The sequence below is a fragment of the Phoca vitulina genome, unplaced genomic scaffold (assembly GCF_004348235.1).
Source record: "Phoca vitulina isolate PV1807 unplaced genomic scaffold, GSC_HSeal_1.0 scaffold5, whole genome shotgun sequence".
NCBI classification, from domain to species: domain Eukaryota; kingdom Metazoa; phylum Chordata; class Mammalia; order Carnivora; family Phocidae; genus Phoca; species Phoca vitulina.
In genome coordinates, this window is record NW_022589708.1 from 59,921,608 (window position 1) to 59,993,696 (window position 72,089).

The 72,089-nt window shown below is 38.3% G+C and overlaps 1 protein-coding gene across 1 annotated transcript; it reads right to left on the reverse strand.

Annotated features, from left to right (window-relative positions):
• Positions 1-18,242: 18,242 nt before the first annotated feature.
• Positions 18,243-37,019, reverse strand: DLEU7 (deleted in lymphocytic leukemia 7). The gene is made up of 2 exons (XM_032403079.1): positions 36,244-37,019; positions 18,243-20,001 (listed from the first exon to the last, which is right to left on the reverse strand). Exons 1-2 carry the CDS (start codon positions 36,700-36,702, stop codon positions 19,795-19,797), a joined length of 666 nt encoding a protein of 221 aa, XP_032258970.1. The 5' UTR covers positions 36,703-37,019; the 3' UTR covers positions 18,243-19,794.
• Positions 37,020-72,089: the final 35,070 nt, after the last annotated feature.

Consider the following 72,089-nt stretch of genomic DNA (forward strand, 5'->3'; position numbering starts at 1 on the left):
TTTTTTTCTCCTTAATTTTAAAGTACTTTTTATGATATAACCATTTTATATTTAAATATATACGTTTATATGAGGTTGTGGGGGGGGAGGTCCACGAAAGGTGAGACTATTTCTGGAGGAAATGTAACCTGAATGTAATTGCTATGAGAACAGAGGTCCACATCTCTCTTGTATACAACTGTGTCTCCAGTACCCAGAGCAGTGTCTGCACGTAGTAGGCACCCAATATCCATGTGCAGAGCGAAGGGGTGGAAAGGCAAGCTTCCGGCTACAGGGTCTTACTAATGGGTAGGTAGTGATGCCAAAAGATGAGATAAGAACTCCAGGAAGAGGAGTCATTTTGGGGTAGGTAGGAATGAAGAGGAGGACTGATTTGCAAATCAGGTTTAGGAGTCAAAAGTTAAGCCCTAGCAACTGGGAATAGCATAAGGTATTCAAATGAGAAATTGCTGATATTCTTTGCAAACTGAGCTTTTCTATCAAATCATGAAATTAAAATTCTTTCTTCATTTCAGAACAAAAAGAAAGAAAGAAGGAAGGAAGGAAAGGAAGGAAGGAAGGAAGGAAGGAAGGAAGGAAGGAAGGAAGGGAGGGAGGAAGGAAGGAAAGAAAAGAAAAGAAAGAAAGGTCAAAAGGAATAACAAGGGAAATAAAAAAGCCACAGAGAGAAACAACTATGATATCTGGAGGTGCATTTTAAATTAGAAGGCACTTAAGCAAAATGTCCTTTCTGTGAGGACATTTTTAAAAACTAAGATCAATTTCCAGTTTCCCAGGCAATTCCGCATGTCAAGAAGCTTACCTACATATTTGACTGACCCAAGGATGAAAATGATAGTAACAACTTGATGGATGGATAAAGCTTGGTGACTTTTCCTCGCCAGCCGCTGGTCCCATAGGAGATATTAATCACTGCAGTTTTTATCTTGTATCTGATATTTTAAAAGTAAAACCTAAGAAATTCACTTGCATGTGTTTAGGTTGAAAAAAAAAGAGAGAGAGGTTTCACTCAACCTATTTCAGAAAATATAGGCACCTTGAGACTGAACATTTCTTTCAGTCTTGGCCCAAAGGCAATCACATTACGGACATTGCATGCATTTGGGGTGATAAAAATTGAGCTGTGGTCTATCCTGTTGCATAATTTTCATTCTAAAATTACTTGCACTGGACATAATGACCCCATCAGTCAACCTATCATCTGGTTAGTTAAATGAAGTAAAATAATCTCAGCTGGTCTCAGAGGAGTGGGGCTGAGATTTCCTGTGGGTTTGTTCTAGATCTCTGTCGTCCAGCCAGCATTGGCTCTTACCTTCAGTCTCCACAGCAAAGACTATGCAGGCCCAGGGAGAAGCCGCTTTAGATGGGGTCTGTAACCCAAGATGGAAACACTTAACGAGGACAAGTTTTTTTTCTTTCTTTCTTTCTTTCTTTCTTTCTTTCTTTCTTTCTTTCTTTCTTTCTTTCTTTCTTCCTTCCTTCCTTCCTTCCTTCCTTCCTTCCTTCCTTCCTTCCTTCCTTCCTTCCTTCCTTCCTTCCTTCCTTCCTTCCTTCCTTCCTTCTTTCTTTCTTTCTTTCTTTTGGATCTAATGCACAGTGATTGTTCCTAATTAGGCGGTCTTACTTGAAAAGTCCTCCCCAAATGCCAGGAGAGAGCTCTCTTTAAGTGTCTTTGAAACAAAGATACATTGGGGTAGAAAGTCCGTTTTCACTTAAGAAATCACAGCTGCATAAACAATGTTCACTACAAGAAGAAAATTTATAGTATTTGTCAGGAAAAAATAAACACATTGGGGACTGTTGGTGACAGTGTCACACTTTGTGATCCTTTGAGCCAGCCAACACAAGAAACAGATCAACAGTGGAGACAACTTTCTCATAATGTTTTGGAGCAGCATTTTTTTTTTTTTTTACTTTACCCATTTTCTGTTTCACATTTCAAGAAGACCTATACTTCTTTGGATGTTGGGAAAAGAAAGTAGGGTAGGGTTATGGATCCTTCACTATCCTCATTCTCTATGCTTTCTGGAATAGAAATTCTCCTTTAAAAAAAAAAAGATAATTCTCTTAAGAACTTCAGTGGTTGTAGGCATTCACTCCTGGTCTTGGGATTTGACTCAGACTTAGAGCAATGTTTTCCAGACTACATTTCATGCAGAGTTAAAATTGGTTTTAAAACAAATACAGAGTTTCCATCTTTTAATTTTTTTTTTTTTTTAAAGATTTTATTTATTTATTTGAGACAGAGAGAATGAGAGAGAGAGAGCACATGAGAGGGGGGAGTGTCAGAGGGAGAAGCAGGCTCCCTGCCGAGCAGGGAGCCCGATGCGGGACTCGATCCAGGGACTCCAGGATCATGACCTGAGCCGAAGGCAGCCGCTTAACCAACTGAGCCACCCAGGCACCCTCCATCTTTTAATTTTATAAAGAAAGGTCATTTAAACAAAACAGAATATTTCTATCATCTATAACTCTCACTTTTTAGAAGAAATGAATGTCTTAATACCAAAAGAGAAAGGCAAGAAAAGCAAGCATAAAAATCTCAAAATAAAAGATGGAGCCTTTTGCCGAATACATTTAACTATAGGAGACAACTCAATCTATTTTCCTGATTCTTCTCATTTCACTAGGAAGTTGAAGACCATGTCAACAGCTGGCCCCAGGCCATGACGAGTATTTGGAATTCACTACATGAGAGAAAGGCCACAGAGAACTTCTAGTGCCAAGTGCTGTAGAGAGGGGAGGTGTTTGGTTGCATGCTGCCCATGCCTGGCCCTTTCATGGTCATCCATCATTACCCCATATCTCAGCAATCTCTAAGTGTTTAAAGGGGCCCTGGGGGATTCAACTGTTGTGAATTTTTTAGTTTATTTAAAGGTATGGCAAAATTTATATATTAAATACACCAAAAGTTTTAAATCTTTAAAGCCCAGTGGAATTTCCAATAGCTTAAATAAAGATGTTTTCTTTTTAATGACTGGACCCTAGAAAATGAATTTTAAAAGTAGTATTACTGTAAAAAGGGTTCTGGATATTTTTAGGACAACTTGTGGTACCAGTGAGAGCGCATAGACTTCCTGGTGCTTTCATGCAGGGAAGGGTGTGTGTGCCCATGTGCGTGTGCATGCACATGTGTGTGTATGTGTACGTGTGCCCGTGTGCATGTGTGTGCGCCCATGTGCGTGTGCGTGCACATGTGTGTGTGCATGTGCCCTGTGCATGTGTGTGCGCCCATGTGCGTGTACATGTGCATGTGTGTGTATGTGTACATGTGCCCGTGTGCATGTGTGTGCGCCCATGTGCGTGTGCCCGTGTGCATGTGTGTGCGCCCATGTGCGTGTGCGTGCACATGTGTGTGTGCATGTGCCCGTGTGCATGTGTGTGCGCCCATGTGCGTGTACATGTGCATGTGTGTGTGCGTGTGCCCTGTGCATATGTGTGCGCCCGTGTGTGTGCATGTGCACATGTGTGTGCGCATGTGTCCGTGTGCATGTGTGTGCGCCCATGTGCGTGTACATGTGCACATGTGTGTGGCAGCTGGAAGCACCTGCCAGGGAGCGCCCTGCTTTTGTTTGTCAGGGCCCCAGAAACTTGTTGCCATGACCCTAATAGACTAACTTCATGCTTTTGGTCCTTTCTAGGGGGCATCTAAACAGAAAAAGAAAAGGCAGATTGGAGGAGTATAGGTAGAAACTGAATGTTAAGGATCCAGAGAAAGCAGTTAGAAGGGGCAGTAACCAGAGATGTGCATGGAGGAAGAACACCAACGGAAAGTAGCACCTACATCAAACTTCTTACATTGAGTCCTCACCTCAGGCCTCCATGGATGCATGGCTATACTGAGTGGATCCTCATAAGTTCTATTTTTTACGTAGTACTCCTGTTCAACAGAAATGCTTATAATTGGTTGGAACCTTCTGTCCTAGAAAAGATTGTAATGATTGGCATTTCTGAGAAGGAAATCTGCTCAGCTACAAAAATTTCCCGGCAAAGACTTATGGTTAGGCCCAGGGAGAAAATGGACCCTTCTGACGGGTTTAGCATTAATGCTCCCTTCTGCCTCTCACCAGCTTTTCCACCACCAGCCATGGGGCCTGGGAATGCTGAGCAGAGTAAGGAAAGACTGGCTACCTCGACAGCCTGATGTGTTTTGAGTTTTAGGGTCTACCAGAGGGAAGACTGGATCAGGACTCAGAAAAACTGGGTTAGTCTCTATAATCTTGAAAAAGTCACCTAAATTCTCTAGGCTTGTATTTAAAAATCTATATGACAAAGAAAGCTGGTGTTTGTCAGTGGTTTGGGTTTTGTTTTTATTAATTTAAGTACAGTATTTGTTTGGTAGTTTTTTAATAGCAGAATCCTGTTTTCACTAGAAATGCTCTTTGCAAAATATATAAATAAATAACCATGAAGCCAACCCGATAATGTGGAGAATGGCATGGGGATGGGTTCTGGAAGCCACATTGACGCACCCCTGTGAGCTTAGCCCATCTTATCTGTACTGAGAAGCTCTTGTTGAAATTGTGGGGTAGATGCGATCTGACATCCTTCCAGCCCCCACAGCAGCTAATGCTATGCTCCAGTCCTAGAAAATCTATTTGGGTGTGTATGGTTAACATTTCAAAGATGAGTTTTAGTCTGTACATAGAGATATAGGGTAGGTGGCAAGAAAGGCCATGGCAAGATAAACAGCTTACTCCTAAATAAGCACAAGAAAAACAGTTATGAAGGTCCTGAGGTCTAGCACAGACCCAATACCATAAGTCACATCAGCAGAAAGGCATAAACTTTAGCCTACTGAATAAAAACAAATGCCTTTCAACCAACTACAGTTAGGATTCAGAGTGTAACTTGTTGATATATGTGAATAGTTATACATAGTTTTATGTGCATAAATCTACTTTATAGATAAATACAGAAATTTAAAGTACTGAAGAAAATCTTGATACGAATGTAGTAAAATCTATAGAATGAATGTAAAAATAATGTCTTAAAATTAAAACTTCTGTTCAAAGTATGAGTTGTTGCCTATGAAAAGCAAATTCTCTGAAAAGATAAAAATGAAAAAAATTATTCTTCTCCCTGAGTAATCTACAGATATCAGAACTCTTCAATGTGGTGATATGATAGCTGTGTCAGGTGAAATACACACTTAAATTTATGCATCTGAGTTTTACCAAAAATGTTGTTAACCTTGGGAAGAAGGATAACTAAGAGTTTAAATATTCTTTCTTGAATAACTAAAACATCTCCATAATTTCTTTGCAATTTTTTATATCCAATATATAAACCCTTTAAGGTAAACAATAGAGATCTTTGGTTTAAATATTAAAGTGATGATTCTGGAATTATATGGTAAAATAAACAAGTGCTATGTTTTATGGCTCAGCCATCTTAGGAGACAATATGCATTATTTTATATAAGTTCTATTTATTTTCCATGATATACTTACTTTATATAAATTATACAAAATTGCCCTCTGATTAGGTTGAAATACATTTTCTAAGAGAGATTTCTGTCTATAAAGGCATTCTTATCTATTTTACAGTGAAATAGCAAATGCCATATTTTGATCTTTGAAATACCAATTTATATTAAAGAGACTGAGCTTTTATATCTCATGGCTAGAAAAACAAAAACACAAAAATGGCATCTTAAGCAATATGTATTTAAATGGAATGGAGCTTCAACATGGCAAGTTTTTAAATTAGCAAAGTATTACCAGCCACACCTGGTAAGATCAAACAGGCAATATTTTACAATCGAATTTAAATTCCAGAAAAATGCATTAGAAATGTAAAAGGCTGGCTCTGCATCTATTTGAGCGAGGTCATTGTCACCACTATAATATTTTAAGAGGTCTCTTGTGAACTAAAAATGTGGGAAATCACTTAAAAGGACAGAGCCACACTTGGAAATATTTAGTTCATGATATGTGTCATATGGGTTTTGGGAGAGTAGTCCACATGTGGAAATTCATTCTACCAGCCCAAGAAAAGAAAATGCTTTCACTCTAACGATTTTGATGAGGATTATGATGACAGTCGTTTTTGTCACCTACAATTTACCAGCTTAGCAGAATTTCCAGATATGAACATTGTATGGATTTTACAAAGTTCTTTCATTTAAGAAATGAATTTTGAAAACAAAAAAGTGAAACAAATACAAGTTGACTCCATGAGTCCTTAGCTCTCCTCTACAATCCTATTTAGTCTCAGTCTAGAAAAAGCCAGGCCTGACATCGATGGAGCACTGAGCAACCCAGACTGTCCATCCATCTGTCCATCCCATCTATCTGACTATCCATCCAACCATCCATCCATCCACCCATCTATCTATCTGACTCTCCATCCAACCATCCATCCATACACCCATCCAATCATCCACAATATTTTTGAGAGAACAATTATGGTGACTGAATTGAGTTTTAATTTATTCATATAAATTATGTGGTTTATTCATTAATATTCAGTAAATGAATATTTATTGATATGTTGTTTATTCTTATAAATTATGTTGTCTCTACAACAAACTAATAATAATGAACAATTATACTTAACATTTATAAATAAATCACAACTTTTCAAAGTCCTTTGTCCTACTCATGTCAGCTAATCCAAGCTTGGTGTCAGTGGGATCTAAAATGGAGTGATTATCCTCCCCTTGTGCAGATAAGATTAAAAAGTCAAAAGCTAAGGGACATATCTGCGTTCACTCTATAAGTTAGCCCTAGAACCAGAGCTAGAACTCATGTTTTCGGACACCTGATGCTGTCTGCTTCTTACTTTGATTCCCTGGTTCTATCTTTACTTCAAGGAGGCAAAAGAAGCCATATGATCTCTCCCATGCCCTCTTGTGAGGAGGGGGAAAAAACTAGCTATGAGTCATAATATGAGTAATGAGTAAAACAATGTGACATGGTATGAAGACCATAAGCACTGGAATCAGTAATGAGTAAAACAATGTGACATGGTATGAAGACCATAAGCATTGGAATCAGGCAGAAAAAGGTTTATATCTTGGTATCAACACTGCTTTCAGCAAGAGTTTGGGCAAGTCTCTACACCTCTCTGAGCCTCAGTTTCCCCATCTTTAAAATGAGGATAGTAATACTATTTTTTGCAGGCTTTTAAGTAATAATCAAATGAGGTGCTTATAGCATACACATAGTCTCAGGGCACCTGGGTGGTTCAGTCAGTTAAGCATCTGCCTTCAGCTCAGGTCATGATCTCTGAGTCCTGGGATTGAGCCCCGCATCTGGCTCCCCGCTCAGCAGAGAATCTGCTTCTCCCTCTTCCTCTGCCCCTCTCCTCCCACCTCACTCATGCTCTCTTTGTCTCTCTCTCTCTCTCTCTCTCTCTCCTCTAAAATAATAAATAAAATTTAAAAAATACATACATGTAGTTTCTGACATGTGGTGAATAACAGTGAATAAGTGGGAGATATTTTCTATTAATAAAGGGGAAGATTGAACAAGCTAGACAATAAACATTGATGTAAAGTAGCCCAGTTTACTGGTCTCTATTGATTGTCCTATGAGAATCCCAGCCTTGTGGTCACTAGATCCCTTGGGTGACACACAGTAAGGCTGAGCAATAAATAGCCAGTCTGCCAACCCAGTTAAGGACCCATAGCATATGGTGCCCATAACATGGTCCCAGAAACATAAGGTGAGCCCTCAACACTGTCTAGACCAGAGGTCACAAGCTCTGGATCCAGCCTCATAAATTAAATGAAAGAAGCAGGCTGAGGTTTGACCGTGGGAAAATGGAAAGCATGCATCCTCTTGGAAGGAGGGAGCAACCCTGAACTCCAGGAGACTAGGAGGGGGGTGGGTTGGGGAGAGCACATCCACATCCCAGTTGGGCACACAGACCGTTATTTGGGACTCTATTCTGCACCTCCAGGTAAGGGAAAGAACTCACTGGATTTCAAAGGAAAGCATAATAGCTTTTCAGTTCATATCCGTCTGCCTTTCTGTTCACATCCAATCACATGAATGACTTTCTGAACATAGAACAGAGTATCTACATTCTTACTGCCCTAAGGTAGCAGGGTGACAAAGTTGGGTGATCAGAATATTGAACTGTGCAAGAAAATTCTTTGTGCTCTTAACACGCATCCTTTGATGGAGTCTTAACTTATTTCTAAGTTAAGTGTCTGCTGGCCACAGTCTCCTGATGGACCCCCTGGGAAAGAATCTTCCTTCCAGCTGGAGTCCTGGAAGTGGCTAAGTTGACCCCGAGAAACTTGTTTGCCTACATCTTTAGACTATGAGTTGTATAACCGGCTGTTTTTCTCTTGTAGTGACTGCCAAGAAGCTGACAGCCAAATTTTCTAGCAACTCTTTATATGTATTTTGTGTACTTATCTTAGTCCTGCCTTCATATTAATTTTTTTGAAAAATCATAAATTTATTATTGAAGTGTAATTGATGTACAGTGTTATGTTAGTTTCAGGTGTACAGCATATTGATTTAACAATTCATTGTGATACTAGGATAAATATAATCACCATTGGTCACCATTCAAAATTATTATAATATTGTTGACTATATTTCCTATGCTGTACTTCTCATCCTCATAACTTATTTTTTTATTCTTTTTTTATTATGTTATGTTAATCACCATACATTACATCATTAGTTTTTGATGTAGTGTTCCATGATTCATTGTTTGTTTATACCACCCAGTGCTCCATTCAGTACGTGCCTTCTTTAATACCCATCACCAGGCTAACCCCTCCCCCCTCCCCTCTAGAACCCTCAGTTTGTTTCTCATAACTTATTTTATAACTGGAAGTTTGTACCTCTTAATGCCCTTTATCTATTTCACCCATCCCCCCACCTGCCTCCATCTGGCAACCACCACTTTGTTCTTTGTATTTAAGAGTCTGTCTGTTTGTAAGTGTGTTCATTTGTTTTGCTTTTTATATTTTACATATAAGTAAAATAATATGGTATTTGTCTTTCTCTGACCAACTTATTTCACTTAGCATAATACACTCTAGGCCCATCAATGTTGTCACAAATGGCAAGATTTCTTCTTTTTTGTGGCCAAGTAATATCCCATTGCATATATATACATATATATATATACCACATTTTCTTTATCCATTCATCCATGGATAGACACTTGGGTTACTTCCATATCTTGGCTATTGTAAATAATGCTCAATAAACCAGGGATGCATATGTCTTTTTGAGGTAATTTTTTCATTTATTTGAGTAAATACCCAGTAATGGAATTACTATGTCATATGGTATTTCTATTTTTAATTCTTGGAGGAATCTCCATATTGTTTTCCACAGTGGTCACAACAATTTGTATTCCCATCAATAGTGCGTGAGAGTTCCCTTTTCTCCATATTCTCGCCAACACTTGTTATTTCTTATCTTTTTAGTACTAGACATTCTGATAGGTGTGAGATGATATCTCATGGTTTCGATTTCCATTTCCTTGATAATTAGTGATGTTGAGCATCTTTTCATGTGTCTGTTGGCCATCTGTATGTCTTCTCTGGAAATATGTCTACTCAGGTTCTCTTCCCACTTTTTCATCAGATATTTTTTTGAGTTGTATATGTTCTTTATATATTTTGGATATTAACTCCTTAACACATATATCATTTGCAGATGTCTTCTCCAGTTCAGTAGGTTGCCTTTCTGCTTTGTTTATGGTTTCCTTTTTGGTGCAAAAACTTTTTATTTTGGTATAGTCCAAATGGTTTATTTTTGCTTTTTTTTTCCCTTGCCTGAGGAGACATATTTCTAAATATGTTGCTAAGGCTGATGTCAAAGATTACTGCCTATGTTTTCTTTTAGGAGTTTTGTGGTTTCATGTCTCACATATAGGTTTTTAATCCATTTTGAGTTTATTTTTGTGTATGGTATAAGAAAGTGGTCCAGTTTCATTCTTTTGCATGTAGCTGTCCAGTTTTCCCAACAATATTTATTGAAAAGGCTGTCTTTTCCCCATTGTATAGTCTTGCCTCCTTTGTCATCAATTAATTGGCCATATAGGCATGGGTTTATTTCTAGGGTGTTCTATTGATCTATGTATCTATTTTTGCACTTGTACCTTACTGTTTTGATTTCTATAGCTTTGTATCACAATCTGGGATTATGATACCTTCAGCTTTGTGCTTCTTTCTCAAGACTGCTTTGGCTATTTGGGTTTTTTTTATGGTTCCATACAGATTTTAGGATTACTTGTTCTAGGGATTACATTGAATCTGTAGATCGTTTTGGGCAATATGGACATTTTGATAATAATAATTTTTCCAATCCATGAGCATATTATTTTTTTATTCCTGATTCTGATTTTCTCCTTACATATTTTTATTTTGCTATACTGCATCTATTTTAGTTAGCCCCTTAAATCCCATTTTTGGAATGTGCTGTGGCAAGAATCAATTTTAAAAATAAATAGAAATAGAATTCTGCTCAGCAATTTAAAGGAAAAAGCTATTGATACATGCAACAGTTTGGATGGGTCTCAAGGACATTATGTTTAGTATAAAAATCCAATCTCAAAAGGTGACATACTGTATGATTCCATTTATATAAGATTCTTGAAAGGCAAAATTATAGAGCTGGAGAACAGATTAGTGATTGTCAGAGGACAGAGATATAGTGAGTGGAGAAGGTGGGTTCAACTGTAGAAGGGCAGCACAAGAGAGGTCCTTGGAGTGATGGAACAGCTCTGTATCTTGATTGTGGTGGTGGTGACGGAAATTTTTAATGGAATCAAATTGCATAGAACTACACACACACACACAAGGACATGTAAAAACTGATGAAAACTGAGTAAGGTCTGTAATCTGGTTAGCACTATTGTACCAATGGCAGTTTCCTAGTTTTGCTGTTGTACCACCATCATATAAGATGGCATCATGGGGGAAAGTTGGGTGAAGAGTTCACAAAACCCATGTGCTGTATTTTGCAACTTCCTATGAATCTATAGTCTCTGGATAATCTATGAATATAATCTATAGATCTAGAATTATTTCAAAGTAAAAGATTAACAAGTAAATAGATGCATGACAAAGAGTAACCTGGATACATATAAAAGCGCCTGAGTTATTTATTTGGCAAATTCTTTTCTTTGCTAGTGATATTGATTTTGCTAAGTGCCCTTCATTTTCCCAGGAACTCACTTCATTTGTAGTAAACAGTTTTAAAACCTGTAGCTGAAGCACTCTGGGAAATTGTGATGTAATAATTAGTCAGTGCTCAAAAAACCCACTTGGGAATGTGTTAGATAAGTAATTATTGCTTAGAACTAGATGTCACTCTGGAATTTCTTATTTTTACCGGTACCCATTGCTAATAGAGAAATCTTTCCACTCACAGTCCTTTTGAGCCTACTGAAATGAATAAAAGAAAATGAGAAGGGACACCTAAAATTATGTATATATTGATATAGAAAATTACACATATACACATACATACACACTCCTACTGAACATGATTGGATTTGTTGTCAATTATTTTTCAGTTATTTCCATACTGACCAGATCAACTATTGAGCAGGTTCAGTCATCAAAACACCTGGAAACAATGGAACAGCTACAGATCGCATTTAGAATAGATGCTGTTTTGCATAGAGTTAGACCAAAGTTAATGAATAAATTTGAAGTAAACTGTCCCACAGGCCCACTTAGGCTGCATGTGAGTTTGTGAATGTTCTGTGACTTAATGTCGAAGCAAGCCCTGAGAATAGGAGCAAAACAGTAGTCAATGCAACTTCATAACAGTAATTCCAGGCCCATTAACTTTATAGCTCCTGATACTACTAAATAGCAAAAATACCCACCTTTTTATAAGAAAATTCAAAAGTTTGGTTTTGAGAACAGAAAGAATTGTTAAAGTGGCTACAAAAAAATGCAGAATTTCGTAATATAGAGTGGTGTGGGTAACATAGCAACCATTTACATATAATTAAGCAAAAATATGAGGGAAATTACATCAATTCTGAGAACCAGTTCCAATGTGTATGTGTGTTTGGGGGTGGAGGGGTTCCTCCACACCACTATGCAATTCTTTGACACCAGTTGGGTGTTCTACAATTCAACTGAATTCGGATACTTCCAGCCGGAGGAAGCATCAAGTTAACCCACAGGTTAAGAGCTCAGTCCCACAAAATGCCTTCCCTAATTCAGATGCCAGTCCCAAGCCCCAGGTGATACCTGTGCTTCTGACTGACTGGCTGAAAACCAGATGTTCCCATCAGCTCCTCCTTGGGTTCTATTAATTTGTTCCCAGAACCCAGGAAACTAACACTCACTAGATTATTGGTTTATTACAAAGGATGTTAAGGGATATGAATTAATAGCCCAATGAAGAGATACACAGGGCAAGGTCCCAAGGAAAGGAGCTCTGCCCTCATGAAGTTTGGGACCTGGCACATGGAAGCATTCTAGTTTGCCAACCTGGAAGCTCAGAACGTTGTCTCAGAATTGAACTATATATATGTGTATGTAGCAGGAATTCCTGTATTCCATACACATATAGTTCAATTCTGAGACACGTTCAAAATGTGAACTCTGTCACATTTTGTGTTCTTATAGAGGCTTCATTACATAGGCATGATTGGGTATATCATTGGCCACTGGCTCTCCGTTCAACCTCCAGCCCCTGTCTCCTCCCAGAAGGTTGGGTGGGACTGAAAGTTCCAACTCTCTAAACACAAGATTGATTCCACTGGCAATTAGCCCCCATCCTGTGGTGCTTTCCAAAAGCACCTCATTAACATAACATAATACACTTTTACAGTTCTCAACACTTAGAAAATTCCAAGAGTTTTAAAAGCTCTACAAGGTTTATCTCATTTTCTCCCTTTTTTGGTCTTTCAAACAACATTGCCTCAAGGCAGGAAAATGGATAGAAGAGCTTTATTCATATTCTTCTAGGTATAACTATTCATTCAATGTGAGTGTAAACAGTATCCCTGCTATGTACACATATAGTCCAATTCTGAGTTACACAGGAAATAGGTGACTAACAAATGTCATATAGTCTGAGACTATATGAAAGGCAAAAGAAAATACGAAAAATTGAGAAAAAGAACCAGAAACCAACATCCATTTATTTATGTATAAAATAGTGTTTAGATACAAAAACCATAATGCAGTTAATAGCCTTATGAATGCCTTTGCCCTCAAATTCTATGGAATATGGTCCAAGACATGGAGAAGATTGAGACTGAGAGGACAAGATGCTGAAGACAGAGGATTGAATGAGATTGTGTATAAAATACCTGTCACATCAGCACTACCCAAATTATAAAGGTGACATGAACAGTTTCATGTGTGAGAATCACTGTATTTTTCATTTGAGCAAATCAACAAATGAACCAAACTCATTTGATGAACTCTTCAAGGTGAGTCAGTGGATATCTCGAAGGATGTTAACTTTCCAAATTATTCTATTGCTTTCTTCATGTTTGGGATTATAGCACCTCACCTCAGATGTACTTCCTTGCCTTCCCACTAGCCCAGACACACACACACACACACACACACACACCAGATTGTTCCAAGTGTATCCTGTACTCTTATGCTACATTCAGAGCTGCAGTGACACATGCAGGAAAGAGAAGGGGATTTTGTAGAACCTCTTTTCTTCTCTTTGGATCAAACTTAAGTCAGTGGTTTTCTGTGACTTGTATCTAGGATCACTGTGAATTTACTTCTGTACCAGATACTCTTTAAGCTCCATAGACTTTTCTTAATGCTTTTTTAAGGAAAAAGACAATGAATCCATAATGATTATCAAAGTCTTCACCAAGGCAAGGGGAACAATTAGTGTTACTTCTGTGCTGGAAAAATTTCTGCCAATCTTGAAAGTATCTCCTGACTTATGACTAAGATCAGATATGAGCTTATCTATAAGAAGAGAAACTTATAAACTATGGCTCAGCTTTAAATATCACTTCTCTTGAGTATAGTAGTAAACAAGTCACATCAGACAAAGGTAAGCTCTCTGGTAACACATGCCAGGGCTATCATAGCCCAGACCTTTGGTTCTTATGTGTATTTAAGTGCAACCAGGACTGTGGTAAATTTCTTGGCTGTAGAATAGAATACTGGGATCCCTAGTTAGGATACCCAGATTATATGGAACACTTCTTATTTGAAGTTCTGCTAAATTAAATGTGTCTTGAAACTCATGGGTCCAAAGAATTTATATTCCTCTCAGATAGATTTACTACATAAGTATCTGGCACTGGAGCATGAAGAACAATGAAAAATGGTGCTGACTGTTGGAGGGAATTTTTAGATGTGAATGACTTGATTCTCACAGTCCTATGCTCTGTATGAAACAAGTATCTTACAGTTTTCTACTCACCAAAGGCCTTCATTTAAACCAAGAACACTAACCTACTTTGGAGAGAAACTATGCCAGTTAGAAGAGTGAGAGAGCACTTATATGGGGGAAGAGAACAGATTCAGAAGAGGCAAAAGAAAATGGAACACAGCCAAAGGAACCTGAAGATAGTTTCTATGTCAGCATAAGGCATGCCATCAAAAGATGTAGAGGAGTTTGATCTGGAAGCTCATGGAACTTCCAAAGAAGTAGAGAAAGCAGTGAGGAGACCATCGAAGGAAGAGAGAAGGTGTGTAGATACCATCTTGTCATTGTTTGTCCATCCCTACTTAGGAAGTTCCCAGTATGGCCCCTATTTGTATTCCATAAGCAAATGTGTTTCCACCATCCAGAAATCTGTTATGGAGCTTTGAAACATAAGAGTCTAGAGGAATAGAAGCATGAAGTATCCAAAGAAATCCAACAGAGAAAATATCAGATGACTCAAATTTTTCTCAGCATTATGAAGAGACATCCAGAATCTGTCCTTATGCAAATATCACATACTGCTTAAGGCACTACATGGTCTTAAACAAACAAACAAAAAAACTACAGCCTGACTCCAAGATGCCAAATCTCTCCAGACATTGCTGGAGTCACAAAAATGTGGGAATTTTTATTAAGATTGTTGTTATTGTTGTTGTTGTTGATGATGATGATATGGCTATGGAAGAAAATAGTCCACAATAATAAAGTTTAAAATGTGTCTTTTTAAACAGACACTTATGTAACATTCGAGGTAAAGGGAAAGAGGAAGAAGACTACAAGGAAAAGCTGAGGAAAAAAGGACTACTCTTCAGAGTGACTTTGTCTGGCCCTGTCATTGTTATAATGAGCATCATGATCATTAACCATTTATTGAATAGTAGCTACATGACTGTTTTTAACCCAACACTTAACCAAAATGTTCTAAATAATTTAATCCTTAAAATTGTCCTTTTAACTTTTTTCTTTGTGTTTAGATAGTTACTGAAAGATGTAAGACTAGGAGAATACTGGAGGGATCAAATCCCCCAATAAAATGCCACTTCTGATGGCATTTAGGGTCCACTCAGATAATCTCAGAAAATCTAATTTCATTATCTGTAATGTAATCACCTCTGTTACTATCTAAGGTCATATTTATTTTGGGGGGGATATATGGTAATTGTCACGCATTCTACTGATTAGGACATGGACATACCCTTTGGGGGCCACCATTCAATCCACTACAATGGTCAATAAGCACATAAATTTAGGCCATTACAGGATGGCCTTATGAAGAAAACAGAGCAGGGAGAAGGGATAAGAGAGTGACAGGGGATGCTATCTTTGATAAGGGAGGGCCTCTTTAATGAGGGGCATTGGAGTAGAGACCTACTTGAAGTAGTTGGGAGAGAAGTCTTTCAGGCAGAGGAATGAGTAACACAAAGGCCCTAAAACTAGTTGTCTTTGAAGAGGTGAGAACCGATGTTGTTAGAGTAGAAATGTAGTAGGAGATGGGTCAGAGGCAGAATTTGAATTTTATTCTGAGTAAAAAGGGAAGCCATTGGCTTGACAGTAGAGGAGTAATCAGTCTGATTTATACTACTGTGACTGATAGAGAATAAATAACAGGGAGAGGGCACTGAACTAGTGTGACCATTGAAGAAAGTACTGTGATACTGCAGGCAGGAGTAGGACTAGCGTAGTGGCTATGGAGATGGTGAGAAGTGATGATTTGGGATATATTTTGAAGGTTGAGCCATTAGGATTTGCTGACTGAGTGGCTATATGTGAGAGTAATAGAAGAGTCAAGGATGATTTTAATGTTCTTTTTGTGTATGTGGCTGGAAGGATATAAGTCACCACCAAGTAAGAGTTAGAAGATGTGGTGGGGAGAAAAGCAGATTTGGGGATCAAGAATTCTGTTTTGGAATTGAAAAGCCCTTTAAACATTCAAGTAGAGATACTCTATAGTGATTTGGCTACAGGAATCTGGAGTTCAGGGTGAAAGACATATGTCTTGGCATCATTGGTGAATAGCTGGTATTTTAAATCACTGTGGAGTAAGTGTAAAATAGAAAAAGGACCAAGACCAAGACTGAGGAACTCTAAAATTAAGAAGTCAGGGCAATGTGGAGGAAATAAGAAACAGTTCTGGGAGTGAGTTAGTGAAGTAAAATCAAGAAAGTCTGCTGACCTGAAAACCAAAATAAGATGACTCAAGGAGGGAGTAGTCAACCATGTCAAAAGCTGCTGATAGATCAAGTAAGATGAGGATTGAGAATTTACCATGAATTTATCAGTGGGCAGTCAATGGGAATCGTGACAAGAACATTTTTGGTGGAGTGTGGGCACAAAATTCATCTAGAGTGAGCTCAGAAGGGAATTGGGAAAAAAAGAATTGTAGACAACTAATTTGGACAACTGCCATGAGTTTTCCTCTTAAGGGGAGGAGAGAAATAAAGTAGTAGCTGGGGGAATTGTTTTTCAAAGATTGGAGGAATTACTATAAGATAATAGCACGCTGATAGAAATGCTCCTATTGAGAGGCAAGAATTGATACTGCAGGCAAAAGAATGAGTACAAAAGGGAAGTGCTCAAGTAAGTGAGAGGAAACAGGGTCCAGTGCCTGAGTGGTCAGTCAGCTTTGGGCAGGAGTAGGACATGTCTTTCTTATAACAAAGGGGAACTCAGTATATGGTTGATCTGTTAGTGTGAAGATGAACATGTTTTTCTGAGGGCTTTTTTTTTCCCTATGCAATGAAAGACAAGGTCATCAGCTGAGAATGAGGAGAATGGAGAAGGAACAAGTGTGAGAAGGTGTGGAACAACCTTCCTGAGAAAGTAAATTGTCAAGCACAGCATTGAATTATCTAGTGAATTTTCTAGGACATCACTATCCGTAGAAATAGAATGCAAGCCGTGTACGGAATTTCAAACTTTCTAGCAGCCACCTTAAAAGGGTAAAATAAAACTGGTAAAATTATTTTTAATAATATATTTTATTTAACCAAATATATTCAAAGTATTATCATTTCAGCATGTATCAGTATTAAAAAATGAGATCTTTTACATTCTTTTTTTTTTAGCATTAACTTCTTAAAAGCCAGTGTGCATTTTACATTTTCAAGCATATCTCAGTTCAGACGAGCCATATTCAAGTGCTCAATAGCCACACGTAGCCAATGGATACCATACTGGATATTGCAGGTCTAGGAAATGAAGTAGTACTAATGGATAACATGAGGGCCCCTTGAGATTGGGAGCCATGAATTGAAGTGAAATTTGCATGGCTGTGTGTTGTACTCAAGCTACATTCAGAACTCATATAGGGATGTGGAATAAGCAGAGAGTTGTCTTGACCAGGAATGGAGTTTTGTCTGCAGCATTCAACCAAAGGAAAAGAGAAGAAGGGAGTTGGTGGCATGCACAACCAAATGATCATACAAATTGAGCATAGCACATAAGCCACAGAAGTAAGAGGTGGGGGCAGTGTGAAAAGGTGGTAAAGACAACAGAAGTTCTAGTAGAGTCAAAGAACTTTTAGAATTGTAGTTGTTATGCAATATACAAATATGTCTAAAATAATCCCTGCCCTCAGCAAGCTGATCTTGGTTGCAAGTATACCAGTAGCCTTGGTATAACATGGTATGTAATAATACCAGTATGAGTTCAGAGGAAGAAGAACCCATGTCCTACTAGGATGATCCAGGAGAGTGCAATGAGGAGGTGGTAGGTAAATCAGGACTTAAAGTATGAAATAGGGTTTTAATTCGTCTATGGGAAACACATTGCAAAATGAGGGGGAAAAAACACAAGAACAGATAGAAAGAAGCAAAAATGTTCAATATTTCTTGGGGATGAGAGTAAAAAAAAAAAAAAAAAAAGCCTTAATGTTAATATTTATTTAGAGAGAGCTATTGACTACAATGGGGAAGGCAGCCTATAAATAATGATAGGTCTTTAGAGAACAGTCCTGGGATAATTTCCCCAGGGAAAGAAAGACTTCACTGTAAAATATGGTGACAGTCCCAGAATACAATGTTTCCTAGGAATGAGAGAACTAAGTACCAAAGACTCTTTCCAAGAAATAAATGCCCTTCTTTTCTGGCCTACCTCACCCTTATACACACACACACACACACACACACACACACACTCACTCACACACACACACACACACACGCGCACAGACACATACCTTTCATCTTTCATTTAGAATTCAGTCCCTTAAATGTAATTCTCTTCTATGGAATGGTCAGTTACATCTAAAGAGAAGGAATATATTTACCTTTCATCATTATATCCTGGGATAAAATTTTGGAACCAACTAGGATTAGAATATGTGGAATTTAAAAGGCTTTGATTACTACGAACACTTTATTTTTTAAAAGCAGATCTACTCTCACCATACAGACCTAGTTTTTAATTCCTTCAGAAAATAAGCTGCACGTAGACAGTGTACTCTTTTTTCTAAATCTGATGCCATTTCTATTAAACTTTTAAGGGAAAGGCAGCATTGCAATTTACTTTGGTTCTCAATACAGTCATCATTAAACAACAGGAAATTTAGTTTTTCCTAAGCATGTTCAGATCATTGGTGCAAAAAAAAAGTTAGCCTCTCTTTTCCTAGCTCTAAATATTTAGGGAAACCTGCCAGGGTATCCACTCCCTCCTGTTTTTCACAAGAATTTCCTATTTCAATTGGAATATTTAGAAACAGTAAGAAGAGCTACATGTTTCCACATGAGACTTTAATAATACTGTACTTTGTATTTACATATCATATATCCTTGGTACTTCATAGCTCATTATCATTGTAAATTTACAAATCAGTATATGAAAGCACAAGGCTTAGAAGCAATTCTTTTCCTGTCCAACAGTAAGTTATTAATGCCAGCATTGGAACTCATAATTACTGACACATGTGGTCCTACAACATCTAAAGATGATTTTCATAACGTAAAATGAAATGCTCAGTAAGTAGAACATATCAATTATCAAATATCCTATTTATTCAAGATAATTTTAAGAACCATGAAGCTTTAATCATATAACCATATATAAATAACCATATTAAATAACCATATTAAACCACATAGGCCTACATTAATATAAGTATAGATAAATGTATCATTTGATCAAAACTAATACTTAATATGAATTAGTAAATATATACATATATAATCCAATCAGTTCCACAAAGTAGAATAGATTTCAATCAAAAAGTAAGCAAATATCTCAACATACTTAAAAATGTGAACTACTGCTTTAAAAAATTTTCACCAACATGCTATAATCTAAAGGGTACAGATGCCATTGGTCAGACTGCTGTATATGTCATCAAGTCTCTCCTTACTGGGGATGAAAGCATCCATTGTCTGCTGATTCAGTTAGGAACGTAAGATACCCAGTTCTCTTGGCCGTACCAGCTATGGTTTTAATTCTGGTGTCTTGAACATCATATGTCTGGGAGATTCTGTAAGATCTGTCTCAAAGAAGCACAGGCTACCACGTGGGCATCTGAAGGAAGATTAGCAAGTGACTGAATCAGCTTCTTGACTATTGTCTTCAAACACTGGTGGGCAGCATTCAAATCTCTGTCAAACTGTTGTCCTTGAATCTGTAGAGCCAGATGACTGCAGATGTTTCTAAACTCAACACTATCCTGAAATGAACAGCAAACACAAGCAGTTAGATGGGTTATGGGGACATTTGTTGTGTTTTGTGTACCCAGCTTCCATTCCCATTTCTTCCCATCACAGGACCTCAATTATTTTCTGAGAGAACTACTGTCCTCCATTCTCAGCCTATGTGATTTGACCAAAGCTGACCCACCCACTCTACAACTCCAGGGACCAGGCCAATCAGAGACTACCACCCCTCAATCACTTTGGATTGGTCAGAAATGGACAGGTGACCTAACACAGACCAATAAGCCACAGTTCTAGAATGTCTGGGACTGGGAAAGAGAAGCTGGGAAAGAGAAGCTCTCTTTAACTGGGGCTTTTGGAAGGCATCCTGCCACCATAAGGGGAGAATCCAAATGAGAATGAAGCCAGCACTGGAAAAAAAAAAAAAAAAGAACCAAGCGATTAAAAGAGATTGATTCTAATTACATTCTCTGAGCATATTGATCCAGCTATACTTGAAAAATAAACCCCAGGATTTTTTGGTTATCTGAGTCAATAAATATGCCTTTTTTACTTAAGCCATTTAGAGTTGAGTTTCTGTTATTTGTTCCTAACAGAGCTTTAAAGAATACACAAACAGCCTCTGTTCCTATTATTCCATACTCATAGTCTTCAAAATTCCAACACAGGATTTGGTATTTAATGAACACAGAGTCAAGAACTTTCCAATGCAAATTTAGAAAGAATAGTTCCCAGGTAGTTTAAAAGAACAAAATAACTAAATATATTTTTAATTCCTAAATGTTTCACATTCTAAAATCCATTGTATAGAAATGGTACGCTAAAATTATTCCAATAAACAAACAAACAAATAAAATTATTCCATATCAGAGATAGTGTTGAATATATAATTTATTTTAAATACATGTAAATGACTCTCCACAGACTTCCAGTTCTGGTAACATGGCACACTTAGTTTCCCCAAAACCCTTTGGGGAAACTGAATTCTAAATAAAACAGAGCAAACATCCTTTCTGATATTGCAAGAAAACAGTGGAAATCCCTAAGGGCCAGAGATAAAGGAAAAGTAGATTATTTTAGCTGCCCACCAATATTCATCAAAAAAAACAAAGTTAATCTGGAGCTGGGTTTGGGGTAGAGGATAAACTTGCCCCAACAATGCATAACTGTTGACCTGTACTACACAACAGCTGAAGTTGGGAGCTGCCCTCTATACCATATACATGTTCTGGGAACACTCATGCTAAGGAATTAATTTAAAAATTGGAACTGGGCTGAAATATCCATGGATACATGGTAAAAGGAAATAAAAGCCTGTTCCATGGGGACACATCCATAACCCATGCCCCACAGAAGTATTCCCATAATACTCTGTCAAAGACAAACTCGGAATATGAAATTTAACATATCCACCATGATACAGCAGATACTAATACAGGGCAGAATTTCCAAGTATTTCAGCTAGAAACTATAAAATATGTTTAAAGTGATTAAAAATATAAAAGAAGGAATAAAACACTTTTTAAGTAAAAACAGGCTTGGAAAAGAACCAAATACATTTCCAGAAATAACAACTATTTTGACAAATTAAAAACTCAATAGACAATTTAAACACCTGAATACATTCGAACTGAGGAATAGTAAACTGGATGATGAATATGAGAAAATTACTCAGAATGTAAGATAAAAAGCCAGACATAGGAATTATGAATGGGAAGTTAAACAACATGGATGATAAATGATGAAGCCCAACAGATACACTTCCAGGAGAAAGAGAGAGGTTGGGGGAGAAGAGGGGAGACAATATTTAAAGAGAATAATGAATAAGAATTATTCAAAATTGATCCAAAACATGAATCCAGGTTCATGAACATAGATTCAGGAAGTAAAATGAGATTCAAATCTAAACTTATTAAGGCAAAACTACTCTTAAAAGCAACTGGGGGGTGGGGGGGAAGCCTGATGGCTTTCAAGGGATGACAAGACAGACTGCCACCTACTAAGCTACAATGATTGAAGTCAGAAAAGAATGGGATATGTTTTCAAATAATTGTCAACATAGAATTTTTTTTAATCCAACAAAACTATTAATTAAACATCAGGGCAAAATAAATATGCCTTCATTTAAAAGGACAACAGGCGTTACCACCCTCACTGTCATATTTTCCTAGAGATATAATTCAGAAAGGGGACATTCAATTCAAAAGGAAAGAATGAGACACAAGAAGCAACAATGAACAAAGAAACTTAAAAATACGATGTAAATCTAAAGAATTGATTGTTCAAAACCAAAATTATAACAATTAACTTGGGACTTACAAAAGCAAGATGGTTCGAAAATGCTGAATAGTAGTAACATGTGGGATGGAGTGGCATTCTAAGGCATTGTACTATTTAGAAAGGTGGCAAAGTTGATAAATTTCAGACTTATTTTAGTATGCGTGTGAGAAATGTAAGGGTTATCATTAAAGGACAGAAATAATATGTAAAACTTCAAAATCAGCAGACAAAAGGAATATTAAAACTTGATTCTATTTTTAGAAGGTAAAAATGAAGAAATATATAAACATAAATCAAGGGGAACAGAAAACACCAAATCAGACAACTTTTGAAATACAGTGGTTACCAGATTGGATTTTAAAAGATCTGTTGATAAGTTCTTTACAAGAAACACATTCAAAACTAAAAATACCTAAAGACTTAAAGTAAATGAATGCTAAAACATATACAAAGCAAAGAGAAGCCAAAACAAAGCCAGGAAAATCATTATTAAGGATAAAATAAGCTACAGTTAATAAAAGGAACTATTCCCCAAGAAGGTATAACAATTTTGTACTTTGTGTGTGCCTAATATGATTATCTTAATTTACATTCAATCCATAAACATAAAAATACTGATTTCTACCCAGCTTTCTGAGACACATAAATCAAACAACAAAATGATCAGCCTGGAGAGAAAAGACTGAAACACTAATCACAAGCTTGGCCCAATAAAGATAAGCAAATACAAATTTTCCCAAAGATATATGGAATATTTATGAAAGCTGACTGTATTATAATATGCCAAAAGTAAATTCTTAATGAATATCTAGAAGTCTATATCATACAAATCACAATGCAAATAAATGAGAAATCAATAACATAACCTTCCCAATACATACATGACTTAAAAATCTACTTCCAAATAATTCATGGATCAGTGAAAAAATAATTGAAATTTTAAAATACTTTATACTGAACAATTATGGACATAATATATCACAAACTTGTGGGACACACCTGCATTGAGAAATTCATACACTTAATGCTATTTAAGTAAAGAATAACCACTGAAAAAGCATGAGCTAAGAATTCAACTCAAGAACTTAGGAAAAGAAAAAAACAAATCCAAAAGAAAATGAAAGAAAGAGCTAAAAGCTGAACTGAAGTTTTTTTGTTCTTTTAATTTTTTTAATTTTTTTTTAATTTTTTAAATTTTATTGTTATGTTAGTCACCATAGAATACTGAACTGAAGTTTGAAACTAGAGTTTTCTTCCTAATTCTGTGTAGAAAGAGAAGCTATTCTTCTCCCTAACAAAAACTCTGTCACTTGGGTTAGAAGGACCTGGGTCTCTGGCAAAGTGTTTAGTAGAGAACATCTTCTGGGAAACAAAACAAACTTTCATCTATTGAGTTTGGCCAACAATGGCAGCAGGACCCCAGTGTGAGTAAAGTGCTGGGATAGAAAGATCAACACAACAGGCCATAGTTCTTTACTCAAGTATTCACAGGCTACCATGCTTCTTGTTTTTTCTTCCTCTTTAAAGCATTCTAGCTTCCCTGCCTTTGCGTGTTGCTCATTTCTGCTTAGAAGGTATCAAGGGGCTACTTAGATAATCTCTCCCATAGTTTTTGGAGTAACCTATATTCCTGGAGCATATTGCTTGGGAACGGGAAAGTAGAGGGGAAAAATATGCCTCTGGACTACTTCCCCTAGATCCACATCAAGGGAAATTGTCTGCTTGCTTTATAGAAGTAATCCAACTCTAAGTACAAAGTGGAAGGATCAAAGACAACATGCAAAGGGAAATTCAAAATTGAAGGAACCACTGAAATGTGTGCTGACGTGTGCCTATTAGCCAGTCTGCAAAGGCATTCATCACCCAAATAAGATTAAAATGCCTTTAAAAATATGTTTGTGGGCCTAAAATCTGAAGTCAATTTCACGTTCACTGTAAAGAATCAAAGAAGGCATCGTTTGGGGAAAGTATACATATAATAAAATTCCACTCCTGGCCTGTACTCGTCCCTGAGGCCGTGGGTAAACTTCAAATCTCTGGCAAGCTTTGCAAAGTCTCTTTATTTTACTCCTTTAGTACAGTATTTCTTCTTAATCCTTTCTCAAATATATTAACAGTCAAAGAAAACAAATTAATAGGCATAGGCTTTCCATGGGACTCTTAAGCCTGGGGATGGAAAAATAAAACAGGTGGTTGCTTCTCTTCCTTTCTGAAGGGTCTGAAGGCCAACTGTGGATCCAATGATCATGGCCTCCAACCAAACCTCTACTGATTCTGTTGCATAGGCGGGGGCCAAAAATTCACAGCATTGAGGCAGTGTCATATTGAATGGCTCATGGGCTTTCAGTAGAAAATCACATGATCAATATTCATAATGATTTTGTATATGGTGCTTTCCATTCAATGACAGAACACATCCTCCCAGCAGCTTTTATTTAGCAAGTCCCAGATGCTTCCAGAAATGATGAAATAGCCTACGTAGGGTTTGAGCATGCTGCCAGAATTAGAAAATTATGACTTAGCAATCTAAAGACAGGTTTTGGAACTTCTAAAGCCTTGTGTAATTTCAGACTCTGGATATGAAATGTATTGGTTGTTACAGTGGTTCAAACTGATAGGGGGCATTTACATTTTATAGTGACTCAACCAATCTACTGCGGCAATGGCCTCAGACTCAGTTAATGCAACAGTTACATTTCTTTGAAACATGTGAAGTCTCCACTACATGATTGACCACACTGGGTAAAAAGCAGTAAGACATGAGTACCTAGTCTCTAAAAAGCTTATAACCTAGTAGGATTGAGGCACATAGAACATATATCCAAATGTCCAGTGAAATGGAATGGGGGTTCTGGTAAAAACACAAAAACCCAACCTTACAGAAGAACAGACATTTATAGACTCATAATCCAAGCACTTTAGAGAGTTCATACAAAGCTCTTCCTGATGTGTGAATCCTTTCTAGAGCATACCTGGTGTCACACTGTTTGCCACACAGGAGAAACCCATGTGCTTAGGAGGCAACTCTTGGCTCTAGTTTCCAGAACATTTTTTCCTTAATTCTTAGCTGAAATCTGCCCTGTAGTAGACAGAATAATGGCCTCCCAAAGATGTCCATGTCCTAATCCCCAAAACCTGTGAGCATTTTACCCTATGCGGCAAAAAGGACTTTCCAGATGTTAGTAAGGATCGTAGCCCTCCAGGCACCTGAAAAGACCCCTGGGATGCTGGGATTATTCCTTCACAAGCACTGGACTTGCCGTCGGAGGCCTGGTTCTGTCCCTTTGACAGGCCATCCATGGACAGACATTTTATCTATGGAATAATCAGTTTTCTAATGTGTAAAATGGAAACAAATAGCTACCACATGGAGAGACTGTGAAGGTCCAATAAGCTCATGGTCATGCAAACTTTGAATTTATAAGGCACTCCATCCATCTAAAGTTGTGCATAAAGTACTCCGCTAGATGGGAGGTCAGCAAGAAGGAGAGGGGGAAGGAAGGACAGAAAAGAAAAGAACAATATGCTCTATAGAAGGTGGGAATCTAACTGGTGGAGATGAAACTATTCAAGCTGTTCAGTAGAGATGTCACACAGAATAAGATTAAGGCTCCAAAAGAGTGGCCAAGCTCACCTCATATCAATTAGGATGACTACTATCGAAAAAAACCCTGAAAATAGCCAGTGTTGGCGAGGATGTGGAGAAACTGCAGCCCTCGTGCACTGCCGGCAGGAACGTAAAATCACACAGCCACTACGGAAAACAGCATGGAGGCTCCTCAAAAAAACTAAAAACGGAATTACCATATGATCCAGCAATTCCACTTCCGGAATATGTATTCAAAAGGATTGAAATCAGGGTCTTAAAGAGATATCTGCACACCCATGTTCATAGCATCACTATTCACAATAGCCAAGAGGTGAAAGCAGCTCAAGGGTCCATTGACAAATGAATGGATGAACAAACTATGGTGTATACATAGAATGAAATACTACTTAGCCTTAAAAAGGAAGGAAATTCTGGAACGTGCTCCAACATGAATGGACCTTGAAGACGTTATGCTCACTGAAATAAACCAGACACGAAAAGATAAATGCCCTATGATTCCGCTTACACGCGGTACTTAGAGTCGTCAAACTCACAGAAACAGAGAAGAATGGTGGATGCCAGAGGCAAGGGGAGGGGGAAATGGGCATTTGTTGTTTATTGTGTACAGAGTTTCAGATTTACAAGATGAAAAAAATTTTGGAGATTGGTTGCACAATAATGTGAATGCTCTTGATACTGCTGAACTATACACTAAAAATGGTCAATTTTATGTTACACTCTTTTTTTTAACCACAATAAAATTTAAAAAAAAAAAGTGGTCAAGACCATTAGAGTGCTCCAGCCTTCGCAGAAGGGACTGAAGGTGAGGATGAGGCATGAGGGTAGGCCGTACAGATGTCACAAGACAGCTGGTGCAGGGAATGCAGTCTTTGCCTCTCAGGGAAGAGATGGCCCTCCCAGTTAGAATGAGCAACACAGGCAAAGGCCTGAAGTCAAGTAGGGACTGGGACTGAGAGGAGGCCAGTCTGAAAAGAGCAGAGCTTTGTGCTGGGAACGAGGACACAAACTAGTGTGGGAGCCTTGACTGCCACAGTAAAGTCCCTGATCACTTCCAAGCATGGAGATGACATGGCAAGCCAGCATTTTAAAAACACTGGTCTGGGGCGCCTGGGTGGCTCAGTTGGTTAAGCGACTGCCTTCGGCTCAGGTCATGATCCTGGAGTTCCGGGATCGAGTCCCGCATCGGGCTCCCTGCTCAGCAGGGAGTCTGCTTCTCCCTCTCCCGCTCCCCCCTCTTGTGCTCTTTCTCTCTCTCACTCTCTCTCTCAAATAAATAAATAAATAAAATCTTTAAAAAAAAAAACAAAAAACATTGGTCTGGCTTAACCTGCTAGGTGCAGGATCCAAAGCCAGGCTTCTGATCTACCTTGTCTCACTCAAGCCTCACAATGGTCCGTGAATGACCGATGAAGAAACGTGGCTTAGAGAGATAAAGCAACATACCCAAGTCGCACAGCAAATGAGGGGCAGAGCTTGAATTATCCTCTCTTCCCAAGCTCAAATGTTCATCCAAGACCCGCCCCAAATTTAGAAACTGGGCTGGGTACAGTGATGACTCCGAGAGCACAGCTCACTACCCACGGTGGGAGACAGACTGGGGAACTTGAACTACAGGGCCTCAGATGCCCCAGTGGGATGAGCAGGGATACCATGAAAGCAAGCAGGGGAAGCACCAACCTAGCTTTGAGATGGAACAAAAATGTCTACAAGTGAATGTTTCTTTTTTGGCCATATTCACACTATTTTTCTTGAGGTTAACTGAGTGTTAACGAAGCTCCAATTGGCATTGGTCACATCCAAATTGAAGATTGGTCTGTTGGTCCATCCCTCTTCCCTGCAACATAATTGAGAGGGTTTGGCTGTCTGGAAGATATTCAAGGCGTGGAACCTTCTACACCCCATGTCAAGCCAACTCGTAGCTAATCAGAGACCCTCCCTAGCTGGAGCTCTCTCTTCCTCCATTCTGTTCTCTCCTGCCCAGTATAAGGGAGGTCTCTTAGAAAAACTGCCACACTTGCACTTTTCTGCATTATGCATTGTGTTTATTAGGAATGCACACATCTGGAATCCTTGAGCAACTGCAAATGCACCTGCAAAGTCCAAAAGGGAAGAAAAGCTGGAACTTTTTTAGCTTTGTACTGAAAATAAACACTCCCATCAAAACCGTAGTCTTGAAGGCAAGAAGAATCTGGCATCAACAGTCAGCTTCAAAGCTTATTTTCTGAAACCAACACCAATGGGTAATCGAGTAAAAAATACAATATGACTTTATAGGCTCTACAATGCAGATCACTTTTAAACAATCCACAAGGAAGATTTTTGGGTTTTTTCCTACCTCATCACCTTCAAAATCACTGCTCGATCTACATAAACTCTAAGTCAGCTCATATCCCCTTCACCACTGGCTTTAAAATAAGTTGGTTCTTTTCAAGACAGTCACATCTTGAGCTATACTCTCTTACAATGGCCTTCACAAATTTGTTTCTTCTCACATTTTCCTTTCTCGCTCCCCCTGAATGCCTAATGCTCCCTATGGAGAGCACTGAAGAAAGAGCTCTTCCCAGCTTTCTGTGATGGGGCCTCCTGACCTTAATGAACTTCAGCAGACCACTCTCCACTACAGGTGCCCAGGGCTGGGCCCCCCAAAGGAGCACAAATCCCTTCCCCAGACCCATCACGATCCTCCATACTGGATGTGTACCTAAAATGGGAATGCCATTTCTTTATTTAGAGGGATGTTGTGAAAACCATGCTATCAGAAACAGTATACTGCAAATTGCTCCCTTGGTTCATCAACATCTGGCTTTGAACTACAAATTCACAGGGCCCAGAGGAGCCACCAGTTGCCTGAACCCAAGGTCAATCTCAAATAGATATGTAACTGTGTGTTAATAAAACACTCAATGAAGAACTAAAGTATCTGCCAGTCACCGTAAAAAGTCTATCATCCACAGGAAATTAAACATTTTTACTTGTGGTGTACCCAGTGTAAATGCTCACAAGTAACTAAGGTTTTTTATGCATTTGCTTTGGGTATGGTACCATTTTCATTAGAAAAGTCCAGTTAAAAACACTTTGTGATGGATATAAGCACTTAATTCAGGTATGCTCACAAGGCAAATCCCAAAATTATAAAACAAAGCACGGCAGCATTTCCACTAAGATGTTAAACATAAGTAGTTTTGTTTTAGGGCCTTCCTGCAACATCTTTCCCAAAATTTTCATTTTGGCAATTGTAAATGTCCTGATTTCCCTATCATTCACATTATGAGCAAGGACAAAGCTATAATTAAGCTACTTGTAGTCACTGGGCCTTTTTGTCACAGAAAACCACGATTTTATCCCAAATGAAGAGCAATTCGCTGGCTATGCTATTAATCATATAATCCTGAGCATTTATTTCTTCAATAGTTTGCTAGTAATTTTTAAAGACACGATTCCCAAATTTGCAGAAAGTCTTCACACTCATGTTAATGAGGAAAAAAAGCACTCATCACCAATGTCTTCCTCTGAGTGACCCAATGTTCACACCTGCAGTTTGCAAAGAGCATTAGCAGTGACCGTGAAGCCAAAGCCAGTGGTTTTATAACTGCCATGCTTGGTATGTAGAATGAGAAAACCAGCAACGATTACTGAGCTTGATGGAACAACTGGTACCAGAATCAGCTAATTGGAATGGGTGAACTCACAGGCAAGTTTAATCTGTAATAGCAGGAAAGTTCTCCTGCTTCTGAAAGTTGGCATCAGCCATAGTTTCCATGAAACTTGCATCAGAGCAGAACTCTTGGAAACTATAAGTGTTTTTGACTCTCAAAGGAAGACAGAAAAACTCAATCAGAGTGACTTCATAATTGGCTTGGTTAATGGTGTCTATGTGAGTTGGTCATTTTTAGCAGTTCTTAAAATCCTAGACTGGCTTCCATCTGGTCCTGTGCACATTTCTATGCTCTCTTTGAGTGGTGAGTGCCTAAGACATTCATGATAGTTATTACTAGTTTGATAATGATTTCCTACATTCACCTGGTGCTTTGGGTCACTATGTAATGTGGCCATCATATAAAGAGACACACAAATCACCCAGTATAATGGGTTAAATGGTGTCTCCCCACAAAAAAAAAGTCCATGTGTTGAAACATAACCTCCAGTTTGACTGTACTGGAAATAGGACCTTTAGGGAGGTAATTAAGGTTATATGAGGTCATAAGGGTGGGGCCCTAACCCAATAGGGTCAGTGTCCTTGTAAGAAGAGGAAGAGACATCCAAGATCTCTCTCTCTCCCTCTCTGCATGCACAGAGGACAAACTATTCAAGACAGAGCAGGAAGGTGGCAGTCTATGAACTAGGAAGAAAGACCTTACTAGAAACCAAATTTTTGATCTTCAGCTTTCCAGCCTTCAGAACAATGAGAAGATAAATGTCTGTGGTTTAAGCCACCCCATCTATGGCATTTTGTCATGACAGCCCAAGCTGACCAAGATACCCAGTCTACAAGGTGACTGTTGCAGCCCAAGCAGTGTGCAGTGCACAGCCCGTCCAACGCTGCCCTGTCTACCAACCATACACACTCATGGAATTTATTTCTGCATGACATTCATCACACCTCTTTAGTCCAGCACTGTGATTTGGTAGAAAAAGCCAGATAAAACCATGTTTGAACCATGGGCCATCACTTTCCAGCTGTGAGATCTTTAGCAAAATCCTAAATTCCTCTGAGTCTCAGTTTTCTCCTGTAATAAATGTTTTCTAGCTGGTTAACTCTAGCCTCTCCAACAAATTTAACAAGACTCAGTACTGTGAAGCATTTTTTATCCACTCTAAAGAAACTCACTTCATGTAGTTTTTGCACATGTGTGATAATCTCTAAATATTCAGGAAGAATATTAAGTGTCGGTATCTTTAAGAAAAGAGTAAACTGCTATAAAAAAGGTCCATTAGTATTGTGCTGGAGTTTCTCTGCCTTCATGCCTGAAAATTTCACTTCCTTAAGCCTCAGTGGTTTGATCAGCAAGTCATTTGGGGACAACATCTCTAAGTCAGTCATCAGGCATGTGCTAAAGCCGACCTCTGGATAGTGGAGGCTTCTTGGAACTCTCCATGGGTCATCCTAACTTTGCTTTTGTCAACAGTCTCAGAAAAATCAATAGAGACCATGGGTCAGATCCATCAATATCAGGACTGAAACTCACAACAATAATAGTCAATGAGAATGTGAGGCATCAACCTGTTAATAATAATAATAATAATAATAATAATAATAATAATAATAAAAGTTTAAAGGTATTGAGAGTTTGTATGGGCAGCCACTAGCTAAGACTTCATGTGCATTATCCTAATAACCCTGTAAGGTTAGATACCTCTATCCCCACTTTAAGGCAAGGAGACTGAGGCACAAGAAAGCTAAATATTTTGCCCAAGGGCCTACAGCAGGAAGTAGAATGGTAGGTTTGAAAGGCTCTGCAGGACCAGATCACTGGGCTGTGCTGTGCTGTCTCTACTTTGGGTCCCTAAGGCTTTTCATCTGGGCCGTGGGCTTTCATTCAAGTGAGTCCTCCTCCTCTCTGTGGCAAGGGTAACACTGTGGGAGAGAATTGATGTTAGAGGGATAGTTTCCACACACTTCCAAGTGATACACAGGTATTATTTCCATTAGCACAAATCCTCCTGAAATCATTCCGTGTCTAAAATCAATCCACATGTTCTTAATTTAAAAATATAGAAAACATGAAAGGAATTGGAGAAGACATACATAAATGGAAAGATATTCCATATTTTTGGATTGAAAGAATTAATATATATATATATATTTAATATTGTTGAAATGTCCATACTACTCAAAGCAATCTACAGGTTCAGTGAAATACCTAATCAAAATTCCAATGGCCTACTTCACAGAACTAGAACAAGTAATTCTAAAATGTGTGTGGAACCACAAAAGACCCCAAATAGCCAAAGCAATATTGAAAAAGAACAGAGCTGGAGGTACCATGCTCCCTGGTTTCAAGATATACTACAAAGCTACAGTAACCAAAACAGGATGATATTGGTACAAAAACAGACACATGAATCATTGGAACAGAATTAAGAGCCCAGAAGTAAATCCACATAGATATGGACAATTAACCTACAACAAAGGAGCCAAGAACATATAATGGAGAAAGGACAGTCTCTTCAATAAATAGTAATAAGAACACTCAACAGCCACAGGCAAAAGAATGAAACCAGACCACCATCTTACACTATACACAAAAATTAATGCAAAATGTATTAAAGACTTGAATGTAAGACGTGAAACCATAAAATTCCTAGGGGGAAAACAACATAGGCAGTAAATTCCTTGACATCAGTCCTAGGAACATCTTTGTGGATCTGACTCTAAAGGCAATGGAAAGAAAAGCAAAAATAAACAAATATGGGCGCCTGGGTGGCTTAGTTGGTTAAGCGACTGCCTTTGGCTCAGGTCATGATCCCAGAGCCCTGGGATCAAGTCCAGCATCGGGCTTCCTTCTCAGCAGGGAGTCTGCTTCTCCCTCTGACCCTACCCCCTCTTGTGCTCTCTGTCACACTCTCTCTCTCTCAAATAAATAAATAAAATAAAATCTTTAAAAAAAATTAAAAAATAAACAAATGTGACTACATCAAACAGAATCTCATTAGATTCTGCACAGCACAGGAAACCATTACCAAAATGAACAAACAACATATCGAATGGGAGAAGATATTTGCAAACCAAATATCTGACAAGGGGTTAATATCCAAATATATATAAAGAACTCCTACAACTCAACAACAACAAAATAAATAAATTACCGGTTAAAAAATGTGCAAAGCATGTGAATAGACATTTCTTCAAAGAAAACATACAGATGGCCAAACAGGTACATGAAAAGATGCTCAACATCACTAATTATTAGAGAAATGCAAATCAAAACCACAGTGAGATACCTCCCAACACCTGTTATAATGGCTACTTTCAAAAAGACAAGAAAGAACAAGTGTTGGTGAGGGTGTGGAGAAAAGGGAACCCTTGTGCACTGTTGGTGGGACTGTAAATCAGTGCAGCCACTATGGAAAACAGTACGGAGATTCCTCAAAAAATTAAGAACAGAACTACCACATAACCCAGCTATTCCACTTCTGGGCATTTATCCCCAAAATATGAAAACACTAATTTTAAAAGATATCTGCACCCCATGTTTATTGCAGCATTATTTACAATAGCCAAGATATGGAAGCAACCGAAATGTCCAGTGATAGATAAATGGATAAAGAGGTAGTGTGTGTATATATATATATATATATATATATATATACACACACACAAACCCACATATATATATATATATATATATATATATACACACACACAAACCCACACACACAGTGGAATATTACTTAGCCATAAAAAAGATTTTATTTATTTATTTGACAGAGATTGCGAGAGCAGGAACACAAGCAGGGGAAGTGAGAGAGGGAGAAGCAGGCTCCCCGCTGACAGGGAGCCTGATACGGGGCTCGATCCCAGGACTCTGGGATCATGACCTGAGCTGAAGGCAGACACTTAATGACTGAGCCACCCAGGCGCCCCTACTTAGCCATAAAAAAGAATAAAATCTTGCCATTTGCAACAGCATGGATGGACCTTAAGAGTATTATGCTAAGTGACATAAGTCAGACAGAGAAAGGCAAATACTATATGATTTCACTCATACGTGAAATCTAAAAGATGAAACAAATGAACAAACAAAATAAAGACAAAGTCATCGATGCAGAGAACAGACTAGTGGTTCCCAGAAGGGAAGGGGGTTGAGGGGGGGTGAAATGGGTGAAGGCAGTCAACTGTATGCTGATGGATGGTAACTAGACTTATGGGGGTGATCACTTTGTAGTGTATGCAGATGTCAAATTAACACTAGTAATAATGAAGCCAAGTCAGGATAACCAGCCCCCTGGAAAGACAGACTACTGTGCCCTTAAGTCTAAGTTCTTTGTAATCACTACTCTACAAATAGAGATATTACCTTTTCTCCAAACAGAAAACCAAGCAAAATTCCAAGATGTTGGCCAGGAGGCAAATCATCCAGAGAAAACTCTCCCTGTTTCTCTCCCTTCTGAAAGCACTCCCTATTCACTCAAAACTCATTATTCCCCTGCAGGTGAACAGCAGACTCCAGTGGAAAGAGTACTTTGTGTTGGGGGTTGGGGGGACCAAACAACATTTCTTTATAAGAGACAAGAAGGAAGATGAGTAGAAGTGAGATTTTTTAGGTAGAGAGGAAGATATTTGTGTCCGATGGCCTCAATTTTCTCAGAAGAGGAGTGAGCTGGTTGAGGTTTGGATAAACAAAGCTTGAGAAGGGTGGAAAATGTTGAAGACAAAAAGTCAAGTAGAAAGTGTTAGAAGGATTACCAAGTAGAAGTGATGGCTACATGATGTTCGAGTGGCACGATTTGTAGGCCACAGCAGAGAGCTCCAGTGCATCTGAGCTGGGCCAGGCCCTTGGACAGTGGTCTCCAACCTGATCCCCAAACTGCAACCTCACCTGCTGTGACTTATCTAGGGTCAGGTCCTCGCCTCAGTCATTTCAACGGTTACCTTTGCCTGCAAGACAATTCAAGGCCCTCTGCATGACATGCAGGCCTTTCTTGCCATCTGACCTCACTTACCTGTCCAGCATCCTGTTTTACCTTCTGCCATAGTGAACTAATTTTAGTTCGTTCACCTTTTCATTGCTTCTGGGCCTTGGATCACACAGCTCCCCTGAAATGTTTTTTCCCTTTCATGTCTGTGGGACAAACATTCATTTTTTTTTTTTTAAGATTACTTCCTCCAAGAAGCTTTCCGAGATCACCTAAGGTAAAGCCGATCACTCAGTCTCTCCTTTTGCCAACGTACATGTGCCCCGTATATGCCCCTAACATCACACAGCCCTTCCTGCTTCAGCAATTCTAAGATGCACCCTTTTTCACGTTTCAAAAATCTCTGACGTGATCTTACAATAGATGGTGCGTCATAGTTTAATTGGCAGGATTTTTTATTTCTTTGTGGTATCAAAGAAAGGTGCATTCTACACGAGATCATTAGTGAAATGCAGCTTCATTTTTTAACTTCCTAACGTGAGTGGGGCCGTGCTCCACCTTTGGAGGCGATCTTATTTTCCCTCCCCCCAACACACATTTGGGAATATTTGGTTGTATCAGTTTGTTGGGGGGGTGGGTAAGGCTGCTGGCATCTCCTGGGTTGAGGCCAAGGATGGTGCTAAACAACCTATAATGCACAGGACAACCCCACAATTATCCAGCCCAAAATGTCAACAGCAGGAGATTGAGAAACCATCGTGTTAGAGTAACAATACTTTTTTGGGTGTATCAGAGGCTTTATTATATTTAATTTCAAGTCAGTCTTTTACAGTGTATAGTAATCTAAAACATAGCAATTTTTTCCAAACCTTGGCTTGTAGAGCAAGAATAACAACTCTTGGGAACTGCTCTAAGCTTTCTTCATCATTCCCCCTTCATTTCCTTCTGCTAGCCTCCCAAGGGGAAGGAAGGAAGCAAAATTGGAAAGCCAGAAGACCTCAAAGAGATCTGTGACCTTAAACCAATTAGGCTAGTTAATGACAAGGTGGAGACTGGATCCCAAGACCTCCAGATTTCCACAGCCCCACTCAGCCTGAGAGGCAGCTACTGTGCTCCCTGGCTACACGGACCAGCACAGTTTGGTACCATGAGAGGAAACGGGCCCTACAAATAGGAGCTGCGTGACTTAGCAGGAGTTTAGCATTAGTATTCACGCTTTGACACCCGGGACCCACCCCGCTCTCACACCACTTTATGAGAATTTAGGTTGACTCTGTAAGGCCTCTGAACTCTGTGGGGAATTGGGTTTATGCAAAAATAATTTGGATTCTTAAGTGTGAAGGAACTTTAAATAAATCTAGGTGATTTTGTCATGCAAAAGGCAGGGGGGACTTAATAGGGGTACTGAAGGCTCTGGAGTAAGGGTTATTAATTTGGAAGGGGGGAGCAGGGACAGCTGTCCTCCATCCCAGGAGCTGCGCATGTGGAAAGGGCCTTCGGCTAGAGCAGGAAGCTGATTGATGGGAGAGGGCGAAAGGAGTTCCAGAGGAAGGTTTTGGCAAGGCCTCCCCGTGTCTCAGTTCCGCAATCAGCTGGGCCCCAGGTGGACCCCGAGTTCCTGGACTCAAGTCCCAGGGCTGTCACCTCCCGCCTTCCGTCTCACAGACGCTGAATCCCCTGGACCGCTCAGCTTTTCAATGGGTGGCCCCTCCGGGCTTTATCCCGGCCCCGCAGCCCCGCCCTGCCGCGGGATCCTGCGCCCCAGCCGGGTGCTCGAGGCCAGACTCACCTTCAGATGGATGGGGAAGGACCGCTCCTGCTGGAGGGGGCCCAGCAGCGTCTGCTCCACGCTGACCAGCTCCGAGGTCGAGTCCACCACGCGGGCCAGCGCGCTGCGCATCGCCATCTGGGCCAGGGTGCAGGGCCCCCGACCCCTGGGGAAGGGCAGCAGCTCCGCGCCCCCTTCGGCGCCTCGCACCACTTCTACTTCTGGGGAGCTTGCCCGCGCCCCAGACCCGCCACTCCTGGCCCCCCGCCGCCCTCCCCCCTCTTCGCGCCCCGGCCCCGGCCGGGCCCTCCGCGGGCCTGTGCGACGCGCTGGGGCAGCGGACACGTGGTCTGGATCGCGCGGGATCCCCGGGTCGCCCGGACCGTCCCCCCAGCCCCACTCCTGCTGCAGCAGCTGCAGCGTCTGCAGAGCCACCATTTGGTGGCTGATGGAGGCCACTAAGGGCGCAGGGCTAGCCATCGCCTCTGCCGGCGGCTCCGCGCGCTCCGCGGGCAGGTGTAGCAGTGAGCGAGAGAGGCGGGGGCGTTTGGGGTCGCCAGGGTCACATTTCCCAACCCGCTTGTTGGCCTTGTTGCCTCTCGAGGGTGGAGCCTGCCCCGCAGGAGGTGGCCAGCGCTGGCCCCCGAATTCCTATCCGAATGGGCGTGTCCGGACCCAAGGCTGCAGGAGGCACTGCTCCCGGTGCGCTCGAAAATCAGCCAATGCTGAGCGCGGGTTCTTCCTCTTCTCCAGGGCTTTGCTGGGAAACCCTGCCGCTTGGTGCAGAAGCATCTATCCGCAGGGATACCCCGCCCCCATCTCCTTTGAAGGATGCCTGTCAGTGATCATTCATGCCTTGGGTGCTGGGGGTGGCAGGTTAAAGACCTACCCTGAGCAAAAGTGCCAAAAGCCAGAGAAAGCTCACAAAAGGAAGACCGAGCCCGATCCTCCTCCCTCCCTTTCCCAACCCTAGGAGAATTTTCAGCAACTTCTTGGAGTAACCTTCAAGGCTTCGTGTCCCCCAAACAAAAGAAGGGGACTTGTGTATGTGGAAGTTCTGCTCTTCTCTGCTTTGCTCATGCCACACGCGCTCAGGGAATCTGGCGGCTAAAGAAGCATCAGGGCACAGCTGGGGAGGCCCGCTCCCCCAAGTGACTCGGGAAGTGCGGGTTTGGCACTGCCCAGACCAGGAGCCCAAGGACGTGGGCAGCGGGGTTTGAAGCTAAATCCTTTTAGGAGCCATGAACCCAGGGACAGCTGTACAAATAGTTGCTGCTTTTAATTAAACCTAACTTTGCTGCTTCCTTGACTTAGGAGAAAAGACTGGGAAATTTACGCTTTGATAGATTGGAACCTATTGTGATTACATTTTATTAAAAAAAAAAAAAGCAGCAGACATTTGAGGAGAATGGTGTGGAAAAGTGTTACCGAGTAGCATGGTTTTGGCTTTCTTCCTGCATGGGAAACCACTGAACATAACTTCACAACACAGTGAAGCGGGTACCAGGGGTGCAGGCACGTGACAGATACTGGACCCTCCTGACCTGGACAGTGGGATTTCCTTCTTCCTTTAGAAGGGAGAGTCCCCCCTTGGTGTGGTGGAGTAAGAACTGGAGAGGCCTTTGTGTGGGAAAGCTGCTCCAGTGAGTCTATTAGTCTAAAGGGCGGTCATCAGAGATATGGGGTGGAATTCGGGGTCCTTCAAGGTTTCATCAACTGTAGGATAACATGACCCTGTATAATCCTCCCAACTCTCCAGTGAAGGTTCCTTCTAGTTCTCAGTGTTTTCTTCGCCTATGAAAACAAATCTGAATGCCAAGGTAAAGAAAACCTTTCTTAAACAAAAACGAGTATGTTCACACTAATTATAACTAAGTAAAAATGCATGTCTGTGCATTGACAGGAAATTACTTTGGAGGGAAGTAAATAGTTTGATGTTGATTAGATTCTCTTGATGAAGTTACTTAAGGTCATGATAAAAAAAATAGAAAAATTCTGCTTTGGGTGTGTGTGTGTGTGTGTGAATCCTCAAATATTGAAATGCATTAGGGTTAGCAGAGACTAACCAGGAATAGCAAAAACTAACCCCTAATTTTCACAGAGCATGTCAGATCTCCAGGGGTGCTCCTCTTTCCAGATAGGCAGGAAATCCAGTTTCATGGACTAACTCTTCCACTATCAAATGGCTGACTGCAAAACCTTCTTGACAGATGGAATTCCAGCCAACAGCAGAATTGAAATCACTAGATGCAGCCTGACCTGAGGCCCCACTGTTCTACATCCCAGGCTGACTCTGAGACCCATGAGACCAGCTGAACTTCAGGGAATATGAGAGAAGGGGCCAGAGAACCATGGGACCTATGGGATGGTACGTGCAGCTTCAATCACTGTCTGCGTTTCCTCATATCTTTTAGAGAGGCCTGGACTATCTAACATCTCAAGGGTTGTCTGTCTTGGCCACGGACCACATTTTTCTTTGCCATGACCTTAGAATGGCTGCTGTTCCAAAGCTGGAGATATGAGGCTCTGAGTGAGGAAAAGTATTCATGGGCTAGTGAGATGGGTCAGTGGCACAGCAGATCTGCCTTTGATCTGAACACCTCCGAAGTTATATACACTGGGCTACCAGACCAAGTGCTGAATTACACACTCCTTACTCACCATACTGACAGGTCAAAGCCACAGTGTAATAGAAGGCACACTGAAAGGGATGCAGTCCTGGACACCTGATATCTTGGATTCCTAGTATCTATTTCACTATTTTATGGAAACATACCTTCATTTGCCAGGAGGTATCTCTCCTCCTCCATGTTCAGTCCATACAGTCAGGAAGGAGGAGGCTGTCCCACTGCAGAGTGGGCTGGGGCATCTTAGGCTGGGGCCAATTACACATCATACTCTCATGGTGAATGGTCAGGAAGGGGCATGTGACCCACCTGGAGCCAATATGACAATAATATTTAAGATGCTTTCAGCTGAATGTACTGTATAAAACAAAATAATGGAACTAGATGAAAGTGTAGGCCAAAAGATGAAACAGCAAAAAAAAAAAAAAAAAAAAAAAAAAAATGAATTCCTTTGTAACAAGAAAACTTAATATAAAGTCATTTAATCAAAAGAATAAATTATTGTCTCCCATCACAAGTCTTAAGGTAGGATGGCTCCAGGGCTGGTTAATCTTGAGGAGTGTCAGATCTCCAGGCATGCTCCTCTTTCCAGATACTCTGGAAATCCAGTTTCATGCAGCTCACCCTTCCACTATCAAGTGGCTGACCGCAATGACCCCTTCTGGATGTGAAACTAAGAAGATGTAAGTTATGGAGCTTCTGCAGGCCTCTCGTGAGTCCGAGGGGAGAGCCTGCCTAGGAATGAGCCAACACTAATGAGAGAACACAAGGGATCTATAGAGAGAAGCCGGCGGTCTTACAACACCATCTGAGGCTTACGTTTAGCAGCACGAGGAGACAGCCCCACCTTCGAGCTTTTCAGTGATACAGGCCACAAAAATCTCTTTTGGCTTGAGCTGCTTTAGGTTGAGTGTATGGCCTCTTGCAACAGAAAGTCACAACTAAAGCAAATTGCTTGACGCGTACTGTAGCGCAGATATGATGTTAATGGAGCAATCTGTGACCCAGAACCCCTCAGGCAAAACATGCCTAAAAGGTCCCTCATGGCCATTTCCAGCAACACTTCTGTCATTCACCTAAACTTTCCATTATTTCAGCAATTGTGGGAAAACCTCTTTGAGCAACTCTGGTCATTGCCGACAACTGATGGGAGCATTAATAAATGAGCAATGGAAATACTCATGACCCTGGGTAATGTGAGATGAAAACTCAATGAAGTAAGAAGCAGTGTTTTACCTGTTAATAAACATGACAGAGTGTGGTTAGAGAAACAAGTATTCTGGCCCTTTTGTGACTCTAAAGGTTCTTTTCCACAGGATTCTTTCTTTTTTCTCCTTTTATTATTTCTTTTATTTGAGTGTAGTTGACACACAACATTACATCAGTTTCAGGCTCATCACAAGTGTAGCAAGATGGGAACTTGCACACGGAATCCTGAAGAAGGCTGGCCCAGTGAGAACAGAAGGGAGATGGAGGAGGGTGCAGCCGTGTGAAGCCTTCCTCAAAGGACTCGGCAGGGCCCAGGTACATTTGAACCCTCCTTATATACTTTGGCACTTTTCTCCAAATGGGATCCAAGAGAATTCCAGAAATGGAACTGTTAACCTTCAGCACACCCTGGCAAAGTTCACAGGCGGGAGCAAAACAAAACATGTCCAAAGAGACCAAAGAGTTATTATTTTTGAATGAAAATTATAGTTGAGGAGAAACAGATGCTGAAGAGATATACCAAGATCTGAAAATGTACTGTAAAAAAGAAAACAATGGCACCAGAAAAGATGGAAGCCCAAAGAAGAAAGAGCAAAAAAGATCAAATTGCCTTTTTAAACATACAATGGTAATGTTTGAATATGCCAGGTCATAAAAATGCACATGCAATTCCAGCTTTGGCCTAAACATTTGATTTTCAGAAAAAAAAAAAAAATGCAATCCTGCCACGAAACCTCTGAATTGCCAAAAACAATTGTTTACATAGGGCACTGTGTTTTCAGGACATCATATATGCGCTGCCTGCCCAGACCCTATTAAACTGGTGAAGCTAAGTGAGGTTTAGTACAACTAAATGTAGAAAAATAGGCAAGTGTAGCGAAGGGAGGGAAAAGAGAAGTTTAAAATGTTGAAGCTCACTTGCGTGTGCCAACATAATCTGATGTGCGATTCACCTCCTTAACACAAAATGCAATTCTTTCCAGACGTATAAATCATTTTACTTGGTTCTGTCTTACCAATAAGTTTATTTTCAGGAGAAAATGGCAGAAAAAAATCAAGAAAGGGATTTTAAAAGAACAGATATGATTTTTCCTAATTCTTGTAGCTTTGGTGGATGATTTTATGTTGAAGAGTGATGGGGTGGCCAGGGATTTTCCTGCTGCCTACACGTAATTTCAACAAGACAACTTTGCTGGGTTTTGCTCTCAATTTCTGATTACAAATAACCCCTGAAGACTATCCTTTCCCTGGGAGGGAAGAATTTAAAAGCTGCTTAATTTCCTGAACTATTTGCAGGTTCTTTAATATTAGCAGGGGAAAAAAAAAATGTGACCACCCTCATAACTTCCCATGATCACCTCGTATTTTCAAGTTCTAGTAGGTACTCTCTTAATATGATTGAAAGAAATGCTTGACTTGGGTTAATATACTTAAAACTTAAAAAAAAACCAAAAAACAAAAAAAAACCTCCCCGATTCCTTTCCTTATATTTATCCTCATTCCCTTTTGTACTTTTTTCCTCTAAGAAATTTTCTGCTCTCGGGATGCCTGGGTGGCTCAGTCAGTTAAACGTCTGCCTTCGGCTCAGGTCATGATGCCAGAGTCCTGGGGTCGAGTCCCGCATCGGGCTCCTTGCACAGCAGGGAGCCTGCTTCTCCCTCTCCCGCTCCCCCTGCTTGTATTCCCTCTCACTCTCTCTCTCTGGCAAATAAATAAATAAAATCTTTAAGAAAAAAAAAGAAATTTTCTGCTCTTGTTCCCCAATTTCTCTTCTGTCAGGCTTTATGGTGAAATAGACATTCAGGTTTTATCCATCCTCTCATTTCCTCCTCTCTCCCTTCTATTTTTCCACAGTTTTCTTTCCTAAGAAAAATGAGAAAAGGGGGCAGGGACGAGGGATTTTGGAGGCACATGGTTCTTCTGTGTAGCAAGATCACTATGCTTATGTTTCCATGAAGTTAAAACTTCTTACTGGGAGTTTTGGTCCAGTTTCCAACTCTTAAACCCTGAGTGCGGCAAGGGGGAGGTCATGCAGTTTTGGGAACTGGATTAGTGCCTTCCCACATTGGCTCTCTGCGTTAGGAAAACAAGAGAGGCCGACAGATCTGCTTGTTTTATTTGTTTGGTCATTTCAATCCTTTTGTTTCAAAATATTATTGAGAATAGTCAGAAGGGTTGAAATAAGGTAAAAGACATTTTAAAAATAAAGATTTGTTGAACATGATTGAAGTGATCCATTTTTTCCCAGTGGAGGAAAAAGATATAAACTATTTTAAAACTTATGTTTACATAAAAATATGACATTGCATATTTTAGCATAAAGAATGTCTGTATTTTAATTCTCATCATCTGTTTTTTTTTTTTTTGACTGCTCACTGTTCATTAGCAAGTGGAGTCTTATAGATGTGAATCTGACCATAAAATGCAAACGGTCCATAGAAGTGATCAAATTTCAAGCATTTGTTCAAAAAACATATGTAAATTTTATTTGGTCTCTACTTCCCATTTGAAAATTGAAACCACTTTCAATAGGATCTTTAATGCCTCTGTTCAAATATCTAAGCTTACACTGGCTTAAATTGTAGTCTTTGATGGATCATTCATAGATAATGGTAGATAATCTGTTAAAGCAGTGAAGGATTTCTTAACATCCTATTCATTTCAGCTAAGAATAAAATCTAATGCTTTCCATGTAAATGTTAATTTTAATACAAGATTCTATTTTACAAAGACTTAGTTTTAAAGTCAGCATAAAATATAAAATGCATATGATGGGCTGCCTGGCTGGCTCAGTCGGGAGAGCATGTGACTCTTGATCTCAGGGTCATGAGTTCAAGGCCCATGGGCATAAAGCTTACTTAAAATGCATGTGGTGGGCGAAAAATATACCTTAAAATATCTTATTTTATTTATCACAATTTACACTATGCTTCAAAATAAAACTTTTGTTAGCTTTCTTAAATTTCCATGCTAATATTTACAGGGAAGCAATGTAGCATGGAAGCTAACAGATTGGGCTCTTATGGATGATAGAAACATCTGCCTGGGGAATTCAAGAAATCAACTTAAAAACTGTAAGAACAAATGAAAGTTTACTTCAGGTGTATGTAGTCAACATACAAAAACTGATTAGCTTTCCTGTATCCCACAATAACTGATTAGAAATGTCAGGGGGAAGATGGTCCAATTCATAATAACTACAAACCTACAAAATAGCTGGAAATGCAGTGAACATGAACATTTTCAAGACTTATGATAAAAACTGTATATAAAACAAAATTATTAAAAACTGTGAAAGAAGGGGCGCCTGGGTGGCTCAGTCGGTTAAGTGTCCTACTCTTGATTTGGGCTCAGGTCATGATCTCAGGGTCACAGTGTCAAGCTCCATATCCGGCTCCGTGCTCAGAGGGGAGTCTGCTTGAGAATTCTCCCTCTCCCTCTGCCCCTCCCCTCCCATTCTCTCTAAAATAAAATAAATAAATCTTTTTTAAAAACTGTAAAAGAAGATCTAAATAAATGGAGAAAAATACTCCCTTTCTGACTGAACAGTTCAAGTTTATAAAGCTATACATTTTCTCTAAATTAAATAATTCAATACAATCCCAGTAAAACCTCAATAGGATTTTTATGAAATTAACAAGCTCATTCTCAAGTTCATCTGGAAGAGAAAGCATCAAAATAGCTAAGAAAATTTTGAAATAAGAATAATTAGGGGGCACCTCAGTCGGTTAAGCATCTGCCTTTAGCTCAGGTCATGATTTCAGGGTCCTGGGTTAGAACCCTGCACTGGGCTCCCTGCTCAACGGGGAGTCTGTGTCTCCCTCTTCCTCTACCCCTCCCCCAATCATGTGCGGCATGCACACACCTGGGGGTGCTCTCTCTCTCAAATAAATAAATAAAATCTTTAAAAAAAAGAACAATTAGGAAAGATTTCCTCTACTGTGTATCAAAACGTGCTATAAGCTATGCTAATTTTAAAAGTGTGATAATGAAAGAAACAAAACAGAGGATCATAGGGGAAGAGGAAAAAATAAAACAAGACGAAATCAGAGAGGGAGGCAAACCATAAGAGACTCTTGATCATAAGAAACAAACTGAGGGTTGCTGGAGGGGAGGGAGGTGGGCAGATGAGGTAACTGGGTGATGGACATTAAGGAGGGCATGCGATGTAATGAGCATGGGGTGTTATATAAGACTGATGAATCACAGGCCTCTACCTCTGAATATATTATATGTTAATTAAATGAATTTAAATAAAATGTTTTTTTTAAAAAGTGTGATAATGGTACTAAAATGGACAAAGAGTTCAAGAGTCAGAACCAGGGCTGCACACGTGGAAAGGGCCTTCAGCAGGAGCAGGAAACTGATTTATGTGAGAGAGGAAGGACTTCCAGAGAAAGGTTTTGGCACGGGCTTCCAGGAGCTCTGTTCTGCAGTCAGGTGGGCCCTGTGTGGGCTCCAAGTTCCCCACCCCAAGTGCTGAGTGCTCATAAATATATACAAGGTATAGGATGTATACATCACAAAGGAAAACCTGGATAGATTCTATTATATAAAATTATAAAACTTTTATTTGATGAAAGACCATAAATAACATTTAAAAACTAGTGCAGTCTGAAAAAATACATTCGCAGCATAAAAAAATACAAAGGATCAACATATGAACATACAGAAAACAACTATACAATTTTTAATGATACAGATTTTGATCAAACATAGGCAAAAGATATAGAGAAAATCAGTGGTCTAATAAACATATGAAGAGATAGTCAACTTCACAAGTTCTCAGGAAAATGCAGGTAAAATCAACACTGAGATATGGCTTCCTACTCCTCAACCCCCAGACTGGCAGAAATAAAAGCTGATTAATACACACGTGGCCAACAATATTGGATAATGGCTAGTTTCATACGCCATTAGTAGGAGTATACGAAGTCAGTCCTTTTGGAGGATAACTTTTATCCTACAGAAATAGTCACATGTGAGCACAGTTGTACATACAGGAAAAACACAAATAACTGAAATGTCTATCTATAGGGGAATGGATACATGAAATCATGGGACACAAAGACAATATATATCCCTGTTACAAAGAAAGCTGGTACCAAAAAATAGGTAGAGCCATAGTCATTAACACGGAAAGGAGCAAGCCACAAAGCATTCACCTGACAAATATTAATACTGATTGACTATCTCAACTGGTCAGGCACTGTTGTAGATTTTGGGATATAGACATAAGTAAAACAGATAAAATTCCTCCCTTGAGCAGCTTATATTCTAATGTCAGTTTGACGATAGACAAATCAACAAGTAAATGTAACTGATAATGCTCAGTAAGTGTTGTGAAGAAAAATAAAGCATAGTGTGTCATTTTTTACTGCATTCAGCTGTAGGAGAAAACCCAATTAGCCGAGGCTTAAGTAAATAAGGATTTATTTATCATGTATAACAGAAATTCAGGTGAGAGAGAGGGAATCTGGGGGGTAGCTTACCAAAGAATGAAGCTCCTTTCAGCTTTCTGCTCTAACAATCTCAGTATGTGGTTTTTGTCCTCTTGGTTACAAAAAGGCTACTGGTCGTGCAATAGGTCAGCGTTCCAGGTGGGGGACTATTTTTCCTTTTTTAGTAAGCTCTACACCCAACATGGGCCTTGAATTCCTTAACCTGAGCTCAAAAGTCATTCGCATGGGAATGAATATGAGTGAAATCATATGGTATTTGTCTTTCTCTGACCAACTTATTTCACTTAGCATTATACTCTCTAGCTCCATCCATGTTGTTGCAAATGGCAAGATTTCATTCTCTCTCTGACTGAATTATATTCCATTATATATATATATTTATATTATATATTATATGTATTCATATTATATATATCATTATATACACATATATTATTTACAATAACCAAATTATGGAAGCTCCTATTGTAAATAATGCTGCTGTAAACATAGGGATGCATGTATCCCTTTGAATTAGTGGGTTTTTTTTTTTTTTTTTTGAATTTTTTTGGTAAATCCCAGTAGCATGGTTACTGGATCATAGCGTAATTTATTTTCAATTTTTTGAGGAACCCCCATACTGTTTTCCACAGTGGCTGCACCAGTTTGCATTCCCAATAGTGCAAGAGGGTTCCTTTTTCTCTACATCCTCACCAACACTCATTCTTTCTTGTGTTTTTGATTTTAGCCATTCTGATGGCTGTGAGGTGATATCCCTTTGTAGTTTCGACTTTCATTTCCCTGATGATGAGTGATGTTGAGCATCTTTTCATGTGTCTGTTGGCCATCTGTATGTCTTCTTTGGAGAAATGTCTGTTCATTTCTTCTGCCCATTTTTAAATTGGATTTTTTTGTTTTTTCTGGTTTTGAGTTGTATAAGTTCTTCATATATTTTGGATACTAAACCTTTATTGGATATGTCATTTACAAATATCTTCTCTCATTCTGTAGGTTGCCTTTTAGTTTTGTTGATTGTTTCCTTTGCCTCGCAAAAGTTTTTTATTTTGATGTAGTCCCAATAGTCTGTTTTTGCTTTTATAATTCCCTTGCCCCGGGAGACCTATCTAGAATAATGTTACTACAGCCAATGTCAGAGAAATTATTGCTGGAATTTTTAGGGTTTCAGGTCTCACATTTAGGTTCTTAATCCATTTTGAGTTTCTTTTTTATGTATGGTGTAAGAAAGTGGTCCAGTTTCATTCTTTTGAATGTGGTTGCTCATTTTTCTCAGGAACATTTGTTGAAGAGACTGCCTTTTTCCCATTGCATATTCTTTCCTGCTTTGTCAAAGATAAATTGACCATATAACTGTGGGTTTATTTCTGGGTTTTCTATTCTGTCCTATTGATCTATGTGTCTATTTTTGTGCCGGTACCATACTGCTTCCATTACTACAGCTTTGTAATATAACCTGAAATCTGGAATTGTAATGCCTCCAGCTTTGCTTTTCTTTTCCCCAAAATTGCTTTGGCTATTCAGGTCTTTTGTGGTTCCATATAAATTTTAGGATTCTTTGTTCTATTTCTGTTGAAAAATGCTGTTGGTATTTTGATAGGGATTGCATTAAGATTGCTTTGGGTGGTATGAACATTTTAACAATATTTGTTCTTCCAATCCATGAGCATGGAATGTCTTTCCATTTGTTTGTGTCATCTTCAGTTTCTTTCATCAGTAGTTATAGTTTTCAGAGTACAGATGTTTCTCCTCTTTGGTTAGATTTATTCTTAGGCATCTTATTATTTTTGGTGCAATTGTAAATGGGATTGTTTTCTTAATTTCTCCTTCTGCTGCTTCATTATTAGTGTATAAAATGCAACAGATTGCTGCATGTTGATTTTGTATCCTGCGACTTTACTGAATTGATTAATCAGTTCTAGTAGTTTTTTGGTGGAGTCGTAGGGTTTTCTATATATGATATCATGTCATCTGCAAATTGTGAAAGTTTTACTTCTTCCTTACCAATTTGGATACCTTAGTGTTTTTATTTTAAAATTTTGGGGGGAACTCCATACTGTCAAAACAATTTTTAAAAAACATAAAGTCTGAAGTCAGACAGATATGGATTTAGGCTCAAAATATCTATTACTAGCTGTGTAAATTGAAGAATTTATTTATTCTCTGTGATATAAGTTCCTCATCTGCGAACAGGGAGTAATATTAGTATTGTATGAATTAAATGAGAAAAAAATACGTAAAATGGTACACAAAGCAATCTCTGAATTCTTTTTTATTTTGTTGTCTTTTTTTTCCCTCATAAGTTTCTAACTGCACTCTTTATAGTGGCTTCTTTCTATCAGATATGCTTATTATTTTTCACAGCTTAAAATTTCTATCTTTCTCAGTCCAGCTTCCTACCTTCCTTCACTTCTTGAAAGACCTGCCTATTCTCCCTGTGCTTGCCTCCTCACTTCTAACTCCATCCCCACGCTGCAGGGATCTGCCTGCCAGCCTTCCTCCACTCCAGAAATGGACCCTTCCCAAGGTTCTGTCATCTTCCTGTTGTCAATTCAGTGGCAACTTGTCAGTCTCTTAACCTTTCCATTCTTGGAAAGCTCTCTTCTCATGGCTTCTGCTACCTTGTCTATGGATGCTCTCCCAAATCTCAGGCTGGGCCTTCCCTGTCTTCCTTGTGGGATCTTTTGTCTCTTTGGCCCTTAAATGTCAGTCTTTCTCTGGCTTCAGTCCTTGGCCCCCTTGTCTCTTGGCTCCAATAGTACATCTCCTCAGAGAGTTCCTTCCCTGAACACCTGGTCTAAAACACAGAGTCATTCTCTGTCATTGCATACTGTTTCTTTTTAGCACTAGGACTATCTGAAAATCTTATTTATTGATGTGTTTACATGTTTATTGTCTATCCCCAGAGGATCCCCCTCTGGATTATAACTTCAGTGATCAACAAATCTGCATTTTCAGTGCTTTTTCCCCAGTGCTGACAGTGAATGACCAATTTGTTGAATGAGTGGACTCTGCACATTCTTCCTGAACCATTTCTTTATTTCAAGCATTACATACCACCTTCATGATAATGACATCACCAAATAAGACGGACTTAACTCTCTCTAGAGCTCTGTGGACACATGACAACTTGCTAGGAGATGTGGGAGTATCCCTTGGATATATCATAATCACTTCAAACTCAACCTATTCAGGACTAACCTAATTTTCTTCACTCTTTACAACTATTCTTTCTCCTATGTTCCCAGTTCCTCTTCCAGTGTCCCAGACAAAAAGCTAGGTGTCATCCTTGACTCCTCTCTGTCCTTCACCTTCTGCATGATATCAGGCATTATGATTGGTTCATCTGCCTCTGAAATATCCCTGTAACCAACCTACTTCTCTTCACCCACTGCCTACACCCTACTCTAAACCATCATCATTAACTGACATCTGGGTGACTACTTTCTCCTGTTTTTTCAGCTTCTGTTGTTACTACCAGCTAAGTCATTTTCCATAGGCACCCAGAATAGTCATTCTAAAATACAAATCCAATAAAGACACTTTCCTATTTAAAAAAAAAAAATGTTCACTAGCTTCTAATTACCCTGAAGATAAAGTATGAACACAGTAAAACAGCTTGTAAGATCTTCATGAACTTGTCCCTATTTAATTTCCAGCATTTTATCTTTCTGCCTCTCTTACCTATTACACTGTGGCCACTTAGTGTCACATCCACACTCAGTTCCTCAGATGCAGTATACTTTTTCTTGCCACTGGAGCTCTTTCCATGCTATTCTTCCCCCCCCCGCCCCCATCCCATAATGTTCTCTTTGTCAGCTACAGGGAGCCATTCTCCCTAGTCTAACTTCTTTTTCATCAATGCTTATCTTAAGTATTATTACTTCCAGGACACCTTCTATCACCTTCTAAGGATGGCTAATTGTATCTTCTACATGCTCTCAAAAACCCCTATCATACCATTATGTTAAACATTGAAACAAGTAAATTTTAAATATTCAGTAGTTTAACAAAATAGCAGTTTATTTCTTGATTGAATGACAGTCCAATGAAAATGCTCCTGGTCAGTGGGGACAAGGAAGAAGGACGCTCACTATGCATTTTATGTACCAGTGAAAATAACAACTGTGGGGACTTTAACACTCCCAGTCACTTTGAAAGCTTCACAGGAATAGAGTGCAGATTTCAATCTCAGGGATGTTGGTGTTGCATTTTGGTCCTGTAGGGATGTGAAGTGCTTTCAGTTATGAAATTTTAGCTCCAACCTAAAATTTTAGTCTATGTTGTGGTTTCAAAGACATGGCTAAATATTTTGCCTAAGATAGGGTATTGGGCATTATGTGGCTTGAAGAGGTATCAATCAGAGAAAAGTAATAGTCAAAAAGTCAACATCACCTCTGACTTTCCAGTGCCCTAGTTCTCACAAGGCCTGTGGTCCAGTTATGTCCCTGCAACCCATCACATGTGAGATCTCAAACAGCTAATTAGCTCTTTGGTCTTCATTTTCCCTATTTGCAGCAGTTACATTTGTAATTTCCAATATCCCTGCTAGTTCTGACTCACAGTTTTTTTTCATTTATTTATTCTTTTATTCATTTACTCAACAACTATTACTGAATGTCTACTATGTATAAGGCACTGTTCTGGATATAGCAGTGAACAAAAACAAAATCCATACTTCTTGGAACTTACATTCTCTGAATCTGCTTCTTTATCATTAACAAAATATAAATTATAACTGGTCAGTATGCAAATTTTATGATGCCTTAGTTGACTGTGACTTACATTTCTTGATTTTTCTGTGTCTAAAATGAATCCTGGATTAGTGAGGGTATGGAAAGAGGAATGAACAGTGTCAGCCTATAGGTAGGATGTAAATTAGGTCAGCCATTTTTGAGGATGGTTTGGAGGTTATCTACCAAAATTTTAAATGCACATGTATTTTGATCCAGCAATTCCCTCTGTAAGATATTTCTTATGGAAATAATCACACATATTCACAAAAATGTATCACTTGTAATATGTTTCACTTACAATATCAGTGTTTATTGTTAAAAAGACACATTTGGAGATCCACTAAATATCTCTATTTAGATAAATAGGTAAATAAATTATAGCATATTATACTAAGAAATACACAGAAACTATTAAAAAGAATGATATAGTGTTGACATGGAAAAATAACCAAGGCATATTTTATTTGATAAAAACTCACAGAACTTATATACAATGATCCCAATTATAATTTTTAAATTCTACAAGAAGATATATATCAATTGCTACTTCTGCTAATGGCAAAAGAGTAAACTGGTTACATGAATCCTCTCTTCAAATAAAAATTACATGAATTGGATAAAATAAAAAAATTAAGACAGTGGGACATTCAAAAGTGGACTGAAGTTGCAGGCAAGTTCAAGTTTAAAATTTCAGTTAGGAAGGGTAAGAATTATGAGGTTGTGTTTTTCTGGTCCAAGGGCACTGCCCAATCCCAGTGTCTGTGGCTGCAGAAAATTATGGGAAAAAAACCCACATCTTTATAGGTAAATATGCCAGAGATAAGATTGAGGGATGGAAAAGCAGCTGGAAATTTAAAGGGGAAATCTTAGCAGTAAGAGAACAAGAGAAAAAGTGAAATACAAATTGTGAATATAAACTCTTCCTAAATCCATAATGGCTAAAATCTACATATATTGGAGGAGACTTTAGGGATCTAATAAACAAGCATGCAGAAGGACATCTACTCCTGAAAGATAAAATTACATTAAAAGATTATCTAACAACCAAAATATGGAAGCCAAAGGGCTTTGAAATGTTGAGGGGTAAAAAAATGTCAGCTTAAGAATTCTATATCCAGGCACCTGGGTGGCTCAGCCGGTTAGGTGGCCGACTCTTGGTTTCAGCTCAGGTCCTGATCTCAGGAACCTGAGATCAAGTCCCACATTGGGCTCCATGCTTAGTGAGGAGTCTGCTTGTGGGTTCTCTCTCTCCCTCTGCCACCCCCCCCCCACTCCTGCTCTCTCTCTCAAATAAATAAATATTTTTTTAAAAAAGAATTCTATATCCACTGACATTATCCTTCAAAAAATAATGCAAAACAAAGACACTTTTAAATAAGTAAAATAAAAGAGTTTGTTGTTGTAGTGCTGTACTGCACTATAGTAAATGAAAAAAGAAATCAAAAAAACAAGAAACAACTTTAGGCAGAAGGGTGATGACACCAGATAACAATTAAAATATATAGAAGAAAATGAAGAACACCAGCAACAAAAATATGTGGGTAAATAAAAATTACTATAAGTTTAAAAAAATGTCATTAAAAGAGCTAAAGTTATTTAAAGAATTAATTATAATATGTAGATGGGTTAAAACATATAGCTGTCATGTATGTGACTAAATAGCTCAAAGGAGGGATGGTTGGGGTGCCTGGGTTGCTCAGTTGGTTAAGTATCTGCCTTCGTTTGGCTCAGGTCATGATCCCAAGATCCTGGGATTGAGCCCTGCGTCGTGCTCCTTGCTCAGTGGGGAGCCTGCTTCTCCCTCTCCCACCCTCCCTGCTTGTGTTCTCCCTCACTCTCTCTCTCTCTCTGTCGAATAAATAAATAAAATCTTTTTAAAAAATGGAGGGATGGTAAGTGGAAATATACTGTTGTAAGATTCCTATATTGTACCTGAAGCCAGTCAACATTAACTCTAAGTAGCCAGGATTATGTTAAATATTGTAATACGTAAGTAAAAAATAAAAATGAAGCAAAGGGTTATAGCTAGAAAACAAAGAATAAAAGTGGAATACTACAAAATATCTGATTTTAAAATAAAAATGAAGAAAGAATAGAGAAACAAACATAGATGAGGCAAAAGAACAAATATCAAAATGGCAGCCCTAAATAAAACCACTACACCATTATACCACTGCAGATTCTACAAATATTAAAACTATATTTTAAAAAAGTATATCAAGAAATTATTATGAACAACTTTATGCCAACAATTTTAACAACTTAGATAAAATGGATAAATTCCTTGAAAGACACAAACTACCGAAGTGCATAAGAAGAAACAGATAACCTGATTAGAGAAAAGTATTCAAAAAATTAATATATATTTACTACAGAAAATTAATCTATAATTAGAAACTTATCCATAAACAAAACTCCTTGTTCAGGTGGTATAGTCCACCAAGCAATTAAGGAAGATATAGTATCAGTTCTATACAAATTCTTCCAGAAAATCAAAAAGTACAGAATACTTTCTAATACATTCTATGAGGCAATTATTATCCTGATAACAAAACCTGGCAAAGATATTATAGGAAAACTGCAGACCATGTCTTTCATAAATAAACCTCATAATTCTAATAAAAATTTTAGCAATATAATATATAAAAATTGTAACACATCATAGCCAATTGATGTTTATTCAGGAATGCAAGGTTGATTGACTATTTAATAATCATTTAGTGAAACACACCATGTTACCAGTCTAAAAAGGAAAACTATATGATTATATCAATAGATACAAAAAAAGGCATTTGACAGTATCCAACATCCATTCTTGATAAAACTTGCAGCAAACTAAGAGTGGAAAAGAACTTCTTCAATCTGAAAATGTACATCTTTGAAAAAATTACAGTTACACCATACTAATGGTAAAAGACTGAATGTTTTCTCACTAGGATTTGAGATAAGGAAAGGATATTCACTATTACCACTTCTATTCTATATTGTTCTAAGAGATTTTGGTCAGTGTTAACAAGACAAGAAAAATTATGCATCTAGATTGGAAAGGAAAAAGTAAAACTATCTTTCTTTTTGCATTCAACATGATCATCTATGTAGAAAATCCAATGGGAACCTATAAAAAAAAAATCACTAGAACATGAATATAGCATGTTTATAGGAGAGAGGTCAATATTCAAAAATCGATTGTATTTCTATACATTCACAACAAATAATTAGAAATTGAAACTTTAAAAGAAGTATCATCTATAATACAACAAAAAGTAAGAAATAATTAGGGATAATTAACAAAATGCACATTAACAAAATATGTGCATTACTTGTATGCTGAAAATGATAAAACAATGGTCAAGGAAATTAAAGAAGATCCAAATAAATGGAGAGACATACCATGTTCATTGATTGAAAGCATTAAATATTATTAAGATATCAACTCATCCTAAATGGATATGGAGATTCAACACGATCTCATTCAGAATTTAAGCAGGCTTTTTTTTAAGAATTAATACACTGACACTGAAATTTATATGGAAATGCAAAGGCCTAAAATAGTCAAAACAACTTTGAAGAAGAATAAAGTTGATTTCAAGACTTTTTGTAAGTCACAGTAGTCAAGATGGTGTGATGCTGAAATAAGCTAGGCAAATAGATCAATGAAACAGTAGAGTCCAGAAATAGACTCATACATATAATCAATTGATTTTTGACAAAATTGCTGAAGTAATTAAGTGGGGAAAGAAAATCATTTTAACAAATGGTGCTGGAATACTTGCAAATGATTTAAAATAGTGAGAATTAATTCTGAAAAAGAAGAATGAAACTAGAGAACTTTTACTATATGTATTATATATATTTTTTTTTTCCAGGTGATTTTTTGACAAAAATCTATCAATGGGGAAAGGAAAGTCTTTTTTTTTTTAAAGAAAAAGATTTATTTATTTATTTGAGAGAGAGAGAAAATGCTCATGCACGTGTGAGGAGGGGGAGGGGCAGAGGTAGCAGGAGAGGGAGAGAGAATCCCAAGCAGACTCCCAGCTGAGCACAGAGCCTGAAGCAGGGCTCAATCCCATGACCCTGAGATCATGACCTGAACAAAAACCAAGAGTCAGACACTCAACCAACTGAGCCACCCAGGCACCCCAGGAAAGTCTTTCTAATAAAGGGAAGTGCTAGGAAAAAACTAATATCTATATTTTAAAAATAAACTTCAACCCCCATGTCATTCAGTAGAAGAAAATTAATTTAAGATAATCATAACCTTAAATATAAACAATATGTAATTATACAGCTTCTAGAAAAAAATAGATATTCTTAGAGAGGGCTCCAAAAACACTAACAATAATAGCAAAAATATTGATAAGTTGGACTTCATGAAAATTAAATTTTCTGGTATTCAAGAGCTATTATTGAGAAAATGAACAGGCAAGTCAATGACTGGAGAAAATATTTACAATTAATATCTGACAAAAGACTTGTATCCTGATATACACATATTAACAATTGAGAAAATCTTATTTTTAAAATAGACACAAAATTTGAACAGACATTTCACAAAAGAGGACATTAAGAGCCGACAAGCACAAGAAAAGTAGCTGAACATCGTTAGTCATCTGGAAAAGGCAAATTAAAACCACAACGTGCTACAATTTCACACTCACTAGAATGGCTTAAAAAAAAAAAAAGAAGACTGGCAATAATAAATGTAGGAAGCATATGGAGCAGTTGAAACTCTCATACATTGCTGGTGGAAGTGTAAAAAATTGTACAAGCAACTTGGAGAACTATTTGGCAGCTTCTTATAAAATTAAACATACATGTCCCCTATGACTCAGCAGTTACATTCCTAAGTACTTACCAAGAGAAATGCAAACACATGTTAACTAAAGGACTTGTAAAAGAATATTCACAGCATTCTTATTCACAATAGCCAAAAACTGAAAACACACACATGTCAATCAACTAGGAGAGTGGATAAATAAACTATGGTATATTCATGGAATGGAATACTTCTCAAGAAAAAAAAAGTTTGAAACTATTGATAATTGCAAAATATGCCTAAATCTTACAGATATTAATCTGATTGCAGCAAATGAACAACAAAAAAAAAGAACCTTACTGTAGGTGAGAAAATTTTGGCTCCATGACCTTGGTCATATTGTTATGCTTGTGAATATGTTACATTACTTGGCAAAGGGATTTAGCAGGTGCGATTGAGGTCACTCATCAGTTGACTTTAAAATAAGGAGATGATTCGGGATTATCCTAGGAGGCTCAGTTAATCACATGAGCCCTTAAAAACAGAGGCTGAAGGGGGAAGTCAGAGAGATTTGAAGCTTGAGAGGAACTCAGAGTGGTTTGAAGGTGGAGGAGCCCACGTGGAAAGTGTGAGAAAGAAATGGATTCTGCCAAGAACCAGTGCTTGGAAGAGGACCCTGAGACCCAGATGAGAACCCCCTCAGCCAACACCTTGATTTTGGCCTTGAGCAGAGAACCGAGCCATGCGCGAACAGATTTCTTACCTACAGAAACTGTGAGATGATAAATGTCTGCTGTTTTGAGCTGTTACATTTGTGGCAAAGTTTTATGCAGAAATAGGTATAACTAATACACTGTATGATTTCATTTATTTTAAATACTAGAACAGCAAAACTAATCTACAATAATAAAAGTCACAAAATAGTTGCCTGTAAAAAGAGAGGAATAACTCAAAGGGGCACAAGGAAAATTTCTGGGGTAATAGAAATGTTCTGTATGTTGTTTTACATGGTAATTGTATGGTTATAAAATTATCAAAACTCATTAACTTTATATCTCCATCAACAACAAAGAAACACAATGCCCACTAGAATGGTTCAAAAAAAAAAAACCAACACACACACACAAAAACCAAAACCAAACAAACAAAACACTGACAATAAGTGTTGGCAAGAATGTGGAGCATTGCTGGCGAGAGTAAAAATGGTACAACCAATTTGGAGAATGTTTGGCAACTTCTCATAAAGTTAAAGATCCATTCTCCCCATAACCCAGCAATTCCACTCATAGGAATTTATCTAAGAAAATTGAAAGCTATGTCCACACAAAGACTTGTGCAACAGTGTTCAAAACAATCTTATTCATAATAGCCCCAAATTGAAAAAATAACCTAATGTCCACCAGCGGGAGAATGGAAAAACAATTTGTAGTATATCTGTCATGAATACAATGTCTACTCAGCCGCAAAAAACAATGATACGTCAACATGGATGAATCTTTAAAATAGTATATTGAGCAAAATAATTTCTGCACAAAAGAATGAATACTGTTGATTCAATTTTTGTGAAGTCCACGAGCAGTAAAAACTAGCTATGGTGATAAAAATCAGAGAATGGTTGCCTCTGGGTTTGGGAGATGGGTAATGAATGGGAAAGGATCAGAAAGAAACTTCTGGGTGATGGAAGTATTCTACACTTTGTTTTGGGTAATGATGACACAGGAGTAAGTAATTAACAATTATTAGACTAATAGCATAATATATACACTTGTCAAATCACTAAATTGTACACTTGAAACTAATGTAACGTTGTGTGTTAACTATACTCAAATTAACACCACCACCAAAATTATGAGACTGAGTACTTAAATTCTGTGTATTATTTATATATGGCAATTGTATCTCATTAAAAATGAAAAAAAAAATCCTAAGGAGGCAGGGAGAGTATTTATTTAGTTAGCATTTACTCTCAATGTAGTTAATTGAGTGTCTACTATTTGTCCAGCCCTATGCTGAGCCTTCACACTGGAAAACCATTTTGTTTTGATATTCTCTGTCCTGTTACCTGATAAATGTGCTTCAAACCAGACATATTCCCTTCCTTAATGACAAATTTTATACTTTCAAACGGATCTTTATTACATCCATAGTGGAAAGTTACATATTATAAATATACTATTAACCTGAAGCATTTGTATTTCCCAGAAACTACAGTATGAAACAAGATGTAGCTTATTTCCATAGGAAATAGAAATTGTGTATCTGAGAAATGATTTGATTTAGAATTCTGAGTCTAATATAACCATATGGGTTTGAAAGCTTTGCGATTAAAGTGAAGAAAGATAATGAGATTTATATTCCTTTTTCGCCTATTTTTACGCTGGCAAGTCGTCTGCTGTGGATGATTGACTTACTGCTCCCACCCTTGCTGATACCATCCAAGAGGTTTTTAATATTATATCGTGGTGATTGTAAAGATTTGAAAGTTTGATAGAGACTAGAGGGATTATTATAGAGATATAACGTTTACTTAAAAATTCCCTTTTGCCCTTACAGAGCATTTTGCTTCAAAATTTAAAGCAGGTTCCAAAAGGAGAAATACAACTGACTAATAAACATATGACAGAAGTTAAGGTATTCTAATAACAAAAGAAAAATAAACTGTAAATTAGAAACCATGTCTTTTCCTCTCAAATTGTCACATTTTTAAGTGATATTATTGGAATTTGGCTAGGATGCACCGTAGGTTGCTAGTGGAAATATAAAGTGGTACAGTTTTTGAAGGGCAATGTGGCATATCTATCTAGCCATAAAAATGCAGGTGGCCCTCTCTTTTTCATGCTGTCATGCTTAACTGAAACTCAATCATACGAGAACCATATAAAGAGTGTCTGTATTGCTTTAGATACAAAAATCCCAACTCCCAAGAATCTATTTTTAGATATTAAATAGGGATGCATGGAAAGATTAACTCTAAGTATATTTATTGGGGCATTATTTATAATAAAAAATGGGAAATAATCCACAATAATCCAACAGTAAGGAATTAGTTAGATAAATTATGCTGCTTCCCTATAGAGGAATGCTACACTTCCATAAAAATCATGTTTTCAAACAACAGCTAAAAACATTTGGAAATGCTTATGATATAATATTCAGTGAAAAAGCAGGATGCAAAAATTACATACAGAATGATCTCAGTTTTATGTGCATCTGTGCAATCATGCTCCCAAGGAATATACACACATGATACTATTTTAAATTGAACCAAAATGTTAAGAAGGTTTTTTCTGAGTCATGAGATTATGAGTAATCTGTAATTTTTCTGATAAGTTTCTATACGTCACCAATCTTTGTTATGAAGCTATACATTTTACAGTACATTTTAAAAATCTGGAACTGTGTAGAGTAAAAAGTTAAATTTTCCACGGAGGTGACTATCCAAACCATTTTCTGTGTACTTGCATATGCATGAAGGTGTCTATCCGTATTTTAAAAATGACTTTGTTGAGGTATAAGTTACCTACAATAAACTGCATCTATTTAAACTGTACAGTTTAATGAATTTGACAGATGTGCATCCCTATTAAACTGGCGCCGTAATCGAAACATAAAACATTCCCATCACCCCCAAAGGTTTGTTCATGTCCCTTTGCGACACAATGGTCCCTCCACTAATCATTTTTTTGTTACCATAGATTCTCTTTTTCTAGAACTTTATATAAATGAAATTATACAGTATATAGTCCTTTGCATTTAGTTTATTTTACTCATCATTATGGTTTCGAGATTCACCTGTGTAGTTGTGATATAAGCAGTGCTTTTTTTATTGCTGAGCAGTATCTAATCACATAGATACACTATGTTCTATTTATGTATTCACCTGCTGAAGTATTAGGGTCATTTCTAGTTTTTGACTAATGTGAAAAGCTCTGCTATTATCATTTTTGTATAATATTTGTGTAGACATATTTTTATTTTTCCTGGGTACACACCCAGGAGTATGTATTAGTCTGAGTTCTCCAGAGTAAAAGGAAACAATTGAATAGCTAGATAGCTAGATAGCTCAATAGACAGATCTATAGATAAATTTATAGACCTATATATCTATACATCATATCTACATACATGTATACACATACATTATACATATACGTATATGTATAATACATAACATGTATATATGTATAATACATAATAAAATGATCTGTGTCATTATCTCTTGGTCTATCTCTATGCCAGAACTACTGTCTTGATTAATGCAGCTTCATACTCAGCTTTGGACTAAAGTAGTGCTAATTCTCCAACTTTGTTCTTCTTTTTCAAAGTTATTTTGGCTATTTTAGCCTCTTTGCATTCCTATATGCACTTTATTATTTTTTTTCCTATATGCACTTTAGAATTAGCTTGTGATTTCCTACAAAAGAGCCTTTTGGGATTTCAATTGGTATTGTGATGAATCTATAGATCAATTTGGAGATAATGGTATTTTAGTATTAAATCTTTCATCTATGAACATGGTCTCAGTATCTATCTGTCTTAAACTTTGTTAAAACTATCAAATGCTGCTTATATATATGATATATAATAAATATCTACATAGAAAAATATATAAATTTTTATATAATTTATAGATAAACATAAATATGATATATATGATAAATATATAGCTATCTAATGTGTAGATAATATATAGATAAATTTATATGTATATATCAGCAGTGGGTACACATACACATACACACATTGTTAAAACTACTAGACACTGTTGAAATATATAGCAAATTTTATGTTGATGTTTTTTCTTTTCTTTCCACTTTTTAAAAATGTTATTCTACTATCTTCTGGCCTCCATTTTTCTTTCTAAAGAAAAGCAGTCATCATTCTTATTGATATTCTGAATGTAAGATGTATTTTTCTCTTGGGATATTTTTAGGATTTTCTTTTTATTTTTGGTTTTCAACAGTTTGACTATGATGTGCCTGGATGTGTTTTTTCTTGTATTGGGGAAGACTTGATGTACCTCTGGAGGATATTTTTCAGCCCTTCTGCCCTGGCACCAACTCTCAGTGTACTACCCCCATGTACTCAGGGCAGGCTGAGTGGGTGCAGACTGTTCGTGAGAACCTCGTGATTCTAATACATTATGCCCGCCCACATATAATCATTGAAGGTGCGTTTAAAAGTAGACTGGTCTCTTCCTTCCTTTTCTATGACCCTTCCAAACTGTCCTAGAGATGAAAGCAGCGTGGGACTCCTCTTCCAGGAAGTACTTGATTCTTTCTAAAATTTAGTCAATTTTGTCGTTTTTGCCTCATGAATTCTCTGATGGGTATAAAACAAGTAAACAAAAATGGCAACAAATCCAACTATGATTTTGTAGCGTTTCTGGCTATTCTTCTTTTCAGGATAAGAAGACAGACTTGTAACTTGCGGTGTCTTATACGGAAATTAACTCTTATCCTCTCATTAGATGTGCATTGTCCTCAGGGTATAAGTTGTGTACCTGTCACAAGGTTACCCGAAACACACACACACACTCTTTTTAAATGTGTCTAAATAATGCTCTGAAACCTCAAAGTTCAACATCCATACTAAATGTGAAGGAGCTTAAACTTTCCTTAGTCTTCAAAAATGCCCTCTAGAATCTCCCATATTTGGGATGGACTTCATATGATATAAGTATTTATTGTGTGCCTACTATGTGCTGGGGACTGTCCCAGGGCCTGGAGGTACAGGATAAAAGTCCCATGGAGCTTACGTTATAGTGGACTTCTAGAAAAATAAAAGGATCATGATTTAGATGGGAGAACTCCCACAATGTGCAAGTTCACCATGGTCTAACATTTGAAACAGCTATTTCAGGAGCCAAATTATTAAGGATAATTTATTCCAGATCTCTGCTGAAATAAACAATGCTTCTGAGTTCTGTACAGATCTGTAGCCAGCAGGGAGCCGCCTGATTCCATCAGTTTCTAGACATCTTTCAGCAAAGTCAGAGCTCCACATGGAAAGCTGAGTATTCAGGGCCTCTGTGCATATTCAGGCATGCCCTGGGGTCGCAGGCTAATGAGGGGATTACACTCTTCTCTGTGTGTAATTTTTTCATTGGTGACAGATTTAATGTGGATAATAATGCTCACTTAATAAGCAATCCAGGATAATTTAACAGAAGTTATGAATATAAGTTAAAATGAATCTTCATCCACAATTTTAAGAGTATCACGTCTATGGCAGAGAAGAACAGTGAGCGAAGAGCTAACCTAGAAATAGTAACATCCTGAATTATGTTATTGCATTCATTTCTTTTACTTAAACTTCTGAGACCATGAAAAGCAGAAAAATGCATTTCATGTTTTGGGCATACTCTTAATAGCTTAAGCCAAACAATTGTACTATTTACCAAACATACCATAAGACATGAAATCATGTTTACTCACACAGTTTTAGTTTATCGACTAACAGCAGGTTCAGCAAACTTTCTCTGAAGTTCCAGGTTGTGAATAGTTTAGGCTTTGTATACTTTACCATCTCTGCCACGACTATTCAACTCTGCTATTTCATGTTATAGCATGAAAGCAGCCATAGACAATAGGTAAATAAACGACCATGGCTGTGTTCTAATAAAACGTTATTTACAAAAACAGGCAGTGGGCTGGATTTGGCCTGTGTGCCAACCCTTGAACGGAAGAGTTGACAGCATTGGAGTTAAAGTTAGACCCTCCAGAAGAAATTCCAGGCCATGCACAAAATGTGTTGATCCATGGCTGGTTATAGGCAGAAATCAGTGGCTGTCGGGTGTGTTATGCATAAAATATGACTCTATCATGCAGATATTTCCAGACCTATATGATGGGATTTATGAGGGTTATCATATAAGTATATAATGATGCTGTGCGGAGGGTAGTCAGGGAGATAGATTCTCAGTAGACTCTGCTGTAGTAGCTTCCCTGTGGGTGGGGAATAATTAATTAGATTAAGATCGCTTCAAAGTTATTTTAAATTATAGATGTTTTCAACAGCATTCCTTCATTCAACCAGCACTGATATTGTTCACATCATGCTGGGATCTGGGGATTCAAAGATAAACAGAAAATAATATCTGCTCCCAAGGGCACAGAGTCTAGTGACAGAAAATGATGAAAAACTAACAATTAGAGGGATTTAATAAGTTCCATAGTAAAAGAGTGAACAAGGTACTCTGATATGGGGAAATGGAAGCTCTCAACTTTTCCTGAAAATATTAAGGAAGACTGTAAAAAAGTTGTCATTTATCTGGTCTTTAAAGACTAAGTGTTTGCCAGGCAGACAAATGGAATAGACAATTTTAGACAAACAGGCAATTTCATTTCACTTTCTTCACTTTTTCTTAACTCCTTGTCATCTGGCTTCTGTCTCCACAACTTAAACTCTTCTGTCCTGAAGGACAGCAATCCGTTAACTGTTTCTCAGGCTGCATTTTCTCCTTGACTGTTCTGCATCATTTCACATGATTAACCACTTCCTCCCCCACTCTTTTTTAAACAGATTCTTGCTTTTGGAAGACCACTTAGCTTGAAGTATGGAAAATACTTCAGGGAGTACTGTGTTGTGTAATTCAAAGTAAGAAACGAAAGGCCCTGACCCAAGCCTTGGAGTGCTAATAGAGAGAAGGAGTAGGTTCTAGAGTTATTAGAAAAACTGACCCTAGGGAGTAGGGACTGGTTGGAAGGGCACTGTGGGAGGTGCATAGGGTATGGCACCACCAGACTGAACTTGGTGTCTTAGAACCTTGACAGAGCAATGGACTTCTCTCTCAGAGGGGCTTTCATCCCTGAACACATTATAAAACAGATCCAAACATAATTTGGCTCATTTCTTTAAATTATTTTAAAAATTGTCTTAAAATACACATAACATAAGATTTACCATCTTACCTGTTTTAAGTGTACAGTTCAGTGGTATTATTATGCCACCATCATCACCATCCATGTCCAGAACTTCTCTCATCTTTTGCAAAACTGAAACTCTGTCTTCATCAAACAATAACTCCCCATTGTCTTCTCCCTGTATCCCTGACCACCACCACCTGCATTCTATTGCCATGGATTTGATTACTTTAGGTACCTCCTATAGATGGAATCATGCAGTATTTGTCTTTTGATGACTGACTTATTTCACATAGCATACGCGAACCTCAAGTTTCATCCATGTTGCAGCGTATGTCAGAATTTCCTTTGAAAGCTGAATAATATTGCATTCTACCTATATAACATATTTTGTTTCCTGTTTATTCATTGATGGGTACTTGTGTCGCTTCCACCTTTTGGCTATTTACTTACTTTTTAAAACTTAAAATAACATTTTAAAGATGCTTATACTATTCCAAATTAAAAACACCTGCAAATTATCCATTTTTTTAGGAAAAGCATAAATTTGTCATTTTTTAACTGACTCACATAATGGTAAAAAAGAGAAAGGCACCAAATATGATCTCAAGGAGCACAGATTTCTCAGTATCTTCCACCTTCTATTTAGGCTTTCTGTTATTTTCTCCACTTTTCTCTGTCTTACCTTTTATGATATAGTTAAGAGGAGATTGGCTATTAAATAATGCTGAGAAGAGCCAACATGCATTATAATTATTGTTTGATAGCCAGTGCTTGTTTTGTTCCACTTATAAAAAATTTTTTCATTTAAATTCAATTAATTAACATATAATGTATTATTGGTTTCAGAGGTGGAGTTCAGTGATTCATCAGTCTTATATAACACCCCGTGCTCGTTAAGTCACGTGCCCTCCTTAATGTCCATCACCCAGTTACCCCATCCCCCCACCCCCATCCCCTCCAGCAACCCTCAGTTTGTTTCCTATGTCTCTTATGGTTTGTCTCCCTCTCTGGTTTCATCTTGTTTTATTTTTTCCTCTCTTCCCCTATGATCCTCTGTTTCGTTTCTTAAATTCCACAGATGAGTGAGATCATATGATAATTGTCTTTCTCTGAGTGACTTTTTTAGCTTAGCATAATACACTCTAGTTCCATTCACATCGTTGCAAATGGCAAGATTTCATCTTTTTGAGGGCTGCATAATATTCCATTATACACACACACACACACACACACACACACACACACACACACACATACACACACACCACATCTTCTTTATCCATTCAACTCTCAGTGGATATCTGGCTCTTTACATAGTTTGGCTATTGTGGACGTTGCTGTTATAAACATTGGGGTGCAGGTGCCCCTTCGGATCACTACATTTGTATCTTTGGGGTAAATACCCAGTAGTGCAATTACTGGGTCATAGGGTAGCTCTATTTTCAACCTCTTGTTTTGTTTCAGTTGTATCTTTGCCAAATAAAGCAAAGATGCACTGCTTCTTGCATCCTAATTCTCTCATCTGGTTTTAATTTTCTTCTTCCTGAGGTATATCTTTCAGTAGTTCTTTTAGCAAGGATCTAGTAAATGTATTAGGCTTTGTTTCTTTGAAAGTCTATTTTGCCTTCACTCTTGGATGAAAATAATAAGACCATAGCTAGACATATCACAGTGAAACTTCAGAACACCAAAGACAAAGAAGTCTAGAAACTTAAGAACTTACATATAGATATTTGAAACAACATTACAAGTTAGGAGTCTTGAGGAAATTGGCTATTAAGACAGATGAAAAACCTAAATGTAAGAAAAGCAATATTATAAAAGTTTGGAAGAAAATAGAAAATAATTTCTTTATGGCATTGGAATAGAGAAGTAATTATTATATAAAATTCAAGAACATAAACCATAAAAAATATAGTACACTTGAATATCTTAAACTTAAAAAAAATCCTCCACATAATACCGTATAAAAGTAAAAAAGCAAATAAAACAAAAACAAGATTTAAAAAACCCAAAACAAACAAGCAAAAGTAAAAAAGCAAGCGACACAGTGGGATATTTGCATAGCACAGAGCAATTATTAGTATGTGAAGAATTCCGACAAATCAATAAGAAAAAGTGATAACCCGATAGAAAAAATGGGCAGAGAATGTGAATAGGCAGTTCACAGAAGATAAAATGTGAATAACCAATAAGCAGGTGAAAAGATGGTTAATCTCACCAGTACTCAGAGAAATTAAAACTAAAACAACATTGAAATGGTCCATGACACTCACTGGCTTTACAAAGAAAATATTTTAACCCGACAACACAGAATGTTGGTGGGGAGAAGAAAAACTCATAAAAATCTTTGGTTATAGAGTAAATTGCTACAATCACTTTGGAAACAATTTAGTACTACCACAGGAAGTTTACTGGGGAGTGCCCTCAGGATCAACACCTGTAAGGGAATGAGGGGAGCTGAGCTGGCAGAGGGACAAGTTGAACCACGTGTCAGCTGCAAAAGAGTCTGAGTTAATTCCATGGGGAGCTCTGGAGCTGGATCCCCCCTCAGAGTTGCCCCACACTGAGGCAAGAGGCCAGGTCTTTCGACTGGCTCTCCTTCCCCATCCAGATGCTCTCAGGGAGGGGGTGTGACTTTGGGCAAGGTATTTCCCTTTGGCCAGTGGAAATTCTCAGAGAGGGAATCAACCATGGCCAACACTCCCAAATGGGGGGAGTGTACCTTGTCCTGAAGGTCTGGGTGATCCCATCACTGTGTCCACTACAAAGAATAAACTGAGTATTAAATACATTTACAATATTGATGTAGTTTATAAACATACAAAAAAATGTATGTTATTTATCTTAAATACATACTAAAATTACAAACGACCTTGTTCATCCTCCAGTTAGGTTAACTGAGTCAATCAAGAAATGTTCCTCATAGCTTCTGCTAGTTTCTGATTGGATTTCTGTCACTTGCAACCAAAAGAACCCTGCCTAATGTAGACCATTTCATTGTGAGGTGTCTCAAGAATTTTGTGGAATTATCAGAGGAGAAATAATGAATAAAATAAAAGCATTTATTTAAAAAATGTATTTGTTCATTTATTTATGTCAGATAACTGGTCTATTTTCAAAGTAATTTCACAGTATCTTGAATACATGTTGTAAAGAATGACACTATTAGAAGATTTTGCTCTTCTTTATAAAGCCATTGAGGCAGTCCTTCAGTTTCTTTATAAAGAAAAACAGATGATGCTCATGCCTAAGGCGCTCTGCCATTTGAGGGGCCACTGTATGGATGTGCTTCTTAGCAAGGGACCTCAGAGCAGGACCCTCAAACTGGCAGACAGTGAGGTGTGGGATAGAGCATTCTGGACCTGGGAGTATAGGAGAACAGGAAGGCTCTCAACTTCCCCTACTCTAAGTTTCCTTATTTATAAAATGAAGATAATAATAATAATAATAATAATAATACCTATTCTATTCTACCTGTCTCCCAAGGTTTTAGTGAGGATCCAAAGAAACACTGTGTGAAAAATCCTTCGTAAATAGGAAACAAATATTCTGTAATAGTACAAAAAGTTTTCCATTTGTGGTCATTGGGGCAGTGTTGGTGACTTGAGATCTCTTTTATCTTTTCTAAGAATATACCATGACTATTTCAGCCTTCAAGGCTTCCCTCGCCTGGAATGGCTTCTCCTCTTTCCTCCACATAGTGAAATCCTCAGCATCTTTCAGGCACACTTTCCCCATGAAGGTGCCCTTCTTTTGAGCTTTTCTGAGTCGCTTCAGTGGAGTTTGTGGATCACTATGGCATACTGTCTTTCTCTGGCCATTGCTTTGGGTATCCTTCTCCTTTGTCAGGGACATTATTTTATACACCCTCTCCTCCCATGGTACATAACAAAAGCAGTGGACTTACAGTAGGTAAATGTTTGGTGAGTAGTGTTAAAAGATAAACCGAGGTATATTACAATTTTTAAGGGTTTGAGCAAAAAATTGATTCGAATCAGTTAGTATCCAGTGTAGCAGATAGAAAAGAACTGAGAAGCCATACAAAATGAAAGACTTTTATAGCCAGAAGGGAGCAGGATAAAGGAAGTGATACTAGGCAAAAAGGACGTTGGTTATTGCAAGATTATTTTCCTTTAGGGGAGGACAGGGGTCTATCAGACAGTCTACCTAACTAGTACTGATCAGGCAATTCCTAATTGACAGTTTCTGGGAAAGCCAGAACTGTAAGCAAATCTCAGTTTGGTGATGTGGGGCTTAGCATAAGGGACTCTATTTTGGATCTGTTGCCTTGTTTTTAACAGTAGTTTAATAATCTCTGAGGTGGCATGTACCTGCTCCCAAGAGCCCATTATGCGTATCACTTCCCAATTTTAGATTTAGTGATACCAAGGTGATAGCTTGAAAATGGCAGAGCTGGGAGTATTTATACCACAGAAATTGGCAAATGCTACAAATTGTACCCGCACCTTCCCCCCCAGCCAACTGTTAACCTTTACCAGCATACCACACACTGAGGCAAATATAAGGAAGGTCTGCAACAGGGAAGAAAACATAACTCCTAAGATGGACTCACAGCTGGGAAAGCTCCATGCAGGAGGGTGGCCTGAACCTTTAAAGAATGCCCACATTCAAATTAGATCTCCATAGTCCAAGCACTCATGGAAAGGCTGCCAAATTTTTCTACTATAATTCCAGTGATGCGCTGTTTTCATCCTGTTTCCCTGTTTTCAAGAGTATTACAACTATGATAGACATGTAAGAAAGGACAGGTAAGGTGTTTTTATCATTACTGTCAGAGGTGTAGAAGCAAAAGTTTATGTTTTAAAAAAAAATCTTTGAAAATATATTTGAAGGGAAAATACAAAGGTTTGACCAAACTGTACAATTACCTAATCAGTTATGGGGGAAAATGTGATTGCTGGGCCTTTGTATTTGAGTCTTATTATTCACGACATTAAATATGTTAGTATAAAAGAGATTTTGTTTTGAATGAAAAGAAAGTGAGAGAGGATATAATCTCCTGGATGGTACAAATGGCAGCCTAAGGAAGGAGAGCGTGGTGACCAGCCTGGGCTGATCAGGAAGAGAGTAGGTTGGGACAGCATGATCCATAACCTTTTGTATTAGTTTTTTAGTCTCTTAATGCCAATTATCCATTACATAAAGCAAGATAAAATAGAGATTTTTTTCCCAAATTAAAGAATAGGGTTAATCTAAATCTTATGTTCCCCTTCTATGAATTAGTACTTTTTTTTCAAAGATTTTATTTATTTGAGACAGAGAGAGAGCGCACGAGTGTGGGGGAGGGGCAAAGGGAGAGGAAGAAAGAGACCACACCCCCATCCAACCCCCCTCCCGCCCCCCGCCCCCGCCCCCGCCCCCGCGCTGAGAAGAGAGCCTGCGGTGGGTCTCCATCCCAGGACCCTGGGATCATGACCTGAGCTGAGCCACCAACTGAGCCACCCATGCACCCGAAATTAATATTTTTTAAAGACATTTTAGGAAAAGAATACTTTATGGCAAACCTCCAGCCAAATGCCTATCAAGATAATGCTTTCCACCTAAGTTTAAGTCTTCAGTCATCTGACTGATTATGATGTATGAATTATAGTATCATAACCTGTCACCATTAAGGGCAAATCAAGAATAAAGGCCAGCATTTTGGTCCAACCACTTCCCACTCAAAGAGTTACTTGATTATTTTCAAAATATTTGCTACCATCTCAGGCGTAGTCCCGCCCTCACCGCCACCCAGGAAGCAAAGGGTGTCCCTGGGTAGCGCAACATGGCACAGGGATGGTGCTTATTGCCTCCTCGCTCTTGCTCTGCTGTGTGGACGCTCGGCTGCAGCTCACAAGACACTCATTTGTTCTGAGAAATCTCTCCCTATATTAAAGAACCGTGAGTCAAAGAGGGGAAAGGAAATCGAGGAGATGAAAGAGAAAAGCAAGAAGGGGAAGATGAACTAGAGGGTCCGTGGTGTTGAAAGCAGAGGCTGGATAACAGAAAATTAAAACAGAATAAAGAAATAAAAAATCAAAAGCTTTGGAACAACGTAATGAGAGAAATAAAGTTTTAAATCTGAAAAAAGACCTCTGATTATAACAAATGACAGGAGACTGAGTCTAGAACATCCCGAAATCTCCTCGATTACAGAGAAGGAGGAACTGGACCAACGTGTTTCTCATGGTCATTTTATGTCTGTAAGGAGCGTAACTGTGAACTTGTGAATGAGGAAACATAACCTTGTAGAAGGAATCAGAGGGCTCATTTGAGTTGATATGAGCCTGTACGAGTTAAATACATTCACTTTCTCTGACGGCTCTGCATTAGTCAGTTTTCTGATTCAATGAGACCATTACAATTCCAGTTATTCTTGGGGTTCTTTCACTTCAAGTGTTGGTACCAAAGCCTTACAAATGCTGTTTGTATAGAGAAATCAGCGGTGTTAAGAAAGCAATCATTCGTAAGAAAAATTCCAAAGGGAGCAGTAACGTAAAATGATGAAAATGCCAAAGATATGAAAAATAAAGACAATTGTTACAAGACGCAATAGCTCTGAATGTTTGCTTTTATGTGACAGATGTTTTTAACCAAAGCTCAACGTTGGCAGTTTGAGTACACTTATGATTTTAATTTGTGTTCTATTCCCTTTTCATATTGATGTCTACTTACAACATCTGTGAAGGCTCTGTAACCTGAATTTGACAGGGGAAAGTGAACAGACTGCTTTTGGAGTGTTTCCGTTAAGTCCACATAACAGACTGTTAACAAAAATCTTAAATAGCTATTCTAATCATCAACAGCAATCTTACACAAATTAAATTAGACCCAAAGGGCCCGATTAACTTTAAAATGCCTTACAGGCATGTAACATAAATTTAACTTTTTTTTTTCCCCTTTGGAGTAGAAATAGGATTTTTCGGTGTGAGTCAGATACACAGTTAAAAAAAAAAAATTTAGCATGCATGTTAGACTCATAATGACATGGAGACAGGATTTCATTTTCTTTATCAGGAAACCACACTTCTGTGCATAGAAATTCAGTTAGGCCGCAACCAAGCTCCCTGTTTATATGCAAAGTAGAGGCACTGAATGAGGTAGGAAACATGGCTTTTCTAATAAGCTCAGGAGGTTTTATTGCTAAAGAAAAGAGGCACGTATCAATCAGCATTAACGTTAAAATGGTGCCATGAGCCGAGGTAAAGCTGAACTAGAATTTCTGCAGTTCATCAACCCCACCTACGAAGAAATGGGCTCAATTCATGATTTAAAGCATAATTATACCATTAATCAAGGAAAAACCATTTTAAAAAAATATCTTCCCTTCTCTGCTTTAGCCAAATCCCCAGGGGTCTGTCCAAATGCATTTCTTGAATTTTCATTTATCCCAAATCCCAGCCAGCAGGTTCCCCATGTATACATTTAATAGCCTCCATTCCTCACACACAGTGGGTAACTGCTCATGGGCAGCTTCCTTCCAACTGCATGGAACATGTGATTTCTGCCCAAGTCAGTAGCCATGAATGAGAAACTTCATATTGAAGAACATGAACTGTCAGAATTACCAAAACTATGTTTTGGATGACCTATTAGTTTGAGGAAACCGTGTCCTTTCAGCTCTTAGAAGACAATCACAGACACCCTCTGTGGCAATAACCCTTGTGTTCTGGTGTCCTCAGGGTAAGCGTTTTCAGCCATTAGGAGATGCTGTCTTCTCCCCACCTCTCCAGATGCTATCCAGACGCTAGATAAGAGTCTTGAGAGATGTTCATTGCTTGCAGAATATTCATTAGGACCTTATAGAACCTAAGTGCTTTTCAGAACCCTACCCCTCTTCCACACATCTCAGGGGGCTTTGACCACCACCTGGATCACCAACAATGAACCTGATTAGTTCAAGTTCAAGTCAATGGTGGTCCCCCAGCCACTGTGATGAGGCCAGGCACAGCATCTGACATGATAAAGGCAACATAAAAAGGATTTGTATTGTGAGCACAAACAGAACAAGTCTTAGGAAACTAATGCTTCTCTACCTTTGGAATCCGGTTATATAAATAAATATTCTGATTGTTTATGCCTGCTTGAGTCAGGGATTTTAATTCCTTGGAGTTGAAAATACTCAACCTATTTAAGTGGTCTTCTGAGCAATTTGTACACCAATATCTCCGAAGTCTTCCTAGAATTCCCCCACCGGTCCACGAGGGCTGGGCCGCAGAGACTCTAAATAGTAGACAACGTGCTACCTGTGGTCTCCATTCTCCAGTGCTGGAGAACTGTTTTTGAACCGTGTGTGTGCTTGACTCTCTAAGACTGAGTTATTTTCCCAAGAGACTTCTTCCTCCTGCAACTGGGACTAGACTTCTACTCACCCACCAAATATGTCCAGGGATGCCCCCAAATATGCTTGTTTGGGTTCAAGTGAGCACCCCAGATACATAAATAAATGTATTTTTATATAAAGTTTGAGCTGAAAATTTTTGTTTTTGTTTTTGTTTTATTTTATTAAACTTAATTCCCCTCAGTTTTAGATAAAACCTAGACTGGGGAAGTGACTTGACCTGACTTGACTCAGGAAGCGCTGAGGAGACACAGAGACAGGACAGAGCCCACATTTCCTGCTCTGCACTCGGTGCTCAGCTCACTACTCTACAATATTGAGTCTTAAGCGTAACCCCAATGCCCTTTCCCAGTGGCAGATGAGCAGTATGTAAGCATTATGTTGGGGATCTGACATAAAACTGCTGAGATTCTATATTTAGGAAGGCTGAATTTTTCATTTCTGCCACGATAAAATCGCTACTGCTATTTTCTGAGAAATCACGCTTAGGTGCAATGAAAATCTAAAGAAAAACTAACCATCAGGAAAAGGTTTTAAGCTCCAGGTTAAAGCTCAGCCTAAATTGTCTGACTGGTGAGAGGGCTATTCTTTTCTTCAGTGTGTTCTAAAACAATTAAGAGTAGTCATTTCACAAGAGCAAGAATCCTAAATTTTAATATAAAAAAGAAGCAGAAAAATATGCAGACCTTTTATTTTATACCTAATCCACATGAAATATTACGTTGTGAAAATTGCTGCCAAATAAACCCTGGAAACATGGTTCTCAGTACATCCCTGCCCGACTCAAGAACACGCACTGGCTTCGTTCCCCCATCCATCCTTAATGCTAGAATTCTCTGGCTGACTTCCAAAGCATTCTGTGACCACACAC

Coding starts and splice junctions, on each gene's coding strand:
- DLEU7 (XM_032403079.1), bottom strand. CDS start 36,702: ATGGCTAGCCCTGCGCCCTTAGTGGCCTCCATCAGCCACCAAATGGTG. Junction 20,002..36,243: donor CCTTCCCCATCCATCTGAAG/GTGAGTCTGGCC, acceptor TGTTCATTTCAG/GATAGTGTTGAGTTTAGAAA.